Here is a 66,790-nt window from a genome sequence, read left to right on the forward strand (position 1 = left end):
TTGTTGCATTGGGGTGCAGCATCATTGTGGTGGGGTGCTGGCCCCTGCTTGTCTTCTTTAGGAGGCACCAGAACCTGAACCCGGGACCTCTAATGTGATAGGCGGGTGCCCAACTGGTTGAGCCACATCCACTTCCCCTTTACATTCTTTTTATTTTTTTAAGATTTATTTATTTATTTAAATCCCCCCCCCCCCCCCCGGTTGTCTGGTCTCTGTGTCTATTTGTTGCGTCTTGTTTCTTTGTCTGCTTCTGTCATTGTCAGCGGCATGAGAAGTGTGGGCGGCGCCATTCCTGGGCAGGTTGCACTTTCTTTCGCGCTGGGTGGCTCTCCTTCCGGGGCGCACTCTTTGCGCGTGGGGCTCCCCTACGCGGGGGACACCCCTGCATGGCAGGGCACTCCTTGCACGCATCAGCACTGCGCATGGGCCAGCTCCACACGGGTCAAGAAGGCCCGGGGTTTGAACCACGTGGTAGGCAGACGCCCTAACCACTGGGCCAAGTCCGTTTCCCCCCATACATTCTTAATTAATCCTTCTCCCCTTGGTCTCTCATCAGCCTTTGCACACACATTGGCCCCACTAACTCATCGTTCTCTTCCCTTTACCCAAAAAGCTCTCAAAAAGTCCACCATCCCTCTCACCTCCCCTTCATGCATAAGACCACTGCCATCTGATCCCTTCCCGTCATTCTATAGAAAACAGCAGCCCCTTAGGTCACCAACAGTCCCCTGCCTGCCATTAAAGCGAGGCCCTTCTTTTTCACGCTACCCACACCCTCTGAGTATTCTCTGCTATTGTCTCTTCCTACTTTCCTGAAACTCTTTCCTTCACTTTCTTCCATAAGCCCACTCTCCTGGTTTTTCTCCCACCGCCCTAGCCTCTCCTTCTCAGTCTTTGTAGGCATAACCTCCTTTACGAGACCCTAACCTGTGGCTTGCCTCAAAGCTCCATCCTGGGCCACCTTCTCTCCTCTCTCTCCACGTTCTTCAATGTCGGCAATCTTGTCTTCATCCACAGCCTTGGTTACCACATCCACAGTCTCAGTTACCAGCTCTCTGTTGAGATCTTCCCATCTCCATCTCTAGCCCAGACCTCTATGTTGAATCGATGCTGTTCCCAAGTGTCTAATCAACATCTGCTTTTGATACCTCAAAGGCATTTCGAGTTCAATATGTCCAAAGTAGAACTAACACTTCTCACCTGTCTCAACCACCTCCCCTTGTTCAATCCTCCCAACCCAGGCCTCTTTCATTGTTCCTACATCAGTGAAAATCACCATCCACCCATTTGCACAGAAACTTCAAAGTCCATCCTGACACCCCATCTCCCTCACTCTCCCACTCTAGCCCGTCTCTACGATGATTTTATTTCTTCAGTAACTCCATTTCTTTAACTTTCCATCACTCACTAACTCCACTGCTACCGCCTTACTCTGGCCACTGTTACATTCCCCCTGGATGTGTGCCTGCACTCCTAACCCCAAATGTTCTCTTCACATCTGCTCAGATACCCAATTCTCTATTCTCCACTGGGCATTCACGCTGGTCGCCTTAAAACTCAAATTCCAACCTGACCCCCTTCAGCTTCCACTGTCACTGGCCTCTGATCGCTTCTAGGATGAAGAGAAACATGCTTAATGTGGAATCTGTCCTCGTCCACCTGCTGCCTCCCCAAGTCCTGTGCTCTCCCTCTGGGTCCTGTTACGAAGGTCTGTCTTCAGCTCCTCCCACAATTGTACTTTCTGCCTCAGGCCCTTTGCACAAGTTCTTCCCTTTGTCCAAGATTCTCCCTCCCCCATCCTCCTGTAGTCATAGTTTGGATTTCCTCACAAACATCACTTCCTCAAGGAATCCTTCTCTAACCCCCAAGGAGAACGAGAGCTCATTCTTGTTCAATGCTTTCACAATAATAACACACACATAGCACTTTTTATTGTTAGGCACTCTTCTAAGCATTTCTGCTTAGAACTCATTTACTCCTCATATCTGGCTAATTATTTGTTTAATGTATGTCTCTCCCATTAGCGTGTGAACTCTATAGGGATAGAGACTGTTTTGTGTCCAATTGTAGGTGCTCAACAAAAATTTGCTGACTGACTGATTGTAGATAAGTCTCCTCCCTCTTCCTCCCACATTGCAACCAATCAGGCACCTGGTCCTGTCCATGTGTCTTCCTGAAGCAGAGGTTCTTAACCCTAGAAGGTACAGATATGTGCATATCTGAATCTGAAAATGGGTGGAAAATGTCATGTATCTGTACACATTCAAAATTTTCTAGAGTAAGGTGGTTCATATTCTCATCATATTCTCAACTGGGTTCATGAAATTAAGAACAACGACTACTTAAATATTCCCCAGCCTAGCTCATTCACACCCGACCAACATCCCCATAACAACTATAGCAGCCTCATATCTAATTTTGTGCCTCACAAATCCATCTTTGAAGCTTTGGTCAGTGCAATATTTTAAAAACACAAACCCATGTCATTCTCCTGTACAAAACGAGTCAGAGACAGGCTGTCCATTGCCCAGTCCTACCTCTGCATGGGGCCCTTGTGGGCCCTTTTCCAGCCTCACTCTATGGTACTCTATCCCTCTTCCATCCAAACTCTATAGTCGGCAGCACAGAAATGGGTTTCCCTGCCCACACCAGGGTTGCTTCTATACTCATGCGATGCCTTCAGCGTGGAGTGTCAATCCTCTTCTCTTCATTGAGAAATCCCTGCTGGACCTTTAAGACTCAGCTTAGATGCCTCTTTGGGGTGAGGTGTCCATTCCTCCGTGCTCCCGTAGGCTGTGCCTGGCTCTGACCAAGCACAGAAGGAATTGAACTATCGTTGCTTGGTTACCGACTCTCTCTCTCTCCCTTGTTGTTAGGGCAGCCACCATGTCTTATTCTTCATTTTATCTCCTCAGTTTAGCCCGGTACTAACCCAAGTTAGTCTGCTCAATTTGTTCAATCAGTGAGTGAATGAATGAACAAACTAATGACAAGTAGTGCTTGGCTTATAGGTCGCGAAAAATAAGTGACATGAATAAACAGGGGGAGGCAGCAGAAGTTCGGGTCTAGAAGGAGAAGCAGATCGGTTGAATTCAGAGATGAAAAATCCCCGGTTGCAGCGGGGAGGCGGGGGGGCTAACAGAAGAGAAGTTTTTTCAAAGAGCAAACCTAAGACTTTCTGTGGAGGGAGTTACACATCATGGCCGCCCGGGGGCGGGGCTAGTCCAAACCCCGCCCTTCCCTCCCCTCCTATGGGAGGGTTTGTTGCCCTCTAAGTCTCCGCCCCTTGCACTGGCCAGGAAGGGGGCGGCAACACAGAGAAGAAAAGACTACATATCCCGGCGCGCCGAGCGGCCAGGATGAAGGAGGAGCCGGAAGTGGGACGCGCGAGGTCTAAGGGCACGAGGGAAGTGGCGGCGGGGAGTGGGGAGGGGGGCGTACAGGTGAGCCGGCTGTCCGGGGGTCGCGGGCATGGCCGAGGCCAGGAAGCGGCGGGAGTTGCTTCCCCTGATCTACCAGCATCTGCTGCACGCTGGCTATGTGCGCGCGGCGCGGGAAGTGAAGGAGCAAAGCGGGCAGGTGAGCGTGCGAGGGCCGCGTGCAAGATCCGGAAAGCAGCGGCCCACACCCCCTCCCCACGCTGCCTGGCGGGCCTCCGGGAGCTGGATTGCGCGGTGCTCAGGAGTGGGCCGGGGGCCCGAAGGAGCCGCAGCCTCTGCCTGTTTTGCGGCTCCCGGGCGCTCTGGACCTCAGTTTCCCCATCATTGCAGTGGGCGGGCCAGAGCATGTGATCCGTTGCGCAGGGCTTTTGGAATCCCTGTGCCTCTCACCTCCACCTCCTTCTTGGGAGCTGGAGTTTAAAGTTTTCCTAACTCTCTGACCACGTGGCCCGGCTCAGTCCCCAGGGGAAGTAGGTTGTGGTGTGTCTGAGGGTGACAAGTCCCCAGAGAGACATCCCAGAGGAGCCTGCCACCTTTTAGTTGAGCTGGAGCTCAGGCCCTTAGCTACTTTGTACTGAGCGGGACAGCTTTGGGATAGAATTCGTGGGGCAGCCTTTTACACTTGATTCATTCAAGTAGCAACTGTTAACATGACGCCAGGGTGCTGGTGATAGTATGGTAAGGACTTTCCCCCAGCCCTCTTGGAGCTTATGGTCTAGTAAGGCAGACAGACGTAAATCAAAGAATCACAAAAAGTCACTGTAAACCTACTATGTTAAGTGACTTAAGAGATTCAGTGCAGAGATACGGTGTGGCAGATGGCCCTGTCACAAGGAATATCTGAGACTGCTTTTTTGAGGAAGTGACTGTTGAGATCTGAAGGAAAGGATGTGGATATTCCAGGCAGAGGTGCAAATGCCCTGTAGTAGGAGGGAGCTTGTTATATACGTGCTGGCCTCTGCAAAATCCCCTGTGGCTGGGGCATGGAGGACCAGGGTGATAGAGGTCCCTGAAGGGACAGGAGAGGGTGCAAGGTCCTAACCTGGGTGGGTCCTGTAGATAGTCTTAGATTCTAAGAGCAGTGGGAAGCCACTGGAGGGTTTGAAACTGGTGAGTAGTCAGTATCCCTTTCCTAGGGTGTGGACACTGGTCCTAGTGTTTGCTCTCAGGCCACCTCCCAAAGGAATCAAAGAGTGGTGGGCCCTGAGATATTATTGGTGTTTTTCCCAACCCTCCCTGAGCCTTGGTTGCTGCTCTTACTCCAGTTATATCACTTAGCAGCTAGGGGGACAAGAGACAGTGGCCGTCTTCATTGGAGCATGTCCCCAGGTGAAAGTGTCCTCCCTTCAGGGAATGTACATTCTAGCAGATGACAGCTATAAAAAATAACTTGATCATGTTGTATGTCAAGGGATAGTAGGTGCCAACTATAAAAATAAAGGAGGCAAGGGGGATAAGGAGTGTCAGGGGTACAACTGTAAATAAAGTGGGCAAGGAAGCATCACTGAGAAGGTGGCCTTTGGACAGACCTGGAGGAAAGGAGGGAGTATACAGTGCAGCTAGCAGGGAAGAGAGCACTGGAGGCAGAAGGAACAGCAATGTGCTGATGGGGATGGGAGGGGAGAGGGGGGATGCCCTGACACATTTGAGGGGCAGTGAGGAGGCCAGTGTGCTGGGGCATAGCAGAGTGAGGCTGACACTTGACCTCTCTGTGTCACGAGGGAACCTGAAATTCAAGGAGGTGAGGGGATTAGCCCAGGGTCCTCAGCCAGTTAACAGGAGTTCTGACTCAAAACTCAGGCTGCGTGACTCCAGATGCACACTCTCGGGGCCTTTCTGCCTAGGTCGTGAGCCCTCTGTCCTCCCCCATGTTGTTCACTCAGACTCCTTAGAGCTCCTGAAACCCCAGATTCTTGACATCTGCAGAGAGTAGGCCCCCTGGCCTTGGCTCCAAAGGCTTGGATTCTATCTGGTTTCTTCCACTTCCACCAAGGCACTGGCACCATTTGGGCACAGCTTCTTCCCAGCAGACAAGGGAACTGCCGTTGTGCTTCTTGAATGCCTTGGGAGATTGACCAGCCAGACCTTTGAAGGCCTGTTTGAGAGGGCAAGGTGGGAAAAGCCCCATCTCCTGGCCTCTACTGTGGAAACTGCCTGTGAGGCTAGGAGGTGGGTGAGTGCTAGCCTGGAACATTCCAGCCTCTCAAAGGTGCCGCTTACCAAAGATGTTGTCTCAAAAGCTTTGAGCTGGAATTGCTTGTCCCTGGAAGGTTTTGGCTGGTGCTAGCAGGGCCAAGCAGGCATGTTTCCTAGAGCAAAAAGGCCCCCTTTTCAACCAGCTGTCCGTGCAGGTAATGAGGCTGGGGAGAGTTGGGCCCAGGGTGGGCACTTCCTGTGCTGGGGGGTTAATCACTGCTCTCTCTCTACTTCTCTGCAGAAAAGTTTCCTGGCTCAGCCTGTAACCCTTCTGGACATCTATACACATTGGCAACAGTGAGTCTGATGGGGCTGAAGGGGTGGAGTAGGGACATCCCAAGAAATTGGCTGGGAATAAGCCAATCCTAATCCTGTCTAAGACACTGTTGTCACCCCAGGAAGCCAGGTCACATGTCTGAGTGTGTCTGGTGTGGGAAGGGTCATTGAAAGATGTGATCTCTTAAGGACAAAAACTTAGCATCTTGTCATTTGTTCAGTCAGTGAACATTTATTGAGCACTACTGAATGCCAGGCCCTCCTGTTCTACGTATGCAGGCATTGTAATGAATGAAACAGACACGGAGATAACATTGTAGTCAGGGAGGTAGACATGAGTCAGAGAAGGAAAAAAATGAATGTAAAATTACAATGGTAGGAAGGGTTACAAAAGAGAAGTACCTGGTGCCCCAGCCACGTGCACAGGTTAGTCTTTCCTCATTTGGGAGCTTAGGAGCAGCTTCTCTGAGGTGATCTAGGACTTGCTTGCTGAAGGAAGTAGGAGATTGAACTAGGCAATCAGTATGGAGAGGCAGGAAGAATGTGCTTAGGACTTCTGGTGCCTGTGGCCAGGGGCCATACAGATGATGCTGCAAGGGGTCAGCAAGGTCCGTCCCATGCAAAGCCTGGTCATCTTGGTGAGAAGTTGTGAATTTACCTCGAGCAGCAGGAGCCATGGAAGAGTGAAGCAGGGAGTGATAGGATCAGATCGTCACTCTGGCTGCAGCTTGGAGGGCCCACTTGGGGGCCGTGGACCTCATCCAGACGAGAGCTGTTGGGACTTTAGGCAAGGATGCCAGAGGCGATAGAGAGAGGCAGCCAGTGGACTCCAGGAATACTGGGAGGTGAAAGCAAGATCTGTGTATGGGTCCGAGAGGGGGTTTCATGTTACTTGCAGGTGTCCAGCTTGTGCACTTGGATGCAGGGAGCTGGTAGGGAACCTGACTTAGAGGGAAAAATTTCAAGGTCATGTTGAGTTTGAAGTGCCTGTGAAACATGTAAAACTTAATACCTTTTATGGAAGGGGGACTAATGCCAGGGTGTGTCCACAGAGGAATGGTTTGAGAATGAAGGAGAGGATAATCCTGTTCCCTTCCTGCACTGGACTGACTGCCAGTCATGAGGGGAGTGAAGGACCTACAGTCATGTGCCCTGAAGAGTGGGAGAGAATACTAATTTGTCCATGAGGGAAAAGAGATGGCACGGGGACTGATGAGGGTGTGATGGGCCACTCCCCGTACGTCTTTGAGGGCGAAGGAGTAGCACATTCCCTGGGGCCCTGGCATGCAGACGTGGGACCTGTATGTACCTGTTTTAGGAAGATCAGTTTCAGCTTCTGAATACAAGCACTCAGTCATAAGAGCTGTCCAGAAATGGGATATGCTGCAGGGGGGGTGGTGAGCTTCCTCTCCTCTGGGCGTGTAAGCAGTGGCGGGGGTGGTGTGGAGGAGGTTTGGGCCTCCAGTGGAGAGTCAAGGTCACTGAAAGACCTGCTAGCCCCCAGGTTCTTGGCTCTCCTCTGCTGCTAAGTCAAGCTCAGAGCCCAGGGCACCCCGGCAGCACTTCCTCTCCCTCAGCCTCTCAACTTGCACAGGTGTCAGGGTGTTATTCATAGCACTTCCTTCCCCAGAGTGCAGTTTCAGTGAGCCCACACACCCTTCCCTGCTGCCAACCCCTTCTACAGGGGAGGGATACTGGACCCCCACGCCCCTGGAGGCAGCCTCGCCTAGTGGTTCCTGGCAAGGTCCAAACCCAGCGGGTAGCTGGGTGGCCTTGGGCAAGTTTCATGTCCTCCCTGACTCTGTATCATCATCTGCAAAACGAAGACGATAGCTCATTGCACCGGCTAAGTGGTCTTTATAAAGTGCTAAACACTGTCTGGCCCTTGGAAGAATTTTTTTTTCCCCAGTCAGTATTTATTAAGTACCTACCATGAGCTGGGCCCTGATTTAAAAGAGGAGGAGGTAACTGAGAACAAAGCAGAGAAAAATCAGAAAAAAAGCCTTGTGGAACTTACATTCTTTTGGATGCATATATTAAATGAAACCTGGTTCGAGGTGATTCCTGACCAGTGGCCCTCCTGGAACTGGGGGCCCCAGGCAGTGCTGCCCAAACTGTGGCAGAGGAGCAGTGTCCATCCCAGCTGGAAACACGGGGCGTAGGCAGTGGCTTCCTCAGCAAAGGAGGCCGGGGCTGGGGAGTCAAAGGTGATAATACTTGAAAGTTCAGGGCACTCGGGGGCCTGGGGGCTTATCTCACTGTGCACCAAACTTATTCTTGACCATGGACGGGTGACTTATTGGTTCATTCTTTGAAATGTGTGGTAGGCATTGGGGAGAGCGGAGCAGGCTGGAAAAGGTTCCTGCCAGCCCTCCCCCCTCGCCCCAGCTCTGCCCTCCTGTTGTGGTGGGGAGTGAGGCCGGAAGTAAATAAAAGAGCCTGAGAGCGTGACAGAGTGATCTGAAGCACAGGGTGCAGGGTGATGGGGTGGAGAATGGCTTGGTGGAAGGTGGGGTGGTGGGGGAGGGCCTCGCCCTCCGCTGGAATTGAGACCTGTGAGACCACAGCGAGGAGGACCTGGGGTTCCAGGAAGAGGGCGGAGCCCGGTGGGAAAGTGCCACAGCGGCGGGCAGCCCTGGCTCAGGGGCCGCCACCTGCTGCTGCTCGTACAGAACATTACCAGCCATTCATGATTCTCTTGAAGGCTAATAGAGGATTTCCAGCCCACCTGATGAAATGAGTGAAAGTGCAGAATGCAAAATTGTGCGCGCACTGTTCTCATCGCTGTTTAAACTCTCTCTGCGCTCGTTTCCTTTGGGGTGGGAGGCTGTGGGAAGGTCTCCCTTTTCAAATCCGCTGGAGTTGTCATGTCACCCAGTTGGTGCAGTCGGTCACCCTTGCCCTGCAGAACCTCGGAGGTTGGCCGGAAGCGGAAGGCAGAGGACGATGCGGCACTGCAGGCCAAGAAGGCCCGGGTGTCAGACCCCGTTAGCAGCTCGGAGAGCTCGGAAGAGGAGGAGGAGGCAGAAGCCCAAGCTGCTGGAGCCAGGATGAGTAAGAGCCCTGCGTTCTGGGTGCTGCTGGGGGATCTGGGCCTCTCGGGCAGGCCCCCCTTCGGGGGTGCTGGTCGGGGCTCAGCCCACGACCCTGCATCTTTTTGGAACAAGTGCTGGGAAGGGGTTGGATTGCTCCAAGGGAGAGTCCTAGTCATCTGGAACTGGTGTACGTGTGGTCACCCCCTGCAGCGGGCCCAAGAACTGCCTTTTTACAAGCTCCCCTGGGAGTCCAATGACGGTGGAGAGAAGACCACGTTTCCAGAAGTAATGCCAGAAAGATTTCGGGGGGCAGCTGGCGGACACCTCTTCCATGTGGCCTGATCTTCCTGTTATTTTTTGGAAATGTACAAGTTAGCACTTGGGGGCTGTACTGGGCACTTGGGGTCAGAGAGTTGGCAGGGGGACCCCAGTGAACATCTTTTCAGCCCCTTCTCCCCGAGTTCCTAGGGTTCCCTGTGCTTTACCCAACAGCCGTCGTAACTCTACAGAAGAGTTCCATCTTCCGTACATTGTACTGTTACTTTTGTTTACATAGAAGATGGTTTCTTAAATTTTTTAAAAAGATTTATTTATTTATTTATCTCCCCCCTCTTGCGGCTTGCTTGCTGTCTGCTCTGTGTCCATTCACTGCATGGTCTTCTGTGTCTTCTTGTCCCCCTTTATTGCGTCATCTTGCTGCGCCAGCTCTCCGCGGGCACGGGCTGTCAGCTCTCCGCGGGCACGGGCAAGCCTGCCTTCACAAGGAGGCCCTGGGACACGAAGCCAGGGCCTCCCATATGGTAGACGGGAGCCCAATCAATCGCGCCACAGCCATTAACTTCCCCAGTTTCTTAATTTTTAAATACATTTTCTGGTTGTAAAAGATGACAAATTCATTGTAGAGTATTCATTATATAATATTTGAAAAGTATTTAGGGAAAAAGGCAGGAAAAAAACAAACAAACATATTCCTGCCACCTATAATTTGGCCAATTATTCTTCCACTTATTTTCTGGAGCATGTTTTTAAAGATATTTGAGATTAACTGGATATAGTTTTTTTTAACTTTCTTTTTTTATTGTCTTTTTTTTTTTTTAGATAAATAGATCCCATAAAACATTACATTAAAAAAATGTAAGAGAAAAAAAACAAAACCAAACCTAAGAGGTTCCCATATACCCTACTTTCCCTCCCCCCCCCCGCTCTTCCCACATCAACATCTGCTTTCATCAGTAAGGAACATTCAGTGCATTTGGTGATGGATATAGATTTTATATCTTGCTTAATGTTTTAAAATTATAAATGGAAAACAAATCTTCAAAGAGCAGAGCAGGTGTGGCCCAGTGGCTGAGCGCCTGCTTTGCATGTGTGAGGTCCTGGGTTCCCCTGTACCTCCCAAAGGAAAAAAAAACAAACTTTGAATATATAAAAGAAAAACCAAAAGGTTTTCTGTTCTGCCTGCTTCCTTTTCACTGTAAATGTATCTACTAGTAGGTAGCCTTTTTTTTTTTTTTTAAAGATTTATTTTTATTTATTTAATTCCCCTCCCCTCCCCCGGTTGTCTGTTTTCTGTGTCTTTTTGCTGCGTCTTGTTTCTTTGTCCGCTTCTGTTGTCGTCAGCGGCGTGGGAAGTGTGGGCGACGCCATTCTTCGGCAGGCTGCTCCCTCCTTCGAGCTGGGTGGCTCTCCTTATGGGTGCACTCCTTGCACGTGGGGCTCCCCTACGCGGGGGACACCCCTGTGTGGCACGGCACTCCTTGCGCGCATCAGCACTGCTTATGTGCCAGCTCCACGCGGGTCAAGGAGGCCCGGGGCTTGAACCGCGGACCTCCCATGTGGTAGACGGACGCCCTAACCACTGGGCCAAAGTCCGTTTCCCAGTAGGTAGCCTTTAATGCTTTCTTTATATCTACAGACATCTATGTGTACATATGTATGTACTAGTTTTTTAACCAAAATTCTAAAATTTCATACTGTCTGGCTATTTGATATTAATGATTTTTTTCAAGCTGTGATAATAGTTTTGTAGTTATATTTTTTGAAAAGTGTCCTCATTGAGAGAAGCATACTGAAATTTATTTGTGGTCAACATGATATGATATTTGACATTTTCTTCAAGTAATACATGATGGGGAAGGATGGATGAGAGGATACATGACATAAGATAGGCCACAAGTTGATACTGGCTGAAGCTGGGTGGCTCATTAAATTCTTGCTACTTATGAATGTGTTTAAAATTTTTCACTATTTAAAAATAAGGGGAGGTGGAGTTAAATACCAGGGAAAAAATTGAATCATGCCAGACATCTCAGCAACATTCTCTTTTTTTATTTTTATTTTTATTTTTTTTAAATTTCCTGCCCCCCTGTTCCCCCCATTGTCTGCTCTCTGTGTCCATTCACTGTGTTCTTCTGTGTCTGCTTGTTTTCTCATTAGGCGACTGTGGGAACCGATCCTGGAACCTTCCAGAGTGGGAGAGAGGCAGTTATTCTCTTGCCACCTCAACTCTTATTTTCTCTCCTCTGTGTCTGTTGTTGCATCATCTTGCTGGGCCAGCTCTCCATGTTGGCCGGCACTCCTGTGCAGGGCACCTTTCCCGCGTGGCTGGCACTTGGCATGGGCCAGCTTGCCCTCACCAGGAGGCCCTGGGCATCGAACCCTGGACCTCCTATATGGTAGGCGGGAGCCCAATTGCTTGAGCCACATCCGTTTCCCAGCATTCTCTTGTTTAACAGCATACTTTTAGGAGTCTTTCCCCATCTGAGATCTAAGGACACAATAGCCTGGGACCAAAACACCGTGGATCTGTAAATCGCAACTGGCCCAAGTCTAATAGTTCAACTACCTCTCCATTAAGAAATCATTTAAATTCTGAGCCACTTTCTGTAGACCTGGGACTGGCTGCCTGACTGCCACCTCTGTAATGCTGAGCAACTTTCAGGCTTGCAGTGTGGTAGCCTGTGGGAAAGATGCCCCCTGGAGTTGGGCAGCACTTTCATGGTGGCACGCGGCTGGAGCTTGAACCAGTTCTTTCCTCTGGGGAACTTGATGTCTGGTGTACAAGTGAGTTGAGAACCCACCAGGGATGCAAAAGTGGCACTGTCTTGCCACTGTTTCCTCTCTTGCTCCTGGTAGATGTGGCAAAGGCATCACAGAGCTCCTTGCCACCAGTCTGGGCTCAGCCTCAGATCATCCTCCCAGCACCGAGCAGCCAATACCAATGAATAATTAGGTGGGATGAATCTGTTTGCCATTCTTAGATGTGAAAAGCTTATCTGTCTCATCCAATGGGTGTTTGTGTCTTGCAGCCCCAAGACTAGTGTCTACCAACTCCTCGGGTATAGGGACAGATTTGCCATCAAGCGTGAAAGAAAAAGCTCAGGTGAGTGGGCCTACCTTCCAAGCCACTGGGAATTGGAGTACCCAGGAGGGACAGTCCCCCATGGCAGAGGAGGATAGCGTTGTCGGTAGTTGCGCAACCTGCATTCAAATCTCAGCCTCTTGGGTCGCCAACTTGGTGATTTCGAGTGAGTCCTTTGCCTCTCTGGGCCTGTTTCCTTTTCTGTTAGATGGGGGCAGTGCCTACTGCAGTGGGCCACCGGGCGTATTTGGGACCTCAAATGGGCAGTTTCTTCCGTCCTTTATCTCTGTATCCACCTATTCACTCATCACATCTTTACTGATACCATAGTGAGTAAGGCACCTGGGGCTCCTAAAGCTCTAAAAGCATTTTCTATATTGTAGAATTTTATAAAACAAAATTTTCTGGCAATCATTAAATCAACCTTAAAGACTTTTAAAGGCCTGTGTCCCTGAAATTGCCTGGAGTGTTAGCAACAATGTAATTGAGAATTGAAAATATCCATAATATCCACAAGAAACCGCTACTTGCTCCTCACCACTTAGCAAGTGACTACTGCGTTCCAAACCTGTAATTCAGTTCTTCCAACACCTCTGTACGGGGAGTTACCATTCTGAGTCCCACTTTTTTACTGTTTTGTTTTGGAGGTACCGGGGATTGAACCCAGGACCTCATTCATGCAAAGCAGGTGCTCAGCCTCTGAGCTACACCCGCTCCCCTTGAGTCCCACTTTACAGACAAGGAAATTGAGGATTAGGGAGGTTGAGTAATTTGCCCAAACTCTTAAGGCTAAGAAGGAATAGAATTGAATTCAGTCCTGGGCAGTATGTGCCCTTAATTCACCACGTCGTACCCAGATGTGTGTGTCCCTCTTATTCTCTGTAGGCAAAGACGAAGAAAGCCAGCAGCACGGTGAACTCTACCCCACGCCCTGCCTCTGGGAAGGCGGTGGTCCACCTTCTCTCTGGGAAGTCACCTAAGAAGTCAGCAGAGTCCTTGACAAATACCACCTTGGTCCCAGAAACTGAAGAGGAGGGCAGCGTCCCAGCCCTCGGCACCCTTGCCAAGCCTGGTGAGAAGCCTCTTCCTCTTACGAGCCAAGACCCCCGACTTTGGGCTGAGAAGTAGGTCTGGACACTGCTTTATCAAGCTCTGGGAGATTCTGGAATTCAAATGTTTGTCTCCATGACAGCATGGGCCCCCTTGTGCCTCAGGCCATTTTCTCTTCCCCTGGAAGAGGGAGGGTCAGCAGGGGGAAGATCTCAGGCTTTTCCTGGGCGTGTGGTTGGAGTATTTTCTGGTTTGTCCCCATCGGGTGGGCACAGGGATCACTGTAGAGGCTGCGAGTCCAAGAGGCCTGAGGTTGCCTCAATTTCTTATATAAAACTGGCATTTGCCCTGCCTGCCTTGGTGGATATGAAGGTGGGTAGGGTTTTCTAACCCCTCAGGCGCTGGCCCACGTGCGTCTGGGACCTATTATCTTACAGCTCACACAAGCTCTGGAAGGAAATAGGGATAATAATGGCACCCAGCTCGATGTGGGGCTGCAAGACAGGGCCCTGCACCCGTGGGGAGCAAAGGCTCAGCCCCAGACCTTGATTAGCAGCTGGCTTTGGGGGGGCTGAGGCAGGTAAGTCTGGAAAGGGTGACCCTCAGCCCTCTTCATTTTTTTTTTGCCTTAGGGATAGCGTCAGCAGGCCAAGCCGACAGCTCCAGTGAGGACACCTCTAGTTCGAGTGATGAGACAGATGTGGAGGTAAATGGTCACCCATCCTTAGGAGTTGCCATCTGTAAATCTCTAACCCTCCTGGGAGAGCCTGGCCGGGGCTTCCAGTCAATTTAGCATCTATGTCAGCATAACTGGGTGCTGGAATGGATAAAGTCTGGGGAGGGAAGAGAGCTAGGTGCTGCTCGCTGTACCGTGAGAAGGGTCTAGGGTTGTGGGAGAGAGGTGCCGTCCTGCCTGAGCGGTGGTGGAAGGCTTCCTGGGAGAAGTGGCACTGGAACGGGGCTTAGAAGCCCATGGAGGAGAAGGGCCTTCCACGTAGGAGAGCTGCACGGGCAAAGGCCCGGAGACCAGTGTGCGGCTGGCATGGGGTGGAATTGGGAGAGTGGGGCGAGGCTTCTGCAATGGTTCTGGGATCTTGCCCCTCCTTGGAACTATGACCTGGGAAAAGTCACTCCTTATGCCCCTACCAGGTGCCAAGTCTGAAGAATACAGTGGTGGGCCACTGCTGCTGGGGAAAAGTGGGGGGTCCCTCAGATGTTTAACTCCAGTGGTGACGGATGTTATGAAGGGAAAATACAGAGATAGCAAGGCAGTAACAGGAATCTGATGTAGGTGAATAGATGCAGTCAGGATGAGAGGTTGCAAGCCAGAAAGAGTGTTCCAGGCAGAAGGGGCAGCCTGCGCAGAGAGGCAAAAGGAAGTTTGGTGCTTTTAAAGAACATTGATCTGCAATTTCATGGATGAGAGGGAAAGTGACACAAGCTGAGGTCAGGTAGGCAGGGGCCAGATGTGCTGCCTGACCTTGGGGACCACTGGAAGGAGCTTGGGTTTTACCCTAAGGGCTCTGAAAAGCCCTTGAAGCCTTTCAAGGTCGGGGAAGGGGGCCTAATTTATGTTTCAGAAAGATCACTCGTTGCAGCCTGGTTTGGAAGACCGTGCAGAATAAAAGCAGCGAGACCGTTCAGGGATTTATTGGAGTGATGATGCAGGCAGGAGGTGCTGGTGGCCAGTTCTAGGGCGCCCCAGTTAGATAGATGTTGTGGAAAGAGAAGCAGCAGGATTCGGGGATGGATTGGTCTGGTGCCCAGCACACTGCCTGCCTCTCCTTCCCGCCTCACCCAAAAGCCTGTGAAGGCTGAGACCTCGCACCCAGTCGCCCCAGGCCTGACCTGGGTGGCCCCGCACGTTCCACCTTCACCTTTGGGCCCTCAATGCAGGACAGCCCTGGCTCCATCACCCCAGGCCCTGCCCAGGGAGAGGGGCCTCTCCTAGCCCTGGGAAACTGGCAGCCAAACATACAGCTCTGGTGGGCCAGAGGCCAGCGTGGGCTCTCACGGCAGTGACAAGGGGTGTAAGATAGAGGAGATGGACGCCCAGAAACCCAGGGTTAGGTGAGGTCTAGCCAGTGTCAGGTGGAGGTAGGGCACTCACTGCCTTGGCGATGTTAGGATTTTACAAGTCTGAAAAGAGCTGTGTATTGGTCAGCCAAAGGGGCACTGATGCAAAATACCAGAAATCTGTTGGCATTTATAAAGGCTGTTTATTTGGAGTAGAAGCTTACAGTTACCAGGCGATAAAGCACAAGTCTGTTGCCATGTGTTGGGGTAAGACGGCTGCCGACGGCTGTGAGGGTGCAGGCTTCCTGGGTTCCTCTCTTCCTGGGCTCCGTTTCTCTCCAGGCTCAGCTGCTGTGCTCTCTCCACAAGGCCAGCTGTAGACTGAGATGAATGGCTCTGTCTCTTTCCCTGGGCCTTCTGCCATCTCTGAGGAGCCATCTCTCTGTTCCTCTGTGTTCTCCTTTGTGTTTACTTCTCAGGCTCCAGTTGAAAACTCCCAACTCTGTCCTCTGCCCTGTCTTTTCTTTGAGTCCCCGCCTACCAAGAGGCAGAGACTAAATGCCCCACTGACATGGCCCAATCAAAGTCCTAATCATAATTTAATCAATTGAAAGTGATACCTGTGACAGACCAGTTTACAAACATAATCCAATAACCATTTTTGGAATTCATAAACAATGCCAAACTGCCACAAGCTGAAAGGGGCACAAAAGTTTGTCCAGAAACTGAAGCTCAGAGAGGGTATCAGTTTGTCCAAGGTAACCCAGCAAGCCGGTGGCAGGACTGGCATTCAAATCCTGAGCTCCTGGCCGTCAAACTCATGCCCCAGCCCTGCCTGCAACACCCACCATGGTCTGATACCTTAGTTTAAGGGGCAAGTAAGGCTTTGCCATCGTAACAGAGAGGCTCTGTGAAGGACCTTATGAGTGCCAGATGGGAGAGGAGCAGTGTGGTTGAAGGTTCTGCTCCCAGAGCCAGGCAGGACTGGGTTCACATCGTTGCTCTGCCCCTTCGTTTTATCCTGCATGGTAAAATGAGCCTCTTGTCCTTTTCTGGTCTATAAAGATGCTGTCTGTCTTGGAGTTGCTTGAGAGTTAAGTGACATGGGGACAGGGATTTATAAGCTGTGCGGCACCTTCTCCACCCGAGGGGTAAAGGTAATTATTCACTCCCTAATTCCATTCTCTTGTTCCAGGTGAAACCCTCGATGAAACCCCCCCAGGTCAAGGAGTCTCCGGGAAGAAAGGCAGCCCCAGCCCCTGGGAAGGCAGGGCCAGCGACTCCTCAGGTCAGAGGAGGTGCCCCGACCCCAGCCAGCAGGGCCAGGAAGCCGGGAGAGGAGTCGGAGAGCAGCACGGAGGAGTCCGAGAGCGAGGAGGAGGCCCCCACAGGGACCGCCGGCAAGGTGAGGCCCGGGGGCAGGCTGCCCCTCAGAGGCTCCTGGTGCCCACCAGCCTGGGGCTCTCCTGACCCCCGGTGCTGGCAGAGGCTCCGCGTAGTGAACGTCTCCTCGCCCAGAGAAGACTCCGCCTTGAGTTCTAGGACAGGGTACGGCGGTTGAGGAGCAAGGCCAGCTTGCTGCAGCCCCTGTGGAAACCACCCTTCTTGCCCAAGGAGTACCCTAAACAGCCTCGTGCCAAATGGTGGGCCCTGCACCCAGCTCTGTCAGTGACCACCCCCTTCACCTAAGTATCCCTCTCTGTAAGTAGACCGTGCACTTGCCGCAGCTAGTCCTGTGTGACTTGGGCTTCAGAAGTTCTTCTAAGCCTGGTCCTCTGGCTTCTCAGGCCCGGCCAGATCTGGAGCCAGCAAGCACCATGTTGCCACAGGGAATCTGGTTATTGTACATCTGCTAGGGCCCCCTTGCCCTAGGCGGTGGCCAGGGCTGCAGCCCACAAGGTTCTGGAGCTTCCCCAGGGAAGGCCAAAGGGGCTGGGAAGCAGTTGGAACCAGAGAGGAGGGAGGAGGAAGTGGCAGCCAGTGATGTGTCAGAGGGCCCATCAGCCCTGAGCCAGCCCCAGGGAGGCGGGGAGGAGAGGTTCCGTCCCCACCCAGGCCTGGGGTAGGACAGTACAGAGGAGACAGCAGGAAATACAGGGGGCATGAGTGGTAGAGGACGATAAAGCAGGGAAGGGACCTAGAAATAGCAACTTAAAATAAAGTGGTCAGGAGAGGCTGTACCAAGGAGACGTTTGACTAAAGACCTGGGGAGAAGAGGGAGGGAGTCATGTGGGTATTTGGAAGAAGGTCATCCCAGGCAGGGAGAACAGTGAGTGCGAAGGCCCTGTGGTAGGGTAGGAATGAGAAAGAAGTTTAACAAATGAGAGCGTGCAGGCTCTATCCACAGGGAACACTGCTCCGCAGCTCAGGTTGGTTTTGCTATGCCCAACAGCCTACCTGGTTTGGCAAGATCTTCTGTTTTTCAGAAGGAGCCAAAATGTGAAGTTTTACTTAAACTCTTTCTCCTTATTGGCTCAAAAAGGTACAAACCAGACAAAGCATGCCTGGAGTAGAATCTTCCCCTGTACTCCTAAGAAAGGAAGGGATCAGGGCTGCTTATTTTGTGGGGCAAAACACTGGGAAATTGGCCCTGGGCTGAGCCGCCATGACCCTTCTGGAGAAGGCTGGGCCTGTAGCCTCCCTCCCAAAGCCCCAAGGCAAGGAGCAGAGCCTGAGAGCCCCGGGGAGGGCTCGGTGGGCTGGTGAGGACCCTGGCCAGGTGAAGCTGCAGGAAGGCCAGGGAGGGCCTCACTCGGGCCCTGTCCACTTGCCACATCTGGGTTCATCCAGCTCCTCCCTCTGGGCTTTCAAAACTTCTCACCTCCCCCCAAGCCTAATCGCAGGTGCAATGGGGCTGGCCCCGAAGATCCAGCGGTGGGCTAGCCCCCCCTGTGTACATGTGCTCGCTGAGCTCTGTGGGTGATGGGGGAGCCTGGCAGGGGACAGGCCGGAACTCCCTGATGCCCAGGCGACCGAGGGGGCGGTCAGGGCCTCCGGAGAATTGCCACGAGGAGGTGGAGTCTGTACTGAGAGCCAGAGGATGAGGAGGTGGTGGCTAGCCGAGAGGAGGGTAGGGGCGGGGAATGCAAAAGCCCCAGGAGCAAGAGCGTGAGGAGCCGATGGAGTCTGCAAAACCAGAAGGAGGCCACTGTGGCCAGAGCGTCGACAGTCACGGTGGGCAGTGGGTGGGGAGACGAGACCAGAGAAGGCGGCCTCTGGACCTTACCAGGGGCTTCCAGGAGGGAAGCACAAACTGCTCTTCCTCTTTTCCTAGGTAAAAGCCACGGGGAAAAGTTTCCAGATCAAAAGTGCCTCAGTGCCTGCCAAGGGGACCCCCGGGAAAGGGGCAACCCCAGCGCCTCCAGAGAAGACAGGGCCTGCCGCCACCCAGGCCAAGGTGGGGGGGTCAGAGGATGGCTCCGACAGCAGCAGTGAGGAGGCGTCGGACAGTGAGGGGGCGCCGCCGCCAGCCATGGCCCGGCTTCAGGTGAGGCCTGGTGAAGGGAACCCTGCGGCCCGGCCCCCCCCCAGAGTCCTCTGAGGACTTGCTTCCCGCCGTGCAGGAGCCCTGGAAGCCCCGGCAGCCCCAGGCGCTGGATGCGGCCGCCCACCCCCTTCTGACCCTGGGGCTCCCTGTGCCCTCGCTCGTCTTCCTGTCTCAGCGCACACCCGCCAAGGGACGCCCTCCTGATTCTCTCCCTCCAGGCAAAGCCCTCAGGGAAGGCCCCCCAGCTCAGGGGTGCCTCAGTCCCTACCAAGGGGGCTCTTGCAAGAGGGGCCACCCCAGCACCCCCTGGGAAGGCAGGGCCTGCAGCCGTCCAGGCCAAGGCCCAGGCAGGGAAGCTGGAGGAAGATTCTGAGAGCAGCAGCGAGGAGGAGTCCGACAGCGCGGAGGAGGCGCCAGCCGCCGAGGCCCTGACCACCAGCCCGGCGCAGGTGCTTCCCCTTCTGCTCCATCTCCTGCTTCCACCGCATTCCTCCCTCTGGGCTCCTTCCCCTGAGCCTGTCCTGTGTCACTCCCAGGCAGAGCCTTCAGTCAGGAACTCCCAGGTCAGACAGGGCCGTCAGGGAAAGGGGCCGCCCCAGTGCTCTAGGGAAAGCGGGGTCTGCAGCCCCCTGGGGCAGGGGGGAAAGGAGGACTCAGACAGCGAGGGCAAGGCGAGGCAAGGGCGAGGCGCAGAGCCCTGTGCCCCTGCCCAGGTGAGGCCCCGCCCTCGACGCCCTCCTCTGGGCCCTTCCTCTGGGCCCTTTCTCCCTCAGCACCAGGAGCCCTGCACTCTGCCCCGGAACCTTTTCACGCTGACTTACTTGTCTTCTTTGTCTCTTGTGTCTCTGCACACGTCTACGCTTTGGACTCCCTCCCCTGATCCTGTGTCTCTCACTCCAGGCAAAGCCCTCGGGGAAAACCATCCAGGTCAGACCTGCCTCAGGTCCCACCAAGGGGCCTGTGGGAAGAGGGGCTGCCCCAGCCCCCCCCCAGAAGGCATGGCCTGCAGCCACCCAGGTCAAGGCTGAAAGGTCCAGGGAGGACTCGGAGAGCAGTGAGGAGGAGTCTGACAGTGAGGAGGAGGCGCCAGCAGCCGGAACTCCGGCTCAGGTGAGGCCCGGGCAGGTCAGCCACACAGCGGGACGGGAGCCGCCCCGCCTGGTCAGGCCCACTGGCCGTGCTGCCCCTCGGTCAGAAGGTGTGGGTTTGGGGCCCGTGGGGGGCCATCAGTGAGGCATGGGGGCTCTGAATCCAGGAGCCTTCCCCAGCCTGTCTCCTGTGTCCCCTCAGGCAAAACCAGCCACGAAAACACCTCAGACCAAGGCCTCCCCGAGGAAAGGCACCCCCGTCACCCCCACACCTGCCAGAGTCCCCCCAGCCCCAGGGGGCACCCCAGCCCCCCGGACAGCGGGTGCGGCGACTTCTCCAGCCTGCACCTCCTCCCTGACTGCGGCCAGGGGTGCCCAGAGGCCAGAGGAAGATTCTTCAAGTAGCGAGGAGGAAACAGAGAGCGAGGAGGAGACGGCGCCTGCGGCCGTGGGCCAGGCAAGGCTTTGTTTTTGGCTGACCTCAGGGCTGACCCTCAGCCCTCAGGCCCCTGTGACAGCCCTCTTCCTCTTTTCATTTCAGGCGAAGTCTGTGGGGAAAGGCCTCCAAGTGAAAGCCGCCCCGGCCCCTGCCAAGGGGACCTCGGCGCAACAGACCACCCCGGGACCCCCTGGGAAGGCAGTGCCTGCAGCCACCCAGGTCAAAACTGAGACGGACTCCGAGAGCAGCGAGGAGGAATCAGACAGCGAGGAGGCGCCAGCAGCCGCGACTCCAGCACAGGTGGGGCCTGGGAGACCCCCACATCCCCCCCCCCACCTCACGTGTGCCCGGGGCAGGCTGAGGGGGTACAGGAGCCTCGGGGCAGCCTCAGCACAGCCTCACTCCCCATTTCGCGTGGTTTCTCTGCCCGTTTGTGCTCCAAGTTCTCCTTGGCCTTCCGAGCTCCCGCTGAGAGTCCCTCTGCCTTCCGCACGCTCTTGAGTACCTGCTCTGCCGGCTGCCGTCCTGGTCTAGGGCTCCTGTCACCTTAGCCCTCAGGGAGCTGCCACCTGGAGGGGAGGCCTGGGTGTGGCCTACGGTGTGGTGTGGGTTGAGGCAGAGGATGTGTACCTGGGCCAGCGGAGCCTGGCAGGGGCTTGTCTAGGGGGTGTTCTTGGAGGAAGTGGGGTCTAAACGGTGGGCTGAAAAAGTTGACCCAGTGAAGGGGGCAGGTCGAGAAGCCTGGCCGGGGCAAGTCACCACAATCGCACGTCATTGTGGGGTCATCGGCAGAGATGGTGTGGTGGGGCAAGCGGCAGGGGATCTGGAGCCAGCCCGCCCGGGTCCAGGTGCCAGCTCCACATCCCAGCTCACCCCGGGCGAGTGAAGGAGTCCACCAGCGTCTCCCATCACTCTTCTGGAAATTGGAAATCGGCCCTCACGGTGCTGGGTGAGAATCTCTCCTGTCACACCCACAAGGTGCTAGCACACAGCAAGCTCTCATGCATCGCCCTGAGGTGAGCCAGGCTGGAGGCAGGTCTCCCAGCCTGGGAAAGCTGGGAGATGTGAAAGTAGCTCATTCCCTGCACTCATCCACAGTTTATTTTTTTAATTGTCACTCTTTTTTTTCAATAACCACTGAGAAATCAGTCATTTTTCCCCTGTACCAGAATACACATTTGTATGGCTTTTTTGTCCCCTTCTTTGTGTTGAAATACATGACCTAAATCCTATGATTTCGTGCCTGAGGGTGTAACCTGTGCTTGGGCCCCTTCCAGAGACTCAGCTTCAGCCCAAAAGGCTCCTCTCCCTTTTCTCCAGACACAGTTCCTTCTAAAGTCTCATTTTGCGCAGCGCTTAAAAATTTGTCTTCCCATCTGAGCCTCCCACCGGTACCATAAGGTAACACTTGAGTTTCTGGAGGAGGAAATTGGGGCTTAGAGGGGTTGTTTGGTGACTTGTCCAACTCAGCCAGTTGGTGAGTGTCAGAACTTGGCCTGTAGGCAGAGCTCCTTCTTGGAAAGCCTTTGCCATTCCCACATTGTCCTGCCACATCTTGGTCAGTAATTCCTCCAGCTAGCTACACAGAAGATTGTGTAGTTGTTGGCATGAAGTTGTTCGTAATATTTCTTTGTAGTTCTTTTAATTTCTCTAGGGTCTATAGTGATTGTCCCTCTTTCTTTCCTGATTTTTGATAAGCTGTGTCTTCTGCTTTTTCTTCATCAGTCAAGCTATAAAGAGTTTCAGTTTTGTTGTTCTGTTCAGATAACCAACTTTTAATTTCATTGATCTTCTCTGTTGTTTTCCTCTTCTATTTTGTTGGTTTCCATTCTGATGTTTATTACTTCCTTCCTTATTTTGAGTTTGATTTGCTCTTTTTCTAGATTGTTGAGGTGGTATTTTAAATTATTGATTTTAGTTCTTTCTAATGTATTTTATTTATTTATTTATTTTAAGATTTATTTTATTTATTTCTCTCCCCTTCTCCCTGTTGTCTACTGTCTGTATCCATTTGTTGTGTGTTCTTCTGCGTCTGCTTTCATTCTTGTAAGCGGCACTGGGAGACTGTGTCTCTTTTTTTTTGTTGCATCATCTTGCTGTGTCAGCTCTCTGTGTGTGCGGTGCCACTCCTGGGCAGGCTGCGCTTTTTTCGCTAGGGCGGCTATCCTTGCAGGGTGCACTCCTTGCGCTTGGGGCACCCCTACGCAGGGAACACCCCTGTGTGGCACGGCATTCCTTTCACACGGCAGCACTGCGTGTGGGCCAGCTCACCACACGGGCCAGGAGGCCCTGGGGATTGAACCCTGTACCCTCCATATGGTAGGCAGGTGCTCTATCAGTTAAGCCATGTCTGCTTCCCCAATATAAGTATTTAAAGCTGTGAATTCCCCTCTGAGGGCTGCATTAGCTTTACTTCATGAATTTTGAAAGGTATATTCATTCTTTGATCCATGGATTATTTAGAAGGTGTTTAATTTCGTATTTGGAGATTTCCCAAATTTCTTTTTGTTGATTTCTAATTTAATTCTGTTGTAGCCAGAGAACCTGTTTCATATGGTTTCAGACCTTTTAAGTTTTTAAGAATTGGTTTGTGATCTGTCCTGTAGAATGTTCAACATGCACTTGAAAGACTCTGTTGTGGAATGGAGTGCTCTGTGTATGTCAGATAGGCCAAGTTAGTTGTGTTTGTTCAGCTCTTTCATATCCTTACTGATTTTCTATCCAAGTATTCTTTCAACTACTCAAAGCAGAGTATTGAAACCTCCAACTATTATTGTTGACTTGTTTTGTTTTCCTTTTATTATTGTTGGGTTTTCTTCATATATTTTAAGGCTTGGTTGTTAGATATGTCTCATCCTGCTATATCTAAATCCTTTTATTGTTATGCATTGTCACTCTTTCTAGTAATAGTTTTTTGTTGTACAAGTCATATATACCCTTGTTGATTTCTGTTTTATTGATTACTGAGAGGGATTTAGAAGTCTCATACTCTAATTGTGGATTTGTCTACTTCTCCTTTCAGTTCAGTCAGTTTTTACTTCATGTATTTTGAGCTTCCTTTTTAGGTTCCTACACATTTAGGTGTATTAAATCTTATTAGTATCATATCATTGTTTAATATCCCTGTTTTGAAAACCTGGCAATATTTCTTTAAAGTCTGCCTTGATATTAATATAGCCATTTCAACTCTCTTGCTTGCTGTTTGCATGGGATATCTCTTTCAATTATTTTATTTTCTATCATTTTATATCATTGACTCTAAAATGTGTCTCTTGTAGACAGCATATAGTTGAACCTTATTTTTTTTAATCCAGTCGGACAATCTTTGTCTTTTGATTATAGTATTTAATCCATGGTTTGCAGCACATTTTCTGTAAAGAGCTAAGTAGTAAATTTTGTGGAGCCATACAGTCTCTGTTGCAAGTTGTAGTGCAAAAGCAGCCATGGACAATATGTAAATGAATGACTGTGTTGCCTTAAAACTATATTTATGGATACTTAAATTTAAATTTAACAAAATTTTCACAACAGAAAGTATTATTTTTTATTTTATTTGCTTCAACCATTTGAAAATGTAAAGACCATTCTTAGGGAAACGGATGTGGCTCAACCAATTGGGCTCCTGTCTACCATATACAAGGTCCAGGGTTCAATGCCCAGGGCCCTCTGGTGAGGGCAAGCTGGCCCAAGTAGCAAGCTGGCCCATGTAGAGTGCCAGCCAATACCGGAATGCCGCCCAGTGCAGGAAAAGCCGCCCCGTGCAGGAATGCCAGCCTACGCTGAGAGCTGGCGCAGCAAGATGATGCAACAAGAGACACAGAGGAAAAAAAAGAAGACACAGCAAAACGGGAGTTGAGGTGGCACAAGAGAATGACTGCCCCTCTCCCACTCTGGAAGGTCCCAGGATTGGTTCCCAGAGCCACCTAATGAGAATACAAGCAGACTCAGAAGAACACACAGCGAATGGACACAGAGCAGGCAATGCGGGGACGGGGGCAGGGGGAGAAATAAATAAAATAAATCTTTAAAAAACCAGTTGGCCATAGAGGTGAGGGTTTATTTCTTAAAATAAGAAAGGAAAAAAAGACCATTCTTAGCCCACAATCCATACTGAAACAGTCAGTTGACCATAGTTTAGACTCCTGGTTTAGTCTGTTCACATTTAATGTAATTACTGATATGATTAGATTTATGCCTGCCAGTTTGCTGTTTTCTTTTACATATGTATATCATGTCTTTCTCCCTTCCTCTTTTACTGTCTTTAGGTTAATTATTTTTAATGTACCATTTTTTAATTTTTTAAAAATCATTATTATTTTTAATGTACCATTTTTAATTCCTCTCGATTTTTTAAATGTAACCTTTTTGAGTTATTTTCTTATTGGTTGCTCTAGGGATTACAACATATATCTTTAATGTATTACACTCTACTTCAGTTTAATATTGACTTAAGATTTTGTCATATAGAGCAACTTTGCTCCAATTTAGTTTTATCTCCTACCCCCCCTTTGCGCTATTATTTTCACATCTGTTACATCTAAATGTGTTATAAACCCAACAAAAATTGTTAATGGTATTGCTTTAAACAGTATTTTTTATATCTACCTTTCCATTTCTGGTGGCCTTCATGTTTTTCCTTGTGAAGTTGAGTTACTTAGTGGTATCAGTTTCTTTCAGTCTGAAGGACTTCCTTTAGTATTTCTTTTAGGGAAGATACATTAGCAAAGATCCCAGTTTTATATGGAATATCTATATTTTATCTTTTTTTTTTAACCTTCATTTCTGAAGCATAGTTTTGTTGTTTATGGAATTCTTGGTTGTCATTTGTTTATTTCAGCATGTTGAATGTGAATGCCATTGCCTTTTGGCCTCCATTGTTTTTGGTGAAAAGATGGCCATTAGTTGTATTGACATTCCCTTATATGCGATGAGCTTTGTTTAATCTTGCTGCATTGAAGATTTATTGAATTTTTTCCTACTCCTTTCCTCTTTTGGAGGTCGTATATCACATCTGTAGGTATACTTGATATCTCACAGGTCCTTGACACTCTTTTCCATTTTCCTTAATTTTTTTTCTTCTCTGTTCTTTGGATTGGAGCATTTCTCTTGAGCTGTCAAATTCATATATTCTTTCTTTTGCTATCTTAAATCTGCTTTTGTGCCAATCTAGTGGATTTTTTATTTTGTTTAAAGTACTTTTCAACTTGAGTTTCTATTTCTTTTTATCGTTTCTATTTCTCCATTGATATTCCCTATTTGCTGAGTTATTGTAATGTCTTTATTTCATTTCATGTATTTATAATAGCTATTTTGAAGTGTTTGCTAAATCCAACATCTGTGCCCTGCTCTCTGTTTATGCTCTCCAAGGATTACCCCTGTAACTGCACAGCTTAAGGGTCAGCTGATAGTTCGTGTTCAGGTACCTTGAGTCCATAGGATTTCCACCTTCTGTTGAGCGATTTGTGTGTGAGCTGGGAAATACATTCCAAGTTGCAGCCAGGTCTCAATATCCCTTGACTTTTACTGTTTGCCGGGCTCTCTTGGATGTCCCTGCACATGCACTTAGTTTCCCAGTCAGCCCAGAATGTGTGGAAAGCTTTTATCAGCTCTTCTGTGGCTCTCTTATTTCCAGAATCTCTCCATTAAATTTCTGGCTGGTCTGCTGCTCTTAGGCTTATAAACCAGCATGTTTTCTCCATCCATTCACTACCAGTTTTGCCACTTTAGCTGGCGAAGTTGAGGGTTTTCACAGCCCATTCCTGTACTGGTAAAACTACTCTCACCAACTGAGCAGCAGCGGACCAGAAGATGGGAGTAGCCCCAGGCAAGAGGTTCACAGAGTCTTCCTGTTCTTACCCGGAGTCCTAGCAGTTTTTCGATAATAAACACCTTTTTTTATGAGAGCAGTTGTAAGTTTTACGAAGAATCATGCAGAAAGTACACAGTTCCCATATACCCTCCCCCTAAACACGGTTTTCCCAATTACTAACATTTTATGTTAGTATGGTACTTTTGTTACAGTATTATTACAATTATATATAACTAGCTATAGTTTATATTAGTTTTTCTCTTTATGTTGTATAGTTCTATGGATTTGTTTTTCATTCTGGTAATATATTTACAACCTAGAATTAATCATTCAGCCTCTTTCCAGTATGTAATTCAGTGGTGTTAAATACATTCACAATGTTGTGCACCATTATCACCAATTACCAAAACTTTTCTGTCACCACAAATAGAAACTGTATCAATTAAGCATTAACACCCCATTCCCCACCCCTGCCCCTTCTAACATGTATTCTAATTACTGACTATGAATTTGCATAGTCTCTTCATTTCATGTAAGTGAGATCATGTGTTTATCCTTTGTGTCTGTTTCACTCAGCACGTCTTCGGGGTTCATCCATTTTGTCACATGTATCAGAACTTCATTCCTTCTCATGGCTGAATAATATTCTATTGTACATATATACCACATTTTGTTCATCCACTATTTCATTGATGGATGATAGCCATTGTGAATAATGCTGCTATAAACATCGGTGTGCAAATACATGTTCGAGTCCCTGCTTTCAATTCTTTTGTGTACACACCTAGAAGTGGGATTGCTGGTCGTGTGGTAATTCTATACTTAGCTTTGTGAGGAACTGCCAACCTGAAGAAGAAACATTTCTTGATTTGTTGTTTGCCTTTGGTTGATTTCCAGTGCCCTCCAAATGGTTGTTTTTGACCATTTTGTCCAGTTTTATACGTGACTTGTTGGGTGAAGAGGATTCTTGACTCTGGTTAGAGGTTCTAAGCTATTTTTTTAAAGTATGCTCAGTCTGATGTTTTCTGTATATATATGTGTGTGTGTGACTTCAGATTTGTCTTACTGGTTTGGTTTGTTTTCTTAAATATATGTAAAAACATTTCTCCCTCTGGATGATTTGAGTTCTGGCCTTAGGCATACACAGTGTGTGATTTAGGGAATTTTCTTTACTACAGTTTTGACTCCTACTTGGTCTCAGGTCGATGGTAGAAGCTCAGGGATGGGGGTGGCTGTGAGAGGGTAGAGGGGACCATCTTCTGTGCTGAGCAGGTGACAGCGCTAAATGAGTAGGGACCTCGAGATGCTGCCAACGTCCTTATTTTATTCCAGGTTAGTAGGATTTCCTCTCACTGAGGATCTCACTTCAGGAATTTTGCTACATCTGTTAGAGACCCTTCTAGGCATTTTGGGGTTTTGTTAGACATCAGCGAAGATTAGATTGAGCTGCAGGAAACTTCAAAGAGCTCTGGCTTTCTCTAGCCTCAGTACCTGGCTCTACCTCATAGATTAATATACCCACTTGAGGTCCAGCTATTACTTCAGCATTCCAGTTAAGAGATATGTTTTCTACTTTAAATGACACTTGATTTATATTCAATTAATGTTTAAATTACATGGCCACCTAGCAGAAAGGGAGCCTGAAAACATCTTGGCTCTGACTAATCTTGTGCTTAACTATCACTGAGAAAGATACTCACCATAATGAGTTTATCTGAGTGTTTATTAGCTGCCAGGTACTATGTTCAACACTATGAATCTCCCACTTAATCCTCACAAAAGGCTTGTAGATGTGCCTTATTATTATCTCCATTTTACAGAGGAGGAAAAGAGATTAAATGGAGGAGCCAGAATTCAAATTCAGATGTTCTGAATCAGCAGTCTCCGCTTACTGCTCTCCTTCTTCTCAATTTCCTTGCATAATCACCTTTTTTCTTTCCAGGTGAAAGCCTCCGTGAAAATTCCCCAGGCCAAAGCCAACCCAGCTTCCACCAGAGCATCTTCAGGCAAAGGGGCAGTGTCAGCTCCTGGAAAAGTGGTCACTCCAGCAGTTCAAGCCAAACAGGGGTCTCCCGCCAAGGCAAGAGGGGCCAGAAGCCACAGGAGGGGTTTGGGTTGGGGGGAGAAGAGGACCATTCAGCGACCCTAGTCCGGAGAAGGGTCTTGCCAGGCAGAAGCAACCTCCCCACCATCACGACACGGGCGGGAACTTAACCTCAAAGGAGCCGTGCCACCTGCTTCCTTAAATACTGTTTTCTCCTCCCAACCCAGGGGAAGCCGCCAGTGAGAACCCCCCAGAGCAGTGCCACCTTGGCGAAGGGCCAGGGGTCTGTGCCAGCTGTGGGGAAGGCAGTGGCCACAGCTGGCCAGGCCCAGGCGGGGGCAGTCAGGAGGCCAGAGGAGGAGGACTCAGAGAGCAGCGAGGAGGACTCGGACAGTGAGGAGGAGGCACTGGCTCAGGTGAGGCCCGGGAGGGCCGAGGGCTGCCGTTTGCCTCCCCTTCTGTGTGAGGAGCCCAGTGTGCCTCAGGCTCCAGCCCCTGCCCTCGTACAGCTACATTTTTGATCTCCTGTGTGTCTGCATATATCTGCCCTCTAGACTCCCTTCTCCGATTCTGTCTCCATCTAGGCAGAGATCTCAGGGAAAAACCCCCAAGTCAGAGCCACCTCAGCCTCCATCAAGGGGTCCCCAGGGAAAGTAGCTACCCCAGCACCTCCTGGGAAGGCAGGACATGCAGCTGCCCAGGTGGGGAAGCTGGAGGAGGACTCAGAGAGCAGTAGCGAGGAGGAGTCGGACAGCGAAGAGGAGCCACCGAAAGCAGCAGCCCCAGCCCAGGTGAGGCCTGGCGAGGAGGCAGCTGCACGTGCCAGGTCTCCAAGGCACCTCCGTCTGCTCCTCCTCAGTCAGCACCCGGTTCAGGGCCAGGTGGGGGAGGAAGACGACCAATTAAAGCTTTGCCACTAGGATCCCTTCCCCATCTGCCGTCCTGCGCCCCATGTCTCTCTAGGTGAAACCTGCTCTGAAAAGTCCCCAGACCAAGGCCTCCCCAACAAAAGGCGTCCTGGGCACTCCCATGCCTACCAAGACCGCCACGGCTCGAGTGGAGACGCCGGCCCCCTGGAAGGCTAAGCCAGCAACTCCTGCCAAGGCGAACGAGGCCAGGAACCCAAAGGTGTCACAGTCAGAGAGTGACAGTGAAGCTCGGGCTGCGGCGCAGGTACCACGAGACCCGCGTGGTGAAGGAAGTCCCACCCCTTCCCGGGGCCTGGGGCCTCACCTGGGCAAGGTGCATCTCCCCAGGGAGGGCTTATCTAGCTGAGCGCGTCCCCCTCTTGGGCTTCTGCCTTCTTCCTGAGTAAACCAAGGACCGCAGCCCTGACCTGAGGCTCCTCCTAGCACTAACCCCTTTCATTGGTTCACCAAGCCAGTAACCACCAGTCTGTCTTGTTGATGGAGATGAAGGGCTGAGCGATAATGACCCTGATAATCCTCTGCCTGACGGCAGGAGAGCAGGTCTCTGAGAGGCAGGAGGAGGGGGCAGGAGAGCTGAGCTTGAAGGAAGACCAGCAGCTCATGAGGCACCAAAGTGGAGAAGGGCCCTGGCAGGCGGGGAGCAGTGCACCAAGGGCAGGAGTCACGGAGTCGGGCGGGGTCGGCCAGGGCGCCCTTGCGCGGGCCCAGTCGTTCGTAGTTGGCTGTTACTAGTGACATTTAGGGAGCGCCCGAAGGCAAGGTGGAGATGCCAGGGCCCCTGGCCCCATGTTTTGAGCTGTACAGTGTTTTTTGGTGTTTGTTTTGTTTTTGTTTTTTTTCCTTTGTTTCTTAAAATTAGTTGCTCTGTCGGGATGTCCTCAGCTGGGAGGGGGTGGGGGGAACAGTCAAAAGAGCTGAAATAGTGAAAGGATTGATTACCTCACAGTGCAGTAAGACTCCAGGTAGAGAGGCTGTGGAGATGGCAGTTCAGCAGCTCAGCGTCACTGGTGACCCAGATTTCTTCCACCAGCCTCATTGTCACAGGAGGGCTGAGGCATCTCCTAACGAGCTAAGAAATCCCCCGGTAGTCTTCCTCTCAGCTCTCCTTGGCCACATCCCAAGCAGGTGCTTTCCCACACGCATCGCAAGCAAGCATGTGGTTCCACCCCCCAAAGCCAGTCCCTGCTGGGAGAGGCTCCCGGGACTGGCGGGGAGAGGGGCCAGCTTCCCAAAGCATGTGCTGGGATTCAGCAGAACAGGATCCAGGTAGCCAGGGAGATGGGGGCGTGGTGTTGGGAGGCACCCGGCAATGTGTTCTGTGGTTGCCCATTTGAAAATTGGGAAATGACACATACAATCAGGATTTTCTAGCTTCTCTTGAGAAACGGGAAGGTTGGGCAGCCTGGGACTCACTTTTCTGGCTAGGGCAGTGTAGCAAAAGCGGGGCCTTCGTGCCTGTAGGGAGCCCAGAGCTGCCTTCTGCCCTGCCCTGGCCTCACCTGCTTTGCCCCTGACACCAGACCCTACCAGCCATCTGCCCTCCTTTATGCCTGGCTCAGCAAGAAGGGCAGCCATTGGAGTGCTTTAAGCCAGAGGGGGCACAGCCAGATGCCAGCTGCGCTCGTGCCCCTGGTTCCTGCCTGCCGCCCTGTCCCAGGCCGCCTTCGCCTCTCCCTCATATGCCCAAGCCCTTAGGTTTTAGCTGACTCTGAGCCACATGTGCCTTTCAAGTTCAGAGTCCCCTGTGAAAGAAGGAAAAGCAGGTTTGGGTCATGTGTTTGCAGTGGCCGTGAGGTAGGCTGGGCCAGCTGCCCTCTCTGGGCCTACAGGAATGGGCCATGCCGCCTTCCTGGGAGAGCTAGAGTGACGCGAGGGTCACTACCTGCAGCTGGGGTCCCCTGCCCCTGGCCCCAGGGTGAGGCTGAGTTCCTGGTCCCTCAGCTGTGCTCGCCCTCAGCTAACGTCCCCTCCTCCCGCTACCATGTGCTTGTTCAGGTCTTGTCCCCTCGGAAGGAGGGTAACTCCAAAACCGCCAGAAGCAAGTCCCTGGCTCTGGCCCCCCGGGAAAAGAGTGCAGAAGGCTCCTGGGAGAGTGAGGAGGAGCTGTCGTCAGGCCAGGTAGGCCAAGCCGCGCGGGCCTCGGGCCTTCTCCCTGGGCACGCTGGGGGCACAGGCTCAGCTGGCAGTCTGCGGGTGCACGTACATCTTTCCCATTGGAAAAGTCTCACCTCCCCTCTTCATCATTTCATAGTTTCCAGAGCTCTTTCCTGGGTTTGGCACATTCCTCTTCCCGTTAACCCTGAGAGGCAGCCGAGTGTAGTTTAGCCACCAGGCTCCAGAGCCAGGGAGCGTGAGGTTGCCTCCCGACTGCCTCCACCAGCTCCTCTGGCCCTGGCGCTGCCTTAACCATCCTGAGGCTCGGGGGTTTCTGCTGTAGGATGGACAGCGATGGCGCGCCCTCTTGCATCCGTGTGCTGATGGAAATACCTGACGTCCTCGGTCCCCTGGAGCTGGGCTCAGAGCACCCATTCCCCTCCCAGGGCCTAACCCGTGAGGCAGGCGTCCTCCAGTCCCTAGGCTGGTGGCGCTCCTTAGCCCCTCCCTTTACGTATCCTGCACTGTGTCCTTAGCGGTCCACGCCCTGGGGGCACGCAGGCGCTGCCGACACCTCCAGTCACGGGGTGCTCGCTGCCTTTCTTCTCCCAGTAGCAACTGACATGACGGGCCACTTACTGTATACCAGGCACTGGAGCCCCCCCGTGCTTGTGTTCTGTTTAATCCCCACAATTACTGAGACAGGACGAGAGAATAAGGCTCAGGGAAGTTGAGTGAACTTTCCCTAGCGTCACTCGCTAGCAAAAGGCAGAGCTGGTGCTTGATGGGACCGCTCCCCGGCACTCACCCAGCCCTTCCCTCGCCGGGCCGGGAGGGAAGCCGAAGCTTGGGCATCTTTGGGGAGCACTGATGAGGTGGAGCACTGATGAGGTGCCTCCCTCTGAGCAGGATCTAAACAGCTGGGAGGGAGGGGGCTGCTTTGCCTTTCTCTGCGGGGGCGGTCTAACACAATTAAAATGAACATCATGCTTAAACTGAACCATTTAATTGGTACGTTAGTCCTGAAGATTCTGGAGTCCCTATTAAAAAAGAAGGAGGAAAAAAAGTCAGCAGTTTGAGCATTCCCCCAGGAAGAGTCAGGGAAGACGGGCACAGCCTAGGGGAGCTGCAGCCCCCGCCTAACTGGGGGGTTTTTAGCTCCTTAATTCCCAGCTCTCTAATTATGATTATTACCGTTATTATGCATTTATCGAGCACTTCTCTATTGACAAGTTTCGCTTTCTGTTTTTATTATTAGCCCATCAGTGGGGGGACAGGGATTGATGCCAGGGTGGTGGGCAGAGCCCCAGGCTGGGAGGCATGAAGGGGGCTGTGCCTCAGTCTCCCCATCTGGCAGGGATGGGGTCCACCCTCTGGCTCTGAGGGACTCTTACGGGGGGTGGTCTTGGCTTAGCCCCATTCACCCTGAGCCTTAGCCGCAGGCCAGGGTCTGCCGGGGCCTGCGGTGGATACCACATTAAAGAGACCGGGTCCTGCCCGCCAGTCCAGTCAGAAAGGAGGGGCCTGTGGGGAAGCAAACTGGGCATTAAATCGGGCCTGGCTTGGGGTCATGGAAGGAGCTCCTGTCGGGTGCTTGGAGAACCGACTTCTAGTGGTGGCCCTGATGAGGCCACTTGCCTCAGCCCTGAGGTGGGCGCGGGAGGAGGAGGGCGCGCGGACCCTCAGCCCAGCTCCTGGAGAGCTGCGCTTCTCGGTGGTCTGGGGGGGCGGGCCCAGGCTCTGTCCGCCAGGCCCCAGGCAGTCCTGAGAGCAGCTGCGCCCCGCAGAGCTCTGCCACCCGGCGGCCTTCGTGGCCGTGTCCCTCGCCTGGGCTGGTCGGCCCCAGCCCGCCCCCGCCCCGGTCTTGCTGGAGCGAGGGCTTGGTGGGATTAGCTCAGCCTCAGCAGCGGGTGGCGGGCCCTGCAGGTAGGAAGGGAGTCCCCGGCTTCCGGGGTCCTTCCGGCCCACCTCCCGCAGGGAGGCTTAACCAGATGTCCAGGCGATCGGTGGCTTTCCTTTTTTCTAAATCGCCCCAGAAGGAGAGCTCTTGTCACCTCTGTGTGCTGCCCTCCGTCATTGCAAAAGTACAGCGTCGCCCCTCTGAGCAAGGCCAGGCTGGGGTTGTCGATGTCTCTGCTCAGCAGGTGGGAAGACCGAGGCAAAAGAAGTCCAGGGAAGTCGTGGCAGAGGCAGGATCAGCAGTGGGTCTTCCCCACGCCCTTGGGCGGCACAGCCCACCTTTGTGAACCCCGCAGGCTTCCCTTAGTGCTCGCCCATGGTCCCCCTGTGCCCTGCCCCCGCTGCCCGGCCCCCTGCACCACCCCCCTCCCACGGCCCAGAGGCCACCGTGGGGTGGCGTGGGCAGGTGGAACTGGGAGGAGGCGGCTTTGTGCTGAGCTGCTTTTAACATCCTGAGACGCTATTGTTTGCCTCGGTGGGTTCGTTGCCTCTCTTCGTCCCCGACAATCTGTTCCTCTGTCTTCTCACATATATATAGATCCCCCCTCCCTCAACTGTAAGCCTTCTCCCACTTTCCATCCTTCTCCCTTTCATCATGTGGGAAGGAAGACTCTGGAAGTGGCGGATCAGAGCAGCCGCGGGGGCGGCAGCTTGGCAGGGGTGGGAAGGGCCTGGGCCCGGCGGAGCTGCCTCCCTCGGGCGGGCCTCTTCTCGGCTTTACTTTTTACTTTACTGCCCTCACCGCAGCACCTGGGGGTGGGAGGGCAGTGCCAAGCCAGGCCGCAGGAGGTGCCAGGTGGTGTGGCGGGCAGAGCCCTGGCCCCACCTGGGCCTCAGGCGCTTGCCCTGGCCAGAGCGGGGTGGAGCCCGAACCCAGATAGAAACTGGAGAGTGAAAAGTGGACTTTCCAGCTCCCCCGTGCCGTGCCCCATGTGCTCTCTCTAGTGGGGGGCGTTCTGGAAGGGGTGGTGCTGAGTGGGAAGGAAACAGCCCCATGGAGCCAGCCAGGCTGCTCTGCACAGTGCCAGAAGCTGCTGCTTTGAGGGCCTGGGCAGCAATTCCTCTCCTCCCCTCCCCCTTTAATATTTTATAAGAAAGTTTAAAACATACCCAAAGCTGGAGAGAATAATAGAATCGCTCCATCCCGTATCCAGCCTCAACAGTTACCAGCTCATGGGAGCAGGCTCGTTTCATGCACCTGTCCCACACCAGTCCCCGGCACCCAGGATTACTTTAAGCCAGTCTCGGACATGTCACCTCATTCGCCAGGGTTTCTGCAGTTCTCAGTGGTCAGGGTTGTTTCTGTTTTTAAGATTGACATTAACTTAATGTTGCCTAATAAGCATCCCCAATTCCCTGGTTGTCTAAGGAGTGGTTTTTCTACTCCACTTATTCACATACGAGTCCAAACAGGGGCCTCCCCCGTGGAGAGCTATTAGACCCTTAGGCCTGGGGATCTCCTGCCCTTGCCCCGCATCGTTCACTTGTTGAAGAACCTGGCCGCCTCCAGGAGGGCTGCCGCGGACCTCTGGGCGGGCAGCTAGGTGAACCCGGGGTAAAGCGCGTGTCATAACCACGAGTGTGGGCAGCACTGCTTCCAGTGCCCCCGCTCTGTGGGCGTCTCTGAAGTCAGCCACACCAGAGGCCACTGAACAGTGTCCTGCCCTGACCGTGCTTTCATTAAGCTGTGTGACCTCGGGCACCCTCTTCTCTGGACTTCTCCTTGCCCAGCTGTCCAGTGGGTGGTCTGCTGGCCTCGGGTTTGTCCTGAGGGTCGGGTGGACTCCCGTGAGCTGTGAGGCGCTGGGCTGGGTCTTGGCAGGTGGCCGGGGTGGGAGGGGCGTTTGAGTGCCCTGGGCAGCCGGAACAGCCTCTAACTTTGCTCAGCTGCTCCAAGCCCTTTGGCGCCTTGTAAAACCCTCCCCTCCCCTTTTCCTTTCCCCCTAAAAGCCAAACCTTTAATCACTGGGGGGGTGTGTTTTGTTTTTGTTTTTGTTTTTCAAGGTGATTAAACCCCCTCTGATTTTTGTCGACCCTAATCGTAGTCCAGCTGGCCCAGCTGCTACCCCCGCGCAAGCCCCGGCTGCAAGCACCCCGAGGAAGGCCTGGGCCTCGGAGAGCACAGCCAGGAGCTCCTCCTCCGAGAGCGAGGATGAGGACGTGATCCCCGCCACGCAGTGCCCGACTCCTCCTGGTGAGCACGGCCCTGCCACGCAGTGCTCCACTCCCCGGCCACGGCCGCCAGGCGCAGCGGGGAGGGCCGCCGTCCCTCTCACTGCAGCCCACAGGGGAGAGGGCGCTGGCCTACGGCCCGCAGCAGGCTCCAGGTCAGGAGGGGCTGGACCAGGCCTCTGGGCCCTGCACTGTCAGCCTGATGAGGGGCTGGCTCAGATCTGCCGTCCTCTCTCTGGGGTTTCCAGGCCAGAACCCAACCCAGTGGCTAGAAGCAATGAGACCAGGTTTCTACATAGTCTAAGGAAGAGCTTTCTAACAATCGACTGTCTGAACAGAGTGGCCTGTCAGGGTGGTAGTGAGCTTCTCATCAGTGGTGGCATGTAAAGGAGGTTAGATAATCCCTAAGCGAAGACATTGCTCAAGGAGAGGATTACTTGTAGGAAAGGGACACAGGACCAAATGGGGGATTTCTTTGATTCTGACAATCTGTGATTCTACCAGTGATGGCAGGAAAGTGGTTAATAGTATTGGTATTGTTATTATGAGGAAATAATAATACCAAGGCGTTCTTGGCCTTGATGGGATAATTAAGAAATTCAGATTAACACAAAAAAATATCACCTGGAATCCCACTGCTTGAAATAATTGCTATCAACCTTTAATGACTGAGCTTTATAGAAACGCACGTGTATGTTTTTTAAGCGAGACTGTACAGAATGTCCGGAAGGCTTTCCTTGGTACACTGTGAACCTTGCCTTTTTGTCACCGTGCATTTGCAGCATGGTTCTTCCTGGCCACAGAGTAGTCTCTGGGTGGACATGCATAGTTCATTTAACCAGGACGGCGTTGGAGGAGGTGGAGGGCTTTTGTTAACAGTGCTGCCGTTGCTCGGTGTTGCTGAGCCTTTGCCCACGACCCTCACGGGAGACTGGGTTAAATGTCAGGGGCGTCTCGCCTGGCACCAGTGCTCTAGCCCGTCGCTCACAAGCAGCAGCCTGGCCAGCTGAGAGTGCACGGCGAGGGGGAGCGACGCGCAGGCAGAGCTGAGGAGAAGGCCTGAGGTCACGGCCACGCAGCCGTTTGATCTCCCTGAGCCTTGGTGTCCTCATCTGTAGGGTGGAGATCGTGACAGCTTCTGCCTGAAAGGCTTGGGGAGGGATTGAATAAGCTTTCCTCTGCCTGAACACTGGGCACAGTGCCAGGCCCCCAGGCATAGCTGGTGAGTTGTGGCCGTCACCCCCCCACCCCACTCCGTTTCAGTTATTAGAACCAGCATGGTGACTGTACCCGCTGTCCACCCAAGGACAGCCCCCAGAGCCAGAGCTGCCGGCACCAGCAGCAGCGAGGAGTCCAGTGGGGAGTCGGAAGGCAAGAAGAAGGAGGCACCGGCCACCCAGGTACCCGGTGGGCAAGGGCAAGGCTGTGGGACAGTCGGGGGTGGGGGTCCCTGCTCTGCCTAGGCCCTCCCCACACGGTCTGCACTGTAATTACTCTCATCCACCCACCCAGAGGAGCTGCCCCCACAGCCCAAGGCTTTCCTGGCCTTCTGGCTGCTGCCTTGATGCAGTTAACAAATCACTTTGGAGGTGTCAGGAAGAGTAAGGTGGGAACATGGCTTCAGGGCTGCAGCCAGCTCAGCCTCAACTCCCTCATCAGCTTTTCTGACATGACTGGGCTTTGATTTTGTTGTTTTTTTCAGTAGTTGTTTTTTTGTTTTTGTTGTCGCTGTTGTTTCCCCCTCCCTAAAATGGCTCCCTCGTCTTTTTGCTTGTCTTTTTGCTTGTTGTGTTTGCTCGTTGTCTGCTTGTTTCTTCTTTAAGAGGCACCAGAACCGAACCTGGGAGCTCCTGTGTGGGAGGCGGGTGCCCAACTACTTCAGCCACATCTGCTTCCTGCTCGTTGTTTTGGTTTTTTTTTTTTGTTCACTGTCTGTGCCTTGCTTGCTTGTTGTTTTTACTCATTGTCTACTCGTTGTTTTTTCTTGTTTGTTCATTGTGGGTTTTTTGGAGGTTTTTTGGAGGTTTTGTTTTGTTTTTTGCTCGATGTCTGCTTGTTTTCTGCTCCTTGTTTGTCTTCTTTAGGAAGTACCAGGAACCAAACCTGGGGCATCCCATGTGGGAGGTGGGCACCTAACTGCGTGAGCCACATCCACTTCCCTGCCCTTTTTTGACATTCATAGTCACGACTGTCAGCACCCTTCCCAGCCTTCACCATGGTCAGTGCACATTTATTTGGTTCTTGCCTGAATCTGAAAGCTGCCAGGGTAGGATTAATGCCCATTGCTCAGATAGTGAAGCCAAGCTCCCCAAAGAGGGTGTGATTTAACCCAGATTAGGTCAGACCAGAACACACGTCTCCTGGTTCCCAACCCAGAGCTCTTTTGGCCACATCCCATCCCATCAAGAAGGAGAGGGCAGGAGAGAGCTGGGGTGGGCTGGAGGGGAGTTGGGTCGCCCCAGCTTAGGTTTGGTGCCCCACCCACCCAGTGGCAGTCAGCACGAGCTGTAACCCAGGAAGAGCTTCCCAGGAGCAGGTGCGGGGGGTGCGGCCGGGCGGTGGTCGCTGCTCAGAAGCCTGCCCCCGTTCAGCCCTTCAGCCAGCAGGTGGCGCTGAGCACCTGCTCCACTCGTGGCCCTGAGGGTCTGACATGAGTGAGGCAGGCAGGGTCCAGGCAGCCTTTAAACAAAACCAAAAATAAATAAAGCATTCACCAATTGTGGTAGGTACTTCGAAGGAAACAGACTAACCTGGGGACTAGCTCTGGGCTGGGCTGCTGGTGGGCGCAGTCCTGTCCTCAGGGCCTCGCAGGGTGCTTTAGAAAGGGCGAGCCAGAAGGGCTCCCGAGATGGTGCAGGGGAAGCAGCAGTCTCGGGATGAGCTGGGGGCACAGTCCAGGCATGGGGGCAGCAGGCGCAAAGGCCCTGCTGGAAAAGCACTCAGGGGTCAGAGGAACCCAGAGAAGACGGGGAACTGGAGTGGAGTCAACAGCAAGGCCGGGAGAGGCCGTGCGGAGGGGCTGGTGTTGCATCTGAAGGGCAGCGGGAGGCCTGGAGGCTTTGGGGGCACAACCAGTTTCATGTTTTTAAATTGTCTAGCTGCTGGTAGATGTAGGAAGTGAAACACAACCTGCAGCCTGGCACCTGCTCCCCACCCAGATGGCAGCATTGCCCCTTGACCTGCCACACAGGCCCCCACTCCAGCTCCTCTTGCCGGGGCCCCTCCCACGCCAGCCAGTCAGGACCTAACGATGGCACGGCAGCGACGGCACCCCATGGACCCCTGAGTCTCAGGGCTGCTCCTTGCTGTCCGCAGGTGACGAAGAAGAATCCAGCTTCCCTCCCACTGACCCAGGCCGCACTGAAAGTCCTTGCCCAGAAAGCCAGTGAGGCCCAGCCTCCCTCTGCCAGGACCCAGTCCTCAAGTGAGGTGAGCTTGGAGAGCAGGGCGTTACAGATGGGACAGATCAGGTCCACTGTCCAGGGGAACTGTCAGAAGAGTTGTTGGGAGCAAGGGAACCAGGCCCACCACCTCTGCTCCCCAGAGCAGGGCTGTGTTCATCCTTGGCCCCGCCTTGGACAGGCAAGAGGGGACAGTGAGAAAGGCCACAGAGGTAGAAGGGAGGGCACAGTCTTGGCCTGAATCCCAGCACCAGGATTCAGGCCATGGCTTACCTACTGTTTGACCTTGGCACATGACCTTACCTCCCTGGGCCTCTGGCCTCATCTATAACAATAGGTAACATCTTAGAGAGAAGGATGAAGTAAGGCCATGGAGGTGACGTACCTGACAGTACCCCACCCCTGTGTTCAGAGAGCACCTTATGTTCCCTAATTTTTCCCTTCTCCTTTTTCTCCTTTCACCAAATTAGGTTGACAGTGCTCTAGGAAAGCTCCCTGTGCTGAGTCCCCAGAGCACTGCTGTCCAGACCAGCACGACCAAGCTCAGAAAACCCAAGCTTCCTGAGGCCCAGCAGCCTGCAGCCGCCCCCTTGGGCTGCCCCAAAGCCAAGGCCTCTGGGACCTCAGATGACAGCGAGGACAGCAGTGACAGCTCCTCAGGGAGTGAGGAGCCCGCCAAGGGGACCCAGACGGCCAAGGCGGCAGCCAGGCTGGGTGAGGGTGGTGGAAGGGAAAGGCTAGGGTGGGCCTGGAAGGAGATGAGGGGTGGCCTGTAGAGCCCAGAGCGCCAGCCTCAGCTCTGAACCTCAACTTGCTCTGAGGCCTTGGTCAAGTCATCCCGCTCTGGGTCTCAGTTTCCCCACCTGTATACAATCCATGAGGAGTTATACAAATGACTTCAGAGTCCTTTCTGACTCTGCTGTTTAACCACTTCTAGCTTTTGGTATTAGGTTCCTGCAGCTGACAACCCAAAATTCCAGGGTCGTACTTCCGCCATGGGGGAAAGCAGGGAACTCTCGGTGGGCCCTGGGGGTTTACAGGTGAAGGCTTTGGCAGCAGGTGGCTCAGCTGGAATGCTGTGAATACCACCTGGATTTGGAGGGGGAGCAGTGGGAAGCAGATGAGGCCTTGGGCAGGAGGGCGAGGGGCGTACGGAGGGACCCTCCTCAAGAGGGTGAGGCCCACCCTGGGGCCCTCCTGGGGCTCCCAACAGGATACCTTGTTTCTCCAGTAGGTCCAGCCCCCTCCAGGAAGGAGACCTTGGTGGAGGAGACCACAGCAGAGTCCAGCGAGGATGAGGTGGTGGAGCCTTCCCAGGTAACGCAGGGAGAGGGCCGGCAGCCTCGGGGGAGCCCAGGCCCCCCTCCACCTGGTGCGGTCCTCCCAGCGTACCAGAGCAAGGTCCCTGGTGGGCACGGTCCTGTCCGCAAGGCACGAGGGCGGCCCTGATTCCCGAGGCACGGCCCAGCCAGCAGACTAGAGCCAGGCTGCCACCTCCCCCAAGGCCTCATTTCAGCCTTAAAGCCACGAGTCCCTAACCATGGGGTCTGTAGAAAGGACTGGCTTTGATTTTAGGTGATGCCTAGACAAAAGCTTTCTGTTTTATCAGGTGGGATTTCCTTTAAGGTAACCATTTGTCAGTGGCAAGCCCTTGCGAGTCCCCTTTTGCGTTAGTAACATGAAACTTCCCTGGTACATGCGTCTGTCTAAAGTCTGTTTTAGTTAAAGCAGTGCAGGGGGCTGCATAGCAAGGGCTGAGGAGCTGGAAGGGAGGGCCCGCGCGCTCGCTGTGCACCGGCACTTCCGTCCTGCTCTTGGTGCTCCCTGGGCCGGTTTCCTGAGCGGGCCGCGTTTAGGTGGGGCAGTGTCCAGGCCTTTTTCACACTGGGCTTCTGCAGTCTCTCCTCTCAGGTTATGTGATCCCCGGGTCAACACCAGCCGATTCCCAGGCTTCAAAGGCCACTGCCAGGCCAGACACCAACCCTTCGATTTCCTCTACGACGGCCACCAGAGATGCCCCAGGTGGCAAGCCGGAGGTGGGGCACCAGCAAGCAGCAACGACCACGTCCCCTAAAAAAGGTGAGTCAAGGGCCACGGGAGGAATGAGGAGGTCGGTAGTGGGGGGCACACTGGAGGCCCCCCTGTTGCTTCTCTCGGGAGCAGTCCCAGCAGCATGGTCCTATTTGCCCACAGGCCCTCTCCAAGTCGGGCATCAAACCCCTTCATCAGACTTGGAGGCGACTTTGTGGTCTGCCACAGCCCGAAGCAGGGTTTATCCAACCCTGGCAGACGTTGCTGCGCCCTGGCAGGGTGGCACCTGACCGAGAGGAAGCAGCTTTTGGGTGTGGGTGCCAAAAGCCTTGGCCCTCTGGCTGGCCCAGCTGACATTTCCTCCCAGCAAGTGGTTGAGTCGAGCTGGGCTCTTGGTGTGGGTGCAGGGACTTCGGGGTCAGACAGAAGGCACAAAGCCACGTTGGGAGAAGGCCCCAGAGCCATGGACTGGCCTGAGGAGGCCTGCGTTTGGGCCCGGGGGTGCTCGGACTACCTCTGAAGCCTTGGCCAAGCCCCCCGGCCACTCTGGTACTCTGCTCTTCACTATGCAGGGCAGGGATGATGCGTCCAGCCTGTGCTGTCGTGGCACAGGTAGAAAGTAGGAGTGCAGTGTTTGGGGTCACAGGATGCTGCTCGAGGCTGGACTTCATACAGCCTGGGGCATCAACTACCCTGACCCGGAGCTGGGGACAAGTATCTTAGATGGGCTCCCCTGGACAGCTGGAAGGGTTCCCCAGCCTTGGTTGTCTAGGTGTTTACAGGCAGGAAGCACAGAAGTGGGCTGTGGGCAGTGGGGTTTCTGGGGTGAGCTATGTCCTCCTCAGCTTCCCTCTCCAGCCGGCTCCTGCTCTTTCGAGAACCACCGAAGGGCTGGATTGGGTCTCCATCCACAGGAGCATGCACCCCAAGCCCCCGGCTCTGCTGGCCCTGCCCCCTGCCCCGGCCCACCGAGGCTCTGGCGCCGCCTGGGACTGGGGCGCTCTCGCGGGGCTGATGCACGCCACAGGGACCGGCCCCTGCCTGGGCTCCTAACGGTGAGCCAGGGCCAGACCCTGCATCCCCTCTCAGAGCTGGGGCACGGACAAGTCCCACATCTCCCTTCCCGGGCTTTGGGCTGCAGCTTGCCCTGAGCCGGAGCAGCAGCGGAGTCGTTGCTCACTTTCTTCCCCAGCTTTTTTTTTTGTGAGAGGCGGGTGCGACAGGGAGACATTTCAGAGGGGGCTGTGGAAGGTTTTTTTTTACACATGTAGTCAGCACACAATTATCAAAGGAGAGCAGAGGCGTGGAAAATTCTAAACAAAGGCTGCACCAGAAGTCACTCTGGCAGGCAGCAAACCTGCTTAGTCAGCCACGCCTGCATGTGCCCTGAGGGCGCCAGCAGCCTCCTGAGCACCTGGACCCCAGGCCTGGACTCCAGGCCGGCAAGGGCTGGGTGGAGAGGCACACGAGGCAGGTCTGATGGCCTCACTGTTGTCCCCACGATTGCTCACCCAGTTCCTCATTCTATCAGCGGGGACGCGGAGTCCCTGGAGGAGCAGGTCCTGGCCAGGGTCACAGAACAACTTGGTGCTAAAGCCAGACCTAGAGCCCCCAGCTCAGGACTCCTGGCTAGACGTGCCCTCTCCCTCCTCCTGTGACGGACTTCAGGCCATTTCGTGAACATTCTGGAGTAGTTTTCCATCCCCAAACACAATCTGCGTGGAGTTTTTGGCAGGGAAGACGAGGAGAGGGCTCTGGTTGGAAGTGATGTTGGTGTGTGAGGCTGGTAGACAGGTGTGAGTTTGGAGACCTGGTGAGGACAGTGACCGCTGGCCTTGCTTTTCCCATTGGTACCGGTGTGAGGAGGAGGTGGATTCTGAACCACCACCTCATACCTGGAGAGACCTTCACTCCATTTCCTTCACATCCATGACCCCAAGTCCTCTCTCATAGGCAAGAAAGAGGCCGCCCTGGGCACCAAACCTCAGAAGCCACGGAAGCCGAAGAAAGGGGCTGTGAACCCCCAGGCCTCCACGCTGGCCCTGCAGAGCGACATCGCCCAGCGCATCCGGAGCGCACCCTGGCCCCTGAGTGAGGCCCAAGTGCAAGCCTCGGTGGCGAAGGTCCTCGCAGAGCTGCTGGAGCAGGAAAGGAAGGTGGCCGTGGGTGCCGTCAAGGAGAGCAGCAAGAAGGCCCGGGTGGACCGTAAGCGGAAGCTGTCGGAAGACCAGCCAGCTGCCAAGACCCCTAAGAACAAGAAGAAGAAGCAGCCGGCAGCTGGGGAAGGCAGGGACGGTGCTGATTCTCCAGAACAGGCCCCCAGGACTTCCAAGGAGAAATCAAAGAGAGACAAAGCGAGTGGCGACATCCAGGAAAAGAAGGGGAAGGGCTCTCCTAGCTCCCGAGGGGCCAAGGAGAAGCCAGGAGGGGAGCTGGGAGTGGGGAAGGTGGAGGGTGGAGACCAAGGCAACCCAAAGAGCAGGAAGGAGAAGAAGAGATCCGACAAGAGTAAGTGACCGGGCTGCAGCCCGGAGCGGGCATCCCTGCACCCGTGCTGGGTGGCGGTGGGGTCCCCTGGTCAGCACCTTCTACCCGTGTAGAAGGGAGAGGCCGAGGGTTGGTTTGCCCCGGGTCCTGGGGCAGGAGGTGGGAAAGCCAGAGCCAGGCTCCAAGGCAGCCGGTCCAGCAGTGCAGGAGGTACCCAGGATGGTCTGTTCCCAGAGCACGCTGCTCACTTAGGGGGCCCAGCGGGCACAGGCTCTGAGCTTCAGGCTTCTTGAGGGTCCCAACTCAGGCCCCAGCCTGAGCACGGTCGGGAAGCCAGGCCTCTCCCCTCTGACCTGAGTCAGCAGGCCTCCAGGGAACCCTTTCCCCAACCAGCTCCCCAGGTGCAGAATGGACAGGGATCCCCAACCCCGAGTGCTCATCCCAAGCCCCATCTCTCTGGGCATCAGTTTCCCCACAGTAGTGACAGCTTCCTCTTACTGAGCTCTGGGCTAGACTCTACCAGCAGTAAGACCACATTGAATTCTGGGCATTGTCCCAGAGGCGCCAAGACCAGGTAGATGCCTCGAGAGCGGCTCATTCTAGGACCTCTCATGGGGAGGTGCTCAGCACGGGTTGTCTGGTTTTAGCAGATTCCCACATATGGTAGGGGTATAAAGTATCCTTTTAAAGTAAATGTGTGGGCATTTTAAAAAGCAAGTTAATGTCAAAAGCACTAGGAAGAGTCCAGGTGTCCATGGCCTGCGGGGGGCATGGAGGCTCCGCTTTCGGGGGGCCACTGGCACCCCGTGGTGTGGAGGGAGAGCTGGGCAGCCGCAGGAGGGTGAGTTCTAGGGCGCCCAGAGCCCTGCCCTGCCTGTCTCCCGTCAGTGACTGCCACTTAGGAGTAACATCTGCTGTTCAGGAAGCTTATTTTCTTCTCTCAGAAAAAAAAGACAAAGAAAAAAAGGAAAAGAAGAAAGTAAAAAAGGCCTCAACCAAAGATACTGACTTGCCATCCCAGAAGAAAAAGAAGAAAAAGGTAGAGTGAGTTCCTGAGGGTTCTCAGGCCAGGCAGGGGACCCACACCAGTCCCTGGGATGAATGTTGTCACTTCATCCCACACATGTCAGACTGGCCCCTGCCTGCCTTCCGTTCTTGGGGTCCCGTGGGGAGCTTGGGAGCTGTGACACCTGGGGACAGCCAGGGAGGGCATATTCCCTCCAGAGGAGGCATGGAGTCTGCCTGTGGTCAGCTATGGCAGTGACCCTCTCTTGTCCGTGAGATAGGAGAATGTACGGGGGCGAAGGGGAGGCTTACTGAGGATGTGTCTGTCCCAGTTGGCAGGGCATGCCCACCAAAGGAGACGAGCGTCAAAGGCCAGTCCCCTGAGCAGGGCTGTCCTTACCACCCAATCGGGGCCTCAGCACCTAGACGCAGGTGGCAGGGTCCTCCCCCGCGGCCAGCAGAGCTCGCGGCTGGGAGTAGAAAACCTGAACGTCTATGCTGAAAGCCCAGGGCTCCTTCCCTGAGGACGCGGGCACAGTCCCGGCCCTCGGGGATCCCTGCATACCCAGTATGTGTTCTGGGGGGCTATGACTGCTCAGGAGGGAGCCAGCACGCCCAGGACGGGGGTAGCCTTGGGAGGGGAGCCGCTTCAGGTCAAGAGCCTCTCCCACTTCTCTCCTCACAGAAGAAGACAGCAGAGCAGACAGTGTGAAGGGCACAAAGCAGCAGGTATGCATCCGGCCTGGGAACCCTCGCTCCTCCTTTCCTCACCCTCGTGGGGTGCACGGGCAGCTCCGCCATCCTCTGTGGCCATATAAAGCCAGGCAGGGCTTGGAAGCTTGGCCCCAAGGGGAAGGTGAACTGGCGAAAGAGGTTCTGAACTGTCCTCAATGTCACTGGGGCCAGTTTGGTGAAGGATCCAGAACAGTAATGGTAACGGCTGACACAGCCCTCCTTGGGCGCCAGCACTGAGGGCACCTCAGGAGGCGGGTGCTGGGACGACCTCTTGATGCAGGAGGATACGGCTGGAGGTCTGTTCAGCTCGTGTAATGTCAGGGCAGTTCCTCCTGGGAAGGCCCTTGGTTTGCTCGAGGCAAGCCATTCCAGTGGATGTGCACTCCCTTGTGCGGGAAAGGCCCTGTGGGATGGTGGTGACGGCGTGAACCACTCACGCCCCTGCTCCCACCTGGTTGTGCTGGCCGGAGCAGTGTCACCCACATCGGCCAGCCTCCGGGCCTCCTCCTGCTCCCTGTCAATGGGGGATGGTGCAGGCCCTGCCTCCTCGGTGGTGAGGACTGAGTGGCGTGAGCGCTGTAGCCCTCAGCCCAGCTCCCGGGACGGTGCTGGGAGGGCCAGCTCTGCTGAGATGCCTACTGCCTTTTGATTTTTTTTTGTTCTCCGTGATGGGAAATCAGGTCAAGAAATCTTACCTCTGGATGTGTTTCCTTCCCTCAGGAATTTCTTAGCCAAGTGGTGACCATCCATTCCCTGTGCCTTTGACCTCTGCCCACCATGGGTGGGAACTGTGTTTTTAACTTCCCCTCCCTCCCCAGAAGAAAACAGCCCACCGCAGTGTCCAGTGTGCTGGCCAAGCCAGTGAGCCCTGCAGAGCAGCCAGTCCAAGACGTGCACCCAGCACCTGTAGCCTCCCACTCACCCTCCACGCGCACAAGACAGCTCTGCAGACCAGGCCGCTTCATACAGATGTGTACAGTATATATATATTTTTTTAACGACCTGCCTCTCTGCTCAAGCCCAACATGCTCGAAGACCTCGGGACCTCCCACCACTTTGCTTTGCAGCCTAGGGAGGCCGAGTCTGCAGCTCATCCTACGCCACTTGGTCCTGGCAGATGCTGAGGCTTTGTCCTCCTTTTGTCACTTTCTCCCTTTTTTTTTTTTTTCTAAGAACTCAGAAAATAAAAGATTTGAAGGAAAGGTATAAGTTCCCAGTGCATCTGGGGCAAACATTTTGCAATTGGTTTATTCTTGGAAGATAGAGTCTGGCTGACACCATGAGGTGAAATACTCACTTTCATTCTTGACTACGTCTCAGGGCTGTAGGCTACCGTGATGAAGGGGATAGTTTACTGGGGAAATCATGAAGTGCAGTGTCTCGGTGAAGTACTCTGGGTGCTAGGGAGCACAGAAATAGGGTGGGGAAGGCTTGTGGGGGTGGGGGGGCTGTCAGTTCATGGAAGGTTGTGGTGGTTTCCAGATGCTAGGCCATGCAGATACCCAGGGGCAAGAGATGGGAGGCGTTGCAGGGGGCTAATGCCAGCTTTGGGGGACAGGAAACCAGTTAGGAGGGCGTTGCCCTCATTCTGTGGTGGTAACAGGCACGGGGGCCCCTGATGGGGACTTGGGGGGTGGGGGTAGTAAAGATGTGTCCCACTGTGCCAACCCAGGATTCAGAGGCCCACTTCCCTAGGCCCAGAGCAGTGTGGAGCCAAGAAGGCTTGGAGGCTTCTCTCCAAGGCTGTAGCCTTCCAAAGACAGCAAGAGGTCGCAGAGGAGGAGAGCCCCGGGCTGGAAGTCTCAGGCCCGGTTGGCCTCCGGCTGTACCCTTAACCCAGGACGTTGGGCAAAGCCCATCCCCTACGGCCTCTCCCCTCTGAGTGTCCTGGCCAGGAGCAGTGTCCTGGTGGGGCTTTGTTGACCCACAGCAAGTCTTTAACCTTAAAAATGGAGAGATTACACCAGTCTCATTTTCTGGCTCCTTGAAGAGTCAAGAAATCCAAGAGGGGCCTCCTCTCCCTCGTGGCCACAACCAGTTGGAGCTGAGCCACAGTCGGGCCTCTGGCTAGGTGGGGCCTCCAAGGTCTCCCCAGACCCCCACTCCCCATTTCTCCCTGGCCCTGAGGCCTTGTGTCTGCTGCCATCTGTCACTGCACTGTTTTTTTTTTGGTACCCAAATGAAAATGAGAACATGGGAAAATGAAAGCGGGACCAAGAGAACATTTGCTTAAAGAACAGTGGGCAAGGGGAGTGGCTGTGGCTCCAGGGATGGAGCACCTCCTTCCCACATGGGAGGGCTCAGGTTTGGTCCCTGGTGCCTCCTAAAAACAAAAGCGAACACATTGGTTCAAGGGAGCCAGTGTGGCTCAGTACTGGCTTCCCACATACAAGGTCCCAGGTTCAGTCCCTGACCCAGTACCTTAAAAAAAAACAACAGTGGGCAAGTGCCTGTTTTCTTTTAAAGGTACAGAGTATACCTGTGTGCTGAACACATAACCCAAGCGTGTCTGTCCAAAAACCAAAACCCCCTTGGCCCCACCAGTATTGTGTGTGGGCCCCCTAGGCTTTAATTCAGTCTTTAATTGCCCCCTTGGGGTACACAGGTCAGAGCCCAATAGACAGCCAGGAGCCGGGAGTGTTCTACTCACTACTTTTTATTCTTACGTGTGCCACTGTTCTGAGGGCCACTGGCAAGCTTTGGGTCTGCTGAGCAGAGGGAACTGGGGGGTTGTGGGTGGAGAGGCTGGGTTCTTCCTGGGTGAGCGATGCCCAGCACAGGGAAGAGGATGTCTCCTGCCCCCGTGTGAATAGCCAGAGATGGAGAGGACAGCAGATGTACCCAACATTTGAGGGGTTTGGATATAGGGTCAGGGTGGCCCCTCTTCCCTGTACCTTCCCACCCTGCCTGGATCTTGGGAATGCATGTTGGAGGCCACTTTGGTGTCAGGAAGAATCAGTTTGGTCCACCTCCTTGGCCTTGTGTTCCCGTTGGTGAGGGGGCAGGGCTTGGGGCCTTCCTGCACCGATGATCTGGGCTATTCTGACTTGATTGGTTGTGCCCAAAGATGGTGGAGAGTCAGGCACCAGGGTGTCTGATGGAATGAGGGGAGGGCTTGGGGGAGGGATGCAGGGAAGGGGAGTGAGGGGGCTGGGTTAGGAGATGGAAGGGAGCAAGAAAGCTGGCCATGCAGGCGTGGCTGAGTGCTGGCAACTGTCTCTGCTGTGCTCACACGATGGCTACGGAGAGAGAAGCAGGAGGATGAACTTTAAACGCCCCTTGCCCCTGCCCATTCCCAGCATCCCGGGGCCCCAGAACATCTGAGGAAACTCCACCCCCACCTCTCTGTGCTCGGGTACAATTACTGACCATTATGGACCATCCACCATCACCCCCTGCTCCCATGCCATCCTTCCAACCCTATTCCTCATCTGTCAGTCGTTTGTCCCAGGTTGTTGGAAAGTAGCCCAGGGTCATGCTGTGCTGGGCACCTACCCATGAGGAAGCTGGAAGGGTGGGGCTGACCTGCTGAGGACCAAATGCCCCTCTGGAGGCGCCCTTACCTTGTTGGCTGAGATCCTACTTGGCCACACCCAGCCCAGAGGACAGGTCCTCCATTTCCAGCAGCTCTGCAAAGCAACAGCGAATTCCTTTGTTATTTGCAGCCCAGCCAGCACTGGCGAGTTCCTCCCAAACTAGCCGCCAGCCTAATGCCTGGTAAAGCAGGAGCAAGCAGAAGGGCGCTGGTTGTCAATGAAGACTGTGGTTGGGGCTTGAGTGAGCAAGGCCACGGAGGGAAGGGGCTGATGACCTGAGATGACTGCATCAGTGGGCTTCCTAGCTGCAAAAGTGGTTAGTGCCTGGCTGGGTGAAGAGATCAGAGGACCAAAAGGACTGGTAAGTGGACAGGAGGAAGAAAGAATGAATGGGTGAATGAATAGATGGATAGAGAGATGAGGAAGGAACACATGAGTGACTGGATAAAGGGGTGGGCCTATCACTAAGTGGCTGCCCCTGGGACCTGCCATCTTGAGGGCCATGGCCCCAGGCACGCCAAGGGGGCCCTCTTGTCCCTCAACTGTCCCTGCCTTCCTAACCCTAGGATTAGGTAAGCATGGTGGCCCCTGCTTACCACTGCAGTTATGGTGCCCACGGCTCCTGGTGTGGGGGACCTCGGTGCCGTTGGGGAAGACGCACCAGCAGTAGCCGATGCTCCCAAAGCACTGGAGCGGCAAATAGTTGCCGTTCTCGTCACACCTGGGAACGAACGTGCCCGGATGGATGGCAGGGATGCGGCTGACCTCTTCCTGGCATTTGGTCAGTACTGAAGCGACAGGCATGGTGAAGACAGTGAGTGAGTGGACCCAATGCCTTCTGCCCAAGTGGCTGCACTCACTCCACCCATTGCACAGATGGGAAAACTGAAGCCTAGACCAACAAGGTCCAAGATCAAAAAGGAAGCAAATGGCTGTGTGGCTAATTCCTCCCAGAACTTGATTTCTTCTGAGACTCTCAATACCCGTTAAAGTTTGGAATAGCACCTACAATGCCGATTTCTAGAGAAAAGCAATGGACACCTTGGTAAGTCTAAGCTTCCTGTTGCTAGGGGGTCTCCAAGTAGAAATGGGGGTTGTGATTTGTTGGGGATGTAGAGGAGATTCAAGCATTAGATAGTTGATTGAGATGGCATCTAAGGTGCCTTCTAGGCTCAGGGGCCTGAGATGCTCTGCTATATGTATGCACGCTGTGATGCTGTGTTGCTGTGACTGAAGGAGAAATGAGACCCAGAGCAGGGTGGGCCATCATCTTCCACTGCAGGGAATGGTGGCTCAGAGGGAACATTTGCCCCAAGTTGCACAGCAAATTAGAGATGACACTAGGATGAGAACACAGCACTCGTAGGGGCTTTGAAGCTAAAAATAAAAATCCTGGTGCGCAGTGTGCATGAGGTGGAAAAACCAAGACCTCCTGTCTGGCACTCACTGGCTGTGTGCCCTGGGGAGACCTCTTGCAGTATGGGGACCACAAACCCTCCGGCCCCCTCACTAGAACGTGCCGAGTGCAGAGCTGGGCAAGGTCATGACAGCTCCTGGTTGGTTTTGTTTGTTTCTGCTCCAGGCCCCCTTAGTGTCCTCCTCCACAATGGAATCGCCTCCTGAAGGGAGGTCTATGTACCCCATGGGCCCCACGGTGTGAAACAGGCTCAAGGACAGGATGGGGGCTGGGGGCAGCCAGGCCCAGAAGGAATAAGCAGGAGAGATGGAAAGTGAGAGTTGAGAGAGCCCAGGGGAGGGTGTGGTCCTTAGGTCAGGGAGTGTTCAAGGTCCTCAACTCCATAGCTCCAGGAGAGCCCTGAGGAAGCTCCCAGAGACCCTGGCACCCCAAAACTCCCGCTCCCTGTACCTTTAGGTGGAGTCTGAGTGGGCTTCTCCTCCATGGAGTTCAGGCTCATTTGAAAGAGGAGCCACTGGTGCATCCAGTTCTCAAAGACCTAATGGGGCAGAGTGAGAGGGTCAGGCTCGCTAGGCATCTCCAAGGCCCTGCCTTACCTGTCTTTGCTCCTGGGACAGAGGCATGGAGGGCCAGCAGGGCCCCAACACTCAAGCAGAAACCCCCACAGCCTGCTTCCCCCGGGCTTTGTCAAGGTGGTTCCTCAACGCCAAGCGCTTTGCAGCATGAGGGGTTTGTAGGTACTGGTAAGTCCCACAGGTCCCTAAGAATGGCTTCCCCAGCCCACCCATCACCCGGCCTCTTCCCAACCTTGTCCAAGAAACCAGGAGTGAGGGGGCCATGCAGGGAAACCCACTGACCTTCCAGTCCAGGCCCTCCATGGTGCTCTTAAGGTGCTTCAGGTTCTCTGGGAAGCTGCCCTTCAGCTGCGGGTACACCTTCAGGGGGTCAGACTTCTGCAGAGGGGCAGGGTAGGGAGGACAGTAAAAAAGAGCTCCCCGGCAGGCAAGGTGAAATACGCAGCCCAAATTCCCCTGGATTTCCATTCTGAGGAATGGACCAACCTGCATCAAACCTGGACTCTGAACTTCAGCCATGATGGGAGCAAGGAGAGGGGAAGGAGAGGAAGGGATAAGGACAGTCACGCTGTACAGCTCCCTGCAGGTTCCTACTCCTCTTTCAGGTCTCACCACCTCCAGGAAGACTACCCTGACTACCTCCATGACCACTCCCATTTAGGTTGGGTCCCTTGCCTCTTCTGTCACAGAGCCCCCTGCACTCTTCTCATGATCTTGTCCTTTGTTTGTCTCCCACTAGCCTGGGTCCATTTGCTCCCCAATGGAGGCCCAGATCTTTGCACAATGTGGCATAGAGGGGACATGCAGTAAAAAATGTGGCAAGGAAAAAGGGTTGTCTTGAGCCAGTCATTTCCAGGCTTTGGGTCTCAGTTTCCCCATCTCAAAAATGAGGGGTAGGGGGCTGGCCTACATGTAACATTTAAGGCCCTTGAAGGCCCATGTCTGTGTTCATCTGATAGCCTGGCCAGTGAGACTGAATGTCCGCTGCGAGCTGGGTGGCGCAGGCCCTTGGCGCTCAGCCTCACTGAGACCCTGTGGGCCGGTGGGCCCGCCCGCTGGCTCCCACTCACCAGGAGAAGGTGCATGACATGGTCCTGGGTCATGTTGCCATACTTGGTGGCATTCTGCATGGGCTGTGGAGGGAAGAAGTAGAAGGTTACTAGTGCTGGCCGCCAGGGGAGGGCGCCTGGGCCCCAGGGGCCTGGAGCAGCTGCCAATAGCTGGGGTCTGGGTCAGAGTCTGGAGTCCCAGGCACTCAGCAGACCCATCTCTGCGACCTCCGAAGGTGAGATCGTGAGTAACAATTTTGCCTTCCCTGCCTCGATGTCCTCATTGGTCAGACTGGCAAAAGCTTTCCTGCCCAGGGTTTTGGCCAAAATGGTTGTGTGGACAGAAATGTTATTCATATAAGCTGTCAGGTGCTCTGAGCCCAGGAGGGGACTGTAAGACGCTATGGGAAGTGAGAGGCACTTTGCAAGCCACAGGGGGGGGCCCTCCTCCCCAAGCATGGCCCCTAGAGGTTTTTCTCTCCCCACTCCAGGGAGTCTGCCTCTCAAGGTGGGTCCTGCTCTTTCCACAGCAGCCAGGGCCATCTCCCCAGCCGGGCTTCAGCTGGGTCAGGGGCCCTCCCTCCATTCCGGCAAGCATCCCCCTCCCACCGCCTGGGGCTGTCCTCACCTTCTGGGGCAGGCCTTCCATGGGCAGCGCCTGCAGCAACAGAGGGGTGGCCATCCGCATTTTGCTCAGGGGCTTGGCAGCTGTGGGGACAGAGGGTACAGCCTGAGGGTGGTCCCGGGGCCCCGGGAGGAGGGCACACAGATCCAGGGCTGAAAGCTCAGTCCCAGATGAGAAGGGGCTGCAATTCTAGATCGGAGGGAGGGGGCACAAGGGTCTTGTGGCGAGGGACCCAGGGGTGGGGCGGGACACAGGACGGAGGCGGGGCACGCACGCTTGGGAAGCTTCATGCGCATGCTCTCCAGCTGCAGAGTCTGTGTGTTGACGGTCAGCTTGTCCAGCCGGCCCTGCTGCTGGTACAGGAAGTAGGCGGTGGTGGCCTGGCCCACCAGGAGCAGAGCCACGAGGACGGAAAAGCCCGTGTACAGGGCTCCTCGGCTGCACTTTCTGTTGGGAAGATGGGGAGGAAGTTAGGGTCAGAGGAGAGGCCTGGGAAGTGGCTACACCAAGGGCTGGCTGCCAGTAGGGGAGTGTACCCGCCCCATCTCCTGCAGCCCTAAGCCACCCTAGTAAACACACTGCAAGCACAGACTAGAGGGTCAACTGGGAAACATGCCTTAAAGTCACTCCCCTGTCCCTATCTCCAACCACTGTTGTACCTACAGTCCACCCAAGTAGAAATCCCTGAGCTGCCCTGGGCTGCAAGTGGAGTGAGGAAGAGCCAAGTGGCACCGTGTGACCTTGACAAGTTCTGTCCTCTCTGGGCTCCGTGTCCCACCTCTGCCGTGAGGGACGGAGGTGGGGGATCCCCCCGGGTACCCTCTGCTGTGGGGATCTCCTAAGGATCAGGGCCGCCCCTCAAGGGAAGGAGGTGTTCATGTCCCGCAGTAAAATCAGATTTAAGGAGAAAAGGGAAGTGCGATGGGGACGGCAGAGCACGTGGTCCACCTGGAAAACAGAAGTGGGTCCTTGACATTTTAGCAGTGGGTTGGGAGGCGCTGGACAATCTCAGGCTGGAGCCTGGCCCTGCTCCTCTGCCCCAGACTCTCCTCGTGCCTTTGAGCGAGTGCCTGCCAATGCCTGTCACCTCCGCAATTCCAGGTTTGGTGGTTTTCTGCTTTGAAGCAAAACCTGACGGTGGCCGGAGAAGTACCTAGGTGCCCGAGCCTGGGTGACCTATGAGGATTTCTCACACCTCTGAACCGGCTGGCTTCACGCTGACGGAGAGGCACTCCCAGCCCTTGGGAGCCCTTGTAGCGGAGGGTCTTGGGACACCCACACGTGGTACAGTACAGAGGATGAAAGGATCCCGCCCCTGGTCCCTGACAGCTTCTGCCCTGTTCTCCCCTTACCCACCCCAGGGGAGGGGCTACTAGGATCCCATTGGAAATTGTCAGGATCTACCTGCATCCTAATTACACCAACAACTAACAAGGATGGTTTAGGAAACTCCAGGAGACCCTTCTGCCTAGTAACTCATGACATCATAGATACACTTCATTCTCATTGGTTCTCCACTTGCCAGCCCTCTGTTTTCTCGCCCAAGGCCTAGGCCACGGAATAGTTATTCTGAAAGGTGACAGAAAGTAGAAACCATGTGTGGAGAAAGAGAGGGACTGGACCGTAATAGGAAACAAATTCCACTTCTTGGCCTTCCCAAGGCGCAGAGGTGGCCGGCCTCTACGCTGGTGGAAAGTCCCCGCGAGTCGTCAGTCTTCGCCGGGGTTCGGGCTCCCAGCCTCGCTGGGCATCCCATCTGCAGCCCACGCCCAGCTCAGGTCCCGGCTCTCTACCTGGGGTTAGCCCCCTGCCCTCTCGGGACCTCAGTTTCTCCTAAGGCCTAAGAACCCGGAGGTGCTTGGTGACGATGAGACTCGGTAGGCAGGATTGGGGTCCTGGCCGTACGCCTTCCCTGGCCGGGGACGTGGGCCAGGCTGCTCACCGCTGAGGCAGGAACGCCACTGGAGTGAGGGCACCTGCTCACGGGCTCTTACACTAAGCAAGACACTACGGGTGAAGCTCTTGGCCCTGTACCTAGCACAGACTTAGCCCTCCATAAACAGCACTTGTTACTCCTCCCAGGGGAGGTCGTGGCTAACCTTAGCGTCTGGCTTCCTTCCTCTTTATGCATCTTGAATGCCTGCCCCCTGGTTCTGGAACACTGCCAACCCTTGTTACACCCTCCCTTTATCTCCCCCTTTCCCCTGCCTCCTTCTAGAATAAAAAAAGTAATTGACCAAAGTCAGGAGCCAACCAGAACTAGCAGGAATCATGACACAAATGTTGCCAGGCAGAAGTGTTCAGGAAAGGTTCCAAAACAGGCTCAAGTCTGGAATGGCCTGAGCACACAGGGCCAGGCTGGTTTTAGAAGAAGTAACTGAACTGAAGGGAAAACCAGACAAAAAAAGTTACAATGATAAATTTTAAGATTTTAAGTTATGTATGTGTTACCACAATTTTTAAAAATTTAGTAAAAAACAGAGGATTTGGCAAGGGGCACCCTCCTGAACAGTAAGTCCACCCTTTGTCTGCAATAGCCAGGGTGGCCTGAGCTTAGAGGCATCCCACCTCCCCTCCCCACAAACTGTGCCTCAAGATGGGCCTGTTGAGTGAGAGATCAGAGGATGATATGAGCTCAAACTTTGCCATCAAGGTAAAAATGGGCATAATCATAGTACCCTACTCATAGGGTTACTGCAAGGACTAGATTGTGTCTAGCATTTTCATTAAAATAATAACAATGACTGGGGACTCACTATGTGTCAGGTCACAGTGAGTGGTCACTGTTACTGTGGCTTTTATCATTATCATTATCATTGTGATGATGCCGAGAGTGGCACGATTTATCCAAGGCTCCTAGCCATGGGATTCCTCAGGATTTTCAGAGATCTCTTCTAGTTACCTTGTCTTGTGCCCTAGAACCCAGAGGGTGACATCCTCTGAGTGTCTCTTCTAAACCCTTTCTACCTGGCAACAGCTGACATCACATTAGGCTGGAAGTCCCCCTAGATAATAAATAACCTTTTTAAGTTTGGGGAAGTGAGGGGATTGGGGTGACTGCACTTTGCCCCCCCGGACCCTTTTTTTTTTAGAAACACATGAATGAGGCCGTCTTGGGGCTGGGAGTGGGTCCCGGGGTCCTGGGGATGGCTACGCACATCAACTCTGGGCCCCTTTCAGAAACTTCGCCAGAGGCGCCCCTGCCCCTTCCTCTCACTCACTCCTGTGACTGCAGGCGTCTCCTTCTAGTCTACAGACACCTGCCATTCCCGTGATACAAACATGGATCCCCATAACTGGGAGAAAAGTCCTGCCTGATGAATTGCATCTGCCGTTCCCTTAGAAACTCCACCGGGGAACCATAACATTTTCAGAATCTGATCCAAGGTTTCTAAGGTCTGTGAAGCCCTGATGTTGCCTGCGGCATTGTATGAAACTGCTTTTCTCTAGGGAGGGTCCAGGGCTCTCTCTGGATTTTTAGAAGAGGTGCGTGATAAAAAGAAGGTTACGAACCCCTGCTCTTGAGGAACTCCCTCGTTTTACAGGAAGGGGAACCGAGGCCCCGAGCAGGCTAGAAACTTGCTAAAGTCATCCCAAAAGTCAGTGTGAAAGCCAGAGCCTGAATGCGCCCCCCTGTAGCTCCCACCCAGGGCTCCTCGGGCGGCACGTGCAGGTCTGTGCAGCGCAGGCTCTCTTTGGGGGCTCATACGTACCTCTCCGAGGCTGCGGGGCGCTGGCCCAGGATGGGCAGCTGCTCGTGGTTGGAGATGAGGTCGCGCTGCTCGTCCATGGCTCTGGCTTCTGGTCTTCCCCACAGAACCTGCTGCTGCTGCCGCCGCCTGTGTGTCTGGGAACCTGGAGCACGGGCTCACCTCTTGAATCTGGTGCTGAGGAGGACTCTGATTCGTCCACAGGCGTCCACTCCGCCCACCTGGTAGAAGTGGAAGTGAAAGCCACAAAGCTGGAAATACCCCCACTTGGGCAAAGCTGCCTTTCACGGGGCAGGATGGGGAGGGGGCTCCTCGGGCAGGTGGAAAGGCCAGCACGCTTCCATTGGCTGGCCAGGCCTGCATCACTTGTTTCTGGGCAGACCTTTGGATTCATTAGGCTCTTTCGAAAAATGGGCAGATGGTTACTCCCTAGACAGGAAAATATTTTGAAGCAGAAAAGGCCTTTGTCTTCCCTTCTCACCCACAGATGAATGAGTGCAGAAAGGAACTGCTCACCCCTTTGTCACTTGTCTCTGGCCTTAGTTATGTCACTCAAAAAATGGGGGAGGCTGGTGCATGCTGGTGCATCAACCTGGATGAAACTTGAAAACACAATGCCGAATGCAATAAGCCAGACCCATCACATATACGTGACCATACCTTGCATATGTGACTCCACTTATATGCACTCCCTGGATCAAGCAAACTCATAGAGACAAAGTAGATCAGAGGTTGCCAAGGTCGGGGGGTAGGGAATGGGGCATTATGGCTCAGTGGGTGCAGAGTTTCTGTTTGGGATGATGAAGAAGTTTTGGTAATGGATGATGGTGATGGCAGCATAACACTGTAAATGTAATCAATGCCACTGATGTGTGCACTTAAAAATGGCTAAAATGGGAAATTTTGTTTTTCTGCTTTATTTTATATATATAACCATAATAATTAAAAAATTAACAACCAGACATTGTAAGACAATACAATGAAAATAAAATGGGGGAGGAAGGTTGGGTTCAGTGTGCCCTTTGCCCCGTCTAACGTGAACGCTTTAAGAACCTGAGTCCATGGTTCTAGGGTGCTGGCGACTTGGCAAACCCTTCTTTGGGCCAGGCCTTGTGCTAATTGGTTTACATGCTTTGCTTCATTTAATCTTTACAGCCACCATTTGAGGAGTGTTTTATTTTATTATTTCCATTTATAGATAAGGACACTGAGTCTTTGAGACATTACAGGCTTGCCCAGGGACATACTGACAGGAAATGGTGGAGCCCGTGTTTTCAACAACTCTACTCTTCTGCCTCCCAATGTTCAATCTGTATGGTTCAAATTCAGAAGTGGGGGCCTCTGCAAGGAGGGACATAGGAGGGACTGGTGAAGGGTACCCAGGGGAGATTTCACTGTGCTGACAGGGTTTTGTTTCTTAATATTGGTGGCTTACAGATCATATTTGTTTTACTAACCTTCATGTTTTGTGTGTCTTTAGAATTGCATTAATACATTTTAAAAATATATGAAGACTCTGTAGTTCTAAGATTCAGTGTCTTTAATTTCAAGAGTCAAGGAAGGGAAGTGGTGTGGCTCAACTGACAGAGCGTCCACCTACCACATGGAGGGTCCAGGGTTCGATACCCAAGGCCTCCTGACCCATATGGTGAGCTGGCCCACGTGCAGTGCTACCGCATGCAAGGAGTGCCCTGCCACACAGGGGTGCCCCCATGTAGGGGTATCACACGCACAAGGAGTACGCCCCGCAAGGAGAGCCACCCCGCGTGAGAAAAGCACAGGCCACCCAGGAGTGGCACTGCACACAAAGGGAGCTGACACAACAAGATGATGCAACAAAAAAGAGATGCTGTTTCCCAGGGCTGCCCAACAATGAAAGTAGACGCAGAAGAACACACAGCAAATGGACAGAGAGCAGACAACAGGGTGGGGGAAGGGGAGAGAAATAAATAAAATAAATCTTTTTTTTTAAAAAAAGGGGGGTCAAGGAAGATAGCATATGGATTTTGTGGGGAGGGAAAAAGCAGGCATGGCCTTTGATGCAGCCAGACCTGAGTTTGAGTCTAAGTCAAGAACATACTAGCAGTGTGCCAGAGTCAGTCCCTCAACCTTTCTGAGCTTGTTTTCTCCTCTGTAAAGTGAAGACAGTAATACTAACCTTGAAGGTTTTTAGATTAAATAAGCACTTAAAACAGAGGTCGTCACATAGAAGATGCTGAAGAAATGAAACTATTATCATTCAAATAGTTACTGCTATGATATCTTTTGGATAATCAAGACAAGTGAAATCATATGTTCACATAAAAACTTGCATGCGAATTTTCATAAGAACTTTATTAATAATTGCCAAAAACTAGAAACAACCCAAATGTCCATCAATGGGGGGATGGGTTAAAACAACAACTGTGGTTCATCTATGCAATGGAATGAATACTGCTCAGCAATGACAGGAGTGGACTATCAATAACCACAACAACCCGGATGAATCTCAGAGAAAAAAAAAGAGTGAATATGTATGATACCATTTGTATAAAATTTCTAGGATTTGCAAACAAATATACAAATACAGAAAATAGATGAGTGGTTGCCTGGGGATGGAGGAGGGCAGGAGGGGTAAAAGATAGGGTTGCAAAGGGGTACAAGGAAACTTTTGAGGTGATGGTTATGCTCATTATCTTGATTGTGGTAATGGTTTCATGAAAATAATATGTATATGTTAAAATGTATAAACCCTCACATCTAGGCCAACTGATTTTTTTTTTTTTTTTTTTTTTTGAGGCACCGGGGCCGGGGATTGAACCGCAGACCTTGTATGTGGGAAAGTGGAACTCAACCACTGAGCCACACTGGCTTCCCTAGAACTGATTTTTGACAAGAGTGCCAAGTCCATTCAATTGGGAAAGAAGAGTCTCTTCAACAAATGGTATTAGAAAACTGGATGTCCATATGTAAAAAAATGAAGGTGGATCCCTACTTCACAGTACATACAAAAATCAATTCAAAATGGATCAAAGAGCTAAATATAGGAACCAGAACTTTAAAACTCCTAGAAGAAAACAGAGCATCTTCGGGACCTTATGTTAGGCAATGGTTTCTTAAATTTTATGCCAAAAGCATGAGCAACAAAAGAAAAAATAGATAAATGGGACCTTATCAAAATTAAAAACTTCTGTGCATCAAAGGACTATATCATAAAAATAAAAAAAGACAATGGGAGAGAATATTTAAAAACCACATATCCGATAAAGGTTTAATATCCAGTATATAAAGAAATCCTACAGCTCAACAACAACAAAAAACAACTCGATTAAAAATGAGCAAAATACTTAAATAGACATTTCTGTAAAAAGGATATACAAATGGCCAAAAAGCACATGAAAAGATGTTCAACATCATTAGCCATTAGGGAAATGCAAACCAAAACCACATTGAATACCATTTCCACCCACTAGAATAGCTACTATTTGGAAAATTGCAAGTGTTGGAGAAGATGTGGAAAAATAGGAACACAGCTTCATTGTTGGTGAAAATCTAAAATGATGCAGCCACTATAGAAGAGAGTTTGGTGGTTCTTCAGAAAGTTAAGTAGAGAATTACCATATGACCTGGTAATCCCACCTCTAGATGTATACTCAAAAGAATTGAAGGGAGGGATTCGAACAAATATTTTCACACCAATGTTTCTAGTGCATTATTCCCAATTCCCAAAAGATGGAAGCAACCGAAGTGTCCATTGACCAATAAATGGATAAACAAAATGTGGTGTATATGTATGGTAGAATATTATTCAGCTGTAAAAAGGAATGAAATTCCAATACATGAGACAACATGGATGAACCTTGAAAACATTATGTTGCATGAAATAAGCCAGACACAAAAGGACAAACATTGTATGATCTCACTGATGTGAAATAATTAGAATACACAAATTCATAGAGTCAGACACTAGAATATTGTTTACCAGGGACAGGGTAGGGGTAGGGAATGGGGAGTTAATGCTTAAATTGAACAGTTTCTTTTTGGGGTGGGTAATGGAAAAGTTTTGGTAATAGTTGATGTTGGTGGTGGTAGCACAATCTTGTACACATAATTATACTGAATTATGTATTTGAATGTAGATAAAAGGGGAAATTTTTTTTTTAAAGATTTATTTATTTATTTATTCCCCCCTCCCCACCCTGGTTGTCTGTTCTCTGTGTCTATTTGCTGCGTCTTGTTTCTTTGTCCGCTTCTGTTGTCGTCAGCGGCACGGGAAGTGTGGGCGGCGCCATTCCTGGGCAGGCTGCTCTTTCTTTTCACGCTGGGCGGCTCTCCTCACGGGCGCACTCCTTGCGCGTGGGGCTCCCCCACGCGGGGGACACCCTTGCGTGGCACGGCACTCCTTGCGCGCATCAGCACTGCGCATGGCCAGCTCCACACGGGTCAAGGAGGCCCAGGGTTTGAATCGCAGACCTCCCGTGTGGTAGACGGACAGACTAACCACTGGGCCAAGTCCGTTTCCCTAAAAGGGGAAATTTCAGTTTGCATAGATGTTACTAGAATAACAATTTAAAAAACAAACAAGGAAATGTACAACACAAAGGTGAACTCTAATGTAAACTATGGACTATAGTTAATAGTATAATTATAAAAATGTTTTTTCATTAATTGTAACAAATGTATCACACCAATGCAAGGTGTTAATAATAGGGTAGTATATGGGAGTCCTGTATTTTATGCATGATTTTTCTGTAAACATATAATATCTCTGATAAATAAATCAGCAAACAAACAAACCACATGGAGATACCACTTTACACCAAAAGCAGGATGGCTAAATAAAAAATGACAATAACAAGTGTTGATGAAGAAGCAGAGGAACTAGAACACTCCTCTACTGCTGGTGGGAATGTAAAATGGTGCAGCCACTTTGAAAAACAGTCTGGCAGTTCCTCAGACAATTAAACATAGAGATACCATATGACCCAGCAACTCTACGTCTAGGCATATACCCAAGAGAAATGAAAATATGTATCTACACAAAACCTTGTACACAGAATATTCATAGCAGCATTATTCATAACAGCCAAAAAGTAGAAACAACCCAAATGTCCAACAATGGATGAGTAGATAGACAAAATATAAAATGCAATGGAATCTTATTTAACCTTAAAAAGGAATGAAATATCTCGGTGAAGCTGTTATTTACAAAAGGGGGATGATGAAGTCCTGATTCATGCCACGACATGAATGAGCCTTAAAAACATTACACTAAATGAAAGAAGGCAGACACAAAGGACCACACAGTGGATAATTCCGTTTGTGAGAAATGTCTAGAATAGGCAAATCCAGAGAGGGAAAGTAGATTAGCGGTTGGCTATGACTGAAGGAGGGAGGAACGGAACATACGGGGTCTGGTCATGGACGGTGGTGATGGTAGCCCGACATTGTGAATTAATTAGCAGCCCTGAATTATACACTTGAATGTGGTTAAAAGGGGAAATTTTAAGTTGTATTTATGGTACTTGATAAACATCTTTTTTAGTGCATCTCTTCAGGGTGATGAAAATGTTCTGGAATTAGATAGTGGCGATGGTGGTAGTTGCACAACTTTGTGAATAAACTAAAACCACTGAGTTGTGCAATTTTAAAGAGGTGAATATTATGGTATGTGAATTATATCTCAAATTTTTTTTATAAAAGGTGTCTTGATAATGAAGGACAGAAGATACACATTTGCTCTCCTCTCCAAACTCCACTAAAATGACAATAAATGGATTTTATTTTGAAGTATAAATCTATAAGGACAAAGAAAACAGGAAAATAGAAAACAGCAACAACATTTTGAAAGCTGGAAAGCAGATAGGCTTCTGATGACTCCCTTGGCAGACCCCACAAAGCAGAATCCTAAATGTACAGCTGGAAAAACTGAGAAGCCACCCATGGACGTGGCGGAAGAGGCTTGGAACTGGCGTCAGGCACGTGGCGGTGAGTAAAGATGGGGCTGAAAAGGGAGGCTGGGCTGGAAGTCTGTTCTGAAGAGGCAGATACCTGCACCCTCTCCCACTCTTCTCCAAACCCGAGAGCAGACTGGAAGTTTATTCCCCCAGGCAGAGCTGTGGGCATGGGCCCTGTGCTGAACAGAGCAGGTGCTGGCGCCCCGAAGCTGAGAGGCCTGGTCTCTTCCCCAGGATGATGCTGAAGAGAAATTCTAGGAGTGAAGCAAAGGTCCGGATTGGAGCTGACCCAAGGCTCTGGAAGATATTTCTTCAAGAAGAAAAAATCAATAAAATCCTGATATATCTAAACAAGCTGAGAGGCAATTTAGACAAATTTTGGAGAGTATGAATTATAATTTCACAGAAAACTAAACAGGTGAAAACCAAGCCAATGGTTAACTCTGGAAAAAATCAAAGTTGTATAGGAAATGAAAAGTAATAGTATACTATATCACTCAGCTGTGGAGAGCATTTACATTGTCATAACATGGTAAGCACTGAATAGTGATCTAACCAAACATACAATAGAGGCATAGATGAGAGCTCAGGGTGACATAGGGGCCTGGGGAGAAAAAAGAGCTATTCATCTTCCATAGCAAAAAGCCAACCAGATAATGTCTAAAACGGAAAAAGGAGGAAGTAACAATTTCAGAAACTTTTTCAAAGATGTGGAGGTAAACACCAAAAGGAATGGCTAAAAACGTTGGAAAGTGGTGTGAAGAGGAGGGTGAGGAGCCGCTATTTTTCACAAGCCTAGTAGAAGTATTTGAAAAAACGATGTGCGTTTATAACTTTGATACAAAGCAAGACTAACTTTAAAATAAAGGGGGGGAAATGCACCAGAGTCAATAGATTGTAAGCTGGCTGCGATGACAAAATGACAATCCAAAGCCTTTTCCCTGTGAAGCGACTTTAGGCCAAGGCTGTGGGTGACCAAACAGCATCCTGTCCTCGCCCACGGGAGGCTGGAGACCGACTCTGCCGGGACGGTGGGCCCCACCACGGCGTGTCCAGGGTGGGCTGCCCAAGGGCTCTCTCCAGCTCTCAGACGTCTCCATGGTCACACAGGCCCCACGGCCCTGCGAAGGAGGCCTGTCCCACCCACCTCTGCCTGCCTGGGGAGGGGTCCAGAGTGACTGAAGGGAAAGCTGCTCGATGTCATACCACACCCTTAAGAGGGAAGGGGTATGTAAGGAGTAAGAATTTGAATTACGTTCTTCAAAAAGGTATGTCTCGGGAAGTGGACTTGGCCCAGTGGTTAGGGCGTCCGTCTACCACATGGGAGGTCCGCAGTTCAAATCCCGGGCCTCCCTGACCCGTGTGGAGCTGGCCCATGCTCGGTGCTGATGCGTGCAGGGAGTGCTCTGCCACGCAGGGGTGTCCCCACGCAAGGGAGCCCCACATGCAAGGAATGAGTCCCATAAGGAGAGCTGTCCAGTGAGAAAGAAAGTGCAGCCTGCCCAGGAATGGTGCCACACACACACGGAGAGCTGATGCAGCAAGATGATGCAACAAAAGGAGACACAGATTCCCGTGCCACTGACAACAACAGAAGCGGACAAAGAAGAACACACAGCAAATAGACACAGAACAGACAACTGGGGCGAGGGTTGGGGGAGAGAAATAAACAAATAAATCTTAAGAAAAAAAAAAATGTTGAATTCCTGGTCCCCAAGACCTCAGAATGGGCCCTATTTGGAAATAGGGTCATTGCGCACAGAATTAGGCATTTTAAAATGAGATCCTACTGCAGTAGGCTGGGCTCCTGACCCAATACGACTGGGGTCCTCATAAGAAGGGAAGGTGAGGCAGAGCAAGAAAAGACGACCACGTGACCGGGGAGGCAGAGGTTGAGCCAAGAAATGCCAAGAAATGCAAGAGGTGTGGAGCAGATTCTTCCCAACGCCTTCCAGGGAGCGCCGCCCTGTCAATACCTTGATTTCTGACTCCTAGCCTCCACAACTGTGAAACAACATGTTTCTATTGTTTTAAGCCATCCAGTTGGTGGTACTTTGTTATGACAGTCACAGGAAACTAACACAGGAGGAAGGAGGAATCTAGCTCCCCTTTGTTCAGATGAGAGAAACTGGTTCAGAGAGGGAAAGGAACTGGCCCATGGTCACACAGCAAGTTGGACGCAGAGCTGGGACTGGCCCCTGCAGTATGACATGTGTTAGACAAGTGAGCGCTGAGGTAGACTGCCTGGGTTCACATTCCAGCTCCCAAATGGATGACTGTAGGACCGGGGCAAGGAAAATACAAGGTGAGAACTGGGAGTTTTTATTTTTTTCTTAAAAAAATGAAGAAGAGCTCAAAGGCTACTAGGGTTTGTCAAAAGGAGCTAAAAGTAAAGTATGGGACAATTACAGCATCAAATAAAACAATTTACCTTTACTTTAGGAGGAATTGTATTGCAATTCTAATTGATGAGGAAAACTCTCCTTTACAAAAGATAATAAATGTAGAAGAAAAAGAGAATTAGAAAATCACCTTTTGGTAACCCCCAGGATAATAATTGGTTAAGGCAAGGATCGTCAATGAATGCCAAAACCATGGGATGAAAAGTTGTGGGAGAACAAGATATTCACATGCCCAAGTATCACCCAAAGATCCCTGCTGGGTGTGGAGAGAGAGAGGCTTTATCGTGGGGCAGGCTGGCTGCCATCGCCTTAAACAAGTGCCCAAACTGCATCACCAGTAGTATCTGGTCCAACCTGAGGTTTATGCCTCCTGATGTGATACAAGACAGACTCAGCATCACTTGGGAGGTATCTTTGTTAAAAAATCATTGACTTCATCTGCCCTTAGACCTAAATTCCAGTTTACAGTAAATACAGGGAATAGAAGAACAAGTTAAATCCCACTATGAAGAAACAATCAGACAAACTGAGGATGTGGGACAGTTTTAACATTTGCACCCTTCAAAAATTCACTGTTGGGAAGCGGATGTGGCTCAAATGATTGAGCTCCTGCATACCACATGTGACGTCCTGGGTTCAGTTCCTGGTGCCTCCTGGGAAAGATACGCAAGACAGTGAGCTGGTATGACAGGCTGGCAAGGCGAGCTGACACAACAAGATGATGCAACAAGGAAACACAATGAGAGACACAACAAGGCAGGGAGTGCAGGTGGCTCAAGCAATTGAGCACCTCTCTCCCACATGGGAGATCCAGGGTTCAGTTCCCGCTGCCTCCGAAAGAAAAGACGGCCAGACATAGAGAGCACACAGCAAATGGGCACAGAGAGTAGACAATGAATGCAAATAATGGGGGAGGGGAGAATAAATAAATAAAAATAAATCTTTAAAAAAAAGTCAGTGTCATGAAAAAAGGGGTGGGATTCTACATTTGAAAATCTTAAAGAAACAAAATGCAATTTGTAAAGCTTGACAAGATTCTGGTTCAAAAAATAAACGGCTTTGAGAGAGCGGGGAAATTGTTTTTTACATTTACCCTCTTCCCCTTGTTGTTGTTTGGCACGTGCTGTCTGCTCGCTGTGTCCATTTGTCTCCCTTTTGTCGTGTTGTCTTGCTGCGCAGCTCTCTGTGGCGCAGGCCAGCTCGCCTTCACCAGGAGGCCCTGGGAACTGAACCTGGGGTCTTCCATATGGTAGACGGGAGCCCAATCCTTGAGCCACATCCATTTTCCAAAGTTGGGGAAATCTGAATATGAGCTAAATATATATGATATTTGGGAATTTTTATTGATTTTCTTAGGTGTGATAATGGAATTATACTTTGGTAGAAGAACACTCTTCTTTTTAGGAGATGAAGGCTGAAGTACTTAGAGGTGATGTGACATGTTTGCAACTTATTTTCAAATGCATTAGAAAAAATGATATAGATAGATAGATCTAACAATAATTGAATCTAGGTGATATATGAATGATCAACTTTTCTGTAGGTTGAAAATTTTTCAAAACAAATGATAGGAAAAAGTTTTATTTTATTTTATTTTTTTAAAGATTTTTTTTTAATTTCCCTCCCCTTCCCCCCCCCCCTCCCCCCAGTTGTCTGCTCTCTGTGTCCATTCATTGTGTGTTCTTCTGTGACCGCTTCTATCCTTATCAGCAGCACCGGGAATCTGTGTTTCTTTTTGTTGCATCATCTTACTGTGGCAGGCTCTCCATGTGTGTGGCACCATTCCTGGGCAGGCTGCACTTTCTTTTGCACTGGGCGGCTCTCGTTACGAGGCACACTCCTTGCACGTGGGGCTCCCCTACGCAGGGGACACCCCTGCATAGCAGGGCACTCCTTGCACGCATCAGCACTGCGCATGGGCCAGCTGCACACGGGTCAAGGAGGCCCGGGGTTTAAACTATGGACCTACTATGTGGTAGGCAGACGCCCTAACCACTGGACCAAGTCTACTTCCCAGGAAGAAGTTTTAAACAGTGATTATCTTCAAGTCCAGTTTCTTCCTGTATAGCTAAGATACTATATCTCCATTTCTGTATATTTACACTTAAGATGGGAGACTGTGGGCTTTTTCATAGCACATGCTCATGGTGTGTTTTAATTCTCATTGAAATTTCTCAGTAACTACCAAAATTCTGCTTTGATAGGAAAACAATATTCCAGCTCCACTGCTTACCAGGTATATGACTTTAAGTAAGTTACTAACTCTTCTTTCTGTTTCCTCACCTGTAAAATGGACATAATAAAATCCAGCTCATCAGGTTGTTGGGAGAATTGATAGACCCATGCCTAACATAGAGAAAGTGTGCAGTACATGTTAGATAGCTCCATAATAATGTTTTCTGCTACCTTGCTAAATGTGAATCTGGGACCCCGCTGTGTGCAGTGGTCTAGAGCTGCTCCCCGGAGCCAGGGGAGGCCTCATCCCT

The 66,790-nt window shown here is 52.1% G+C and overlaps 2 protein-coding genes across 6 annotated transcripts; one reads left to right on the forward strand and one right to left on the reverse strand.

The window, feature by feature from the left end:
• Window positions 1–3,343: 3,343 nt before the first annotated feature.
• TCOF1 (treacle ribosome biogenesis factor 1) lies at window positions 3,344–45,048 on the forward strand. Of its 4 annotated transcripts, none has more exons than XM_058280973.2 (26): window positions 3,344–3,579; window positions 5,878–5,933; window positions 8,821–8,966; window positions 12,256–12,329; window positions 13,194–13,380; window positions 13,991–14,064; window positions 16,570–16,779; window positions 18,649–18,861; window positions 19,080–19,310; window positions 19,762–19,971; window positions 20,152–20,406; window positions 20,491–20,688; window positions 28,140–28,277; window positions 28,469–28,657; window positions 28,826–29,032; window positions 29,205–29,414; window positions 31,166–31,288; window positions 35,228–35,417; window positions 36,659–36,795; window positions 38,711–38,824; window positions 39,267–39,510; window positions 40,031–40,113; window positions 40,695–40,875; window positions 42,781–43,335; window positions 44,259–44,353; window positions 45,005–45,048. In XM_058280973.2, the coding sequence occupies exons 1-26, from the start codon at window positions 3,472–3,474 to the stop codon at window positions 45,029–45,031; spliced, it is 4,455 nt and encodes a 1,484-aa protein (XP_058136956.1). In that variant the 5' UTR covers window positions 3,344–3,471; the 3' UTR covers window positions 45,032–45,048. The 4 variants fall into 4 exon arrangements, with proteins under 4 accessions (XP_058136956.1, XP_071066818.1, XP_071066820.1 ...); XM_058280967.2 differs by having other exon boundaries at window positions 3,379–3,579; window positions 40,028–40,113; XM_071210717.1 differs by lacking the exon at window positions 45,005–45,048 and having other exon boundaries at window positions 3,378–3,579; window positions 40,028–40,113; window positions 44,203–44,353.
• A 2,644-nt stretch (window positions 45,049–47,692) lies between these two features.
• CD74 (CD74 molecule) lies at window positions 47,693–56,187 on the reverse strand. 2 transcript variants are annotated; one of them, XM_004471987.5, is made up of 9 exons: window positions 55,970–56,187; window positions 52,531–52,703; window positions 52,260–52,339; window positions 51,653–51,715; window positions 50,865–50,960; window positions 50,458–50,545; window positions 49,187–49,378; window positions 48,618–48,683; window positions 47,693–48,293 (listed from the first exon to the last, which is right to left on the reverse strand). In XM_004471987.5, exons 1-8 carry the CDS (start codon window positions 56,044–56,046, stop codon window positions 48,634–48,636), a joined length of 819 nt encoding a protein of 272 aa, XP_004472044.1. In that variant the 5' UTR covers window positions 56,047–56,187; the 3' UTR covers window positions 47,693–48,293; window positions 48,618–48,633. The 2 variants fall into 2 exon arrangements, with proteins under 2 accessions (XP_004472044.1, XP_012385908.1); XM_012530454.4 differs by lacking the exon at window positions 49,187–49,378 and having other exon boundaries at window positions 55,970–56,182.
• Window positions 56,188–66,790: the final 10,603 nt, after the last annotated feature.

Source organism: Dasypus novemcinctus, chromosome 2, assembly GCF_030445035.2.
Source record: "Dasypus novemcinctus isolate mDasNov1 chromosome 2, mDasNov1.1.hap2, whole genome shotgun sequence".
Taxonomy (NCBI): Eukaryota; Metazoa; Chordata; class Mammalia; order Cingulata; family Dasypodidae; genus Dasypus; species Dasypus novemcinctus.

Coding starts and splice junctions, on each gene's coding strand:
- TCOF1 (XM_058280967.2), top strand. CDS start 3,472: ATGGCCGAGGCCAGGAAGCGGCGGGAGTTGCTTCCCCTGATCTACCAG. Junction 20,407..20,490: donor CGCCTGCGGCCGTGGGCCAG/GCAAGGCTTTGT, acceptor TTTTCATTTCAG/GCGAAGTCTGTGGGGAAAGG. Junction 31,289..35,227: donor AGGAGCTGTCGTCAGGCCAG/GTAGGCCAAGCC, acceptor TTGTTTTTCAAG/GTGATTAAACCCCCTCTGAT.
- CD74 (XM_004471987.5), bottom strand. CDS start 56,046: ATGGACGAGCAGCGCGACCTCATCTCCAACCACGAGCAGCTGCCCATC. Junction 52,704..55,969: donor CGCCCCGCAGCCTCGGAGAG/GTACGTATGAGC, acceptor TCTTCCCAACAG/AAAGTGCAGCCGAGGAGCCC. Junction 48,684..49,186: donor TGGGCACCATAACTGCAGTG/GTAAGCAGGGGC, acceptor GTTGCTTTGCAG/AGCTGCTGGAAATGGAGGAC.